This window comes from Silene latifolia, chromosome 3 (assembly GCF_048544455.1).
Source record: "Silene latifolia isolate original U9 population chromosome 3, ASM4854445v1, whole genome shotgun sequence".
In the NCBI taxonomy this organism is placed as follows: domain Eukaryota; kingdom Viridiplantae; phylum Streptophyta; class Magnoliopsida; order Caryophyllales; family Caryophyllaceae; genus Silene; species Silene latifolia.
This window is the reverse complement of record NC_133528.1, coordinates 7,971,663-8,043,751: the sequence shown is the minus strand read 5'-3', so window position 1 is coordinate 8,043,751 and position 72,089 is coordinate 7,971,663. Positions and strand designations below refer to the sequence as shown.

Here is a 72,089-nt window from a genome sequence, read left to right as displayed (position 1 = left end):
CTTATGCTTCGCGACAATTGAGAGTTCATGAAGTGAACTACCCTACTCACGATCTTGAGTTAGCCGCCGTTGTTCATGCCTTAAAGATGTGGAGACACTACCTCATTGGAGTTCATTGCCGTATCTTCACCGATCATAAGAGTTTGAGGTATATTTTCACCCAAAAGGAGTTGAATATGAGGCAACGCCGTTGGTTGGAATTAGTGAATGACTATGATTTGGAGTTGTTATATCACGAAGGAAAGGCAAATGTGGTTGCCGATGCTCTTAGTAGAAAGTCAATTCACTCCTTGAGTGCCATCCGTGTGCTTCCCGATGACCTTTGTGCCGAGTTTCGTAAGTTAAGTTTGCAAATAGTGGAGAGTGGCTTTGATTACCTTGGTGCTATGGTTGCCGAACCCGTTATTCTTCGTGAGATCCGTGATAACCTTGTGGATGATGCTACTTTCAAAAGATTCCAAGCCAAGCTTCTTGAAGGGAAAGCTAAAGATTGTGAGATTGATGCTAGTGGATATCTCCGTTACCAAAGCCGCATGTATGTCCCTGATGCCAGTGACTTGAGGAAGAGAGTTCTTGATGAAGCCCATCTATCCCCTTATTCAATCCACCCTGGAGGAGACAAGATGTATAAGGATTTGAAGCTTCAATTTTGGTGGCCTAACATGAAGAATGACATTGTGACTTATGTTGGGAAATGTCTCACTTGTCAACAAGTGAAGATTGAGCATAAGAGACCCGGAGGTTTGCTACAACCCTTAGATGTGCCTTTATGGAAATGGGAATCTATCTCTATGGATTTTGTTATGGCCTTGCCTAAGACCGTTGGTGGGAAGGATGCCGTATGGGTGATTGTGGATAGATTGACCAAGTGTGCTAGGTTCATCCCCATAAAAGAGACTTGGAGTCTAGATAGGCTTGCTAGTGCCTATGTTGAGGAGATTGTTCGTTACCATGGTGTCCCTAAGGAGATCGTGTCGGATCGTGACCCAAGATTTTGTTCGAGATTTTGGAAGGCTTTACAAGATGCTATGGGTAGTAGGTTGTTGATGAGTACCGCTTTCCATGCCGCTACCGATGGACAAACCGAAAGAACGATTCAAACTCTTGAAGATTTGTTGCGTGCTTGTGCCCTTGATTTCCATATTAGTTGGGAGAAGAGCCTACCTTTGGTGGAGTTTTCCTACAATAATAGTCACCATGCCTCCATCAAGATGGCTCCTTATGAAGCTTTATATGGAAGAAAGTGTCGTAGCCCGATTTGTTGGAATCAAGCAAGTGATTTTCGTGATCTAGGACCCGACAAGTTAGCCGAAACAATTGACCAAGTGAAGATCATCCGAGAAAGAATGAAAGCCGCCCAAGATCGCCAAAAGTCTTATGCCGATATTCGCCGCCGACCCTTGGAGTTCGAAATTGGGGATAAAGTGTTCTTGAAGGTTTCCCCTATGAAAGGAGTAAAGAGATTTGGAGTTAAAGGAAAGTTGAGTCCAAAGTACATTGGACCCTATGATGTGGTGAAAAGGATTGGTGCCGTGGCTTACAAATTGGATTTGCCCCCGAGTTTGGGTAAAGTTCATGATGTGTTCCATGTGTCTCAACTTAGGAAGTACATTAGTGACCCGAGTCATGTGTTGCAAAATGATATTCCCGAGCTTGAGCCTAGTCTTTCTTTCTCAAGAGAGACCGATTCGCATTTTGGATAAGAAAGACAAAAAGTTGAGGAGTAAAGTTGTCCCCTTATTGAAAGTTTTATGGAAGTGCGGTGACGTGGAAGAAGTGACTTGGGAACCGGAAGCCTCTATGCGTATCAAGTACCCGGATTTATTCTCTTAAGGTAATTTTCTTACTTCAAGTTTCGAGGACGAAACTTTTTAAAAGGAGAGGTGATTGTAACACCCGCCCTTTTCGTATAATTTTCATAAAGAAAAATAAAACTTTTACATTACTTTAACTAGTTAATTTCATTATGTTAATAAAAGTAATTTAATTAAAGCTATGAGTTTTAAAGCTTACGTATATAAAATATACGTTTTCGTCGGATAGAAATAATAACAATAATAATAATAATAATAATAATAACTATATTGATAATAAAATTTCCGTCTTAAATTATAGTAGGTTTAAGACGAACCTCCGTCTAGCAAAGAACCGTCACATGCTCACATGTGAGGCTTAACTTATCTATCCCCGACCTATCCCGTGTCGACAACACATTCCTTAACTTTAGCACCCAATTAAAATATGAGTTATTGACCCACACTCACAAAGGTTGGACCAATCCAAAGACACCTCACCATTTTATACTCTTTCACTTTTCGAAATCCCTGGTAAAACAAACAAACGCAGCACTGTACTCTTCGAACCAAAACAAGCTCAAAAGAACCCATAAATGGCGACTTAAAAATCCCAGATTTCTTGCTCAATTTTCGACCAAACTCAATAATTCTTGCACCATTCATCTCCTTATCTCTTCCTTCATCTTTTAAGGTAAGAAAGGCATAGCCTTGTGAAGTTCCCGTCTCGACCCGTCTCATAAATGTGACGTTTTTAGACTAACTTGGCTCTTATTACGGTTTTTAAGGTGAAGACTTTGAGGACCCCGAAGGAAACTCATTCATAATCGACCATTCACTTGAAGATTGAAGAAAGTTAAGGTAACCGGGATAGGTTACTCGACAAACGTCGGGAAACTCCGCCCATTTCTACTCGTTTTTACCTTATTTTTCGCAAAGTTGAAGTCTTTGTATGCTTCCCCATAGATGGAGTTGATTGTGTTGTGTTTGTGCTCATTTTTCCTGGTTGTTTGGACCCCTTTTTGGTCCGTTTTCTTGCTGAGTTCGGGTAAGGGGAAGAGGTTGGCTTCTCTGTACTGCCTCGGTTCTTTTTTTTTTTTACAAATCGAAATTTCTTTTGCTCTCTCGTCTGGACTGCTTTCAAAGTTGCTAGGGACCGTCTGTGTTGCGTTGTGTCTGTTGGAATTTGAGGATGCAGGGGATGGAATTTGAGTAATGTAGAGAATGTTATGGTGTGTCTAGGTACTTCTCGGGTTTGGGTAAGAAATTTGTTAGACTCGCAAGTCCGCAAATTTCCTGACCGGTTTTGTTTTGGGTTTGGTGTGCAGTGGTCCTCCTTCCTCTTTGTATCGTGATTTCTGGGTTTGCCAAGCACTGATATCATATCCTCCTTCCTTTCTTTATTTGGGATCACCGTGTTTGCCTACTGATGCCGTGCCCCTTTGTTTTTGTTTGCTTCTCTTTATTTTCTGATTTCTGATGTTGGACTCACCAACATTCAATTTTTGGGCTCAAACCATGAAAACTTTTGGACTCACAAGTCTGCAAGTTTTGGACTGGTTTTGCTTTTGGTTTGGTGTGCAGCTGTCCTTCTTTGTTTCTTGTTTATTGGATTGCCGAGTACATTGGTATATGTCCCCTTCTTTCCTTATTACATGATCACTATATTTGTCATATTGATGCCGTGCTCCTTCCTCTTTTTCTTGATTTTGTGACTTCTAATGTTGGGCTCACCAACATGCATTTCTTGGGCTCAAACCATGGAAATCTTGGACTTCCCTTTTTATTTTATTTGGACCCAAATTTCTGGATGTTTGTGGGCTCATCATTATTGGATTTTTGGGCTCGTCTTGTCACTTGCATTGGATTTGTGTGCTTCCCGTAAATTTTCTCATGACGTAAATTACCCATTACCACTTGTTATATTTTACTTATTTTATTTAATCGGCACGTATAACTATAAAGTGAGATATTTATGTTATATGTCACAAGTATGAAAAGATGATTATAAATAATTACTTGTTGTGAGTCGTATTCTTGTAGAAATGCCATAGTACCATCATATATGCTTGACATGCCTTTATGCCTGCTTGTGCCGTTCTGCCAAGTATGGATTTAGCTCATTTATTCCGCCTCTTTCGGACTGTTCTGCCGATTGTGGGTTCTCGACTTCCGTTACGTCGATCGAGTCTTGGATGCGGACTGTTCGCGCGTGTCGAATCGGGGACCGTTCGCCCCGAGAGTCCGCGATTTAGACTAGGACTGAGTCTTTGTGATTATCATTGTCGTCCTACCAGGGGAAATTATATTGGATGAGTGTAGTAAAGGATTTGCATTTTGGATGGGTATATTGGTCATGTCTCCTTGAATTACGTGCTCATGGTTAAGTGGTCTTTATCTTGCCTTCCAGCATTTTCCTCCATTATTTAACTTTGTTTATGCTTTGCTTACTTGCCTATTTTATTCCTTTTCCTTATTTATGAATCTTTGATCATGTATGCTCATATGCATAGTTACAATTCAACTCATTCTCATCTTACTTGATATGGTCATTTGTTTGTGTGTTTTGTCATGTTCATCTTGATGTTTTGTGGCTGGGAGAACCTTGAGTTACTCCCCACTGACTGTGGCTTTCATGTTTGCATGAATGACAGGTTGGTGAAGATGCTTATATGGGGTTTGACGTGTGAGCTAGCGAGTACCCCGGACTTTTAGATTTCCTATTTACCGCTTAGACTCACCTATTTCTTTATGTCATTCGAGGGATATATTTTCCCCACCTTTGACCGTTTTATTTGTATGGACCCTTGTTATTATTTTCGTTTTTCCTTCTGTTGAATGTTAGTGACTCCCGCATGCTAAACTCTATCTACTAAATAAAAGTTTTAAAAACTTCACATTTTTCGTATATATTTAGTAGTTTACTTTCCGCTTTATCGCGGGGTGTCACAGCCGGGTCGGCAAAGGAGATTTTCTACCCTCCTACAAGAAGAAGAGGGTCAATTTCCTCCCAACAACAACCTTATACCCCAAGTGTCGTGAGTGTGCTCCAAGCTCAATTAGCCGCCGGGAGAGGGGGATGCCGAGAGGGAGAGGCGGGATGCCGAGAGAGATCTTTGAAATTCGGAGGATGAAGGAGGAAATGGAACGGATGAACTCCTTCTTCGCCAATTGCAACACTGGGTGGCGCCCGCAACCAAAGGATCCTAGAGATCCTAATTTTGGAGGTGGTAGTGGAGCGGGAGCAAGTTTCCCTGTTATGTAGTTTTTTAGAGAACATGTTATTCCCGGATAATGTTAGATGACCAAAACTCGTAGAACTCGTAGTTGTGTGTATGGAACATGATTTTCTTTATCAAGTTTGGTTGTGTTGGCTTCCCATGTGTTCTCTGCTGGAAGTGTTGGTTTATTTGCAGGTTTTTACGTATTTGGCTAGGTCAAAAACGATTTTTAGGCTAAAAAACATGTAAATTTGGCGACGGATACTGGGCATTTGGCGACGGGAAACCGTCGCTAACCTTCTGATCATGATTTAATTTTAGGGGCATTGGCGACGGGGAACAGTGGTTTTGGCGACCAAAATCTGTCGCCAAAATGGCGACCAACATCTGTCGCCAAAATGGCGACCAAAATCCGTCGCCCAGTTTGAAGATATGGAGATGACGTGGATTTTAGGTAAGCGACTAATAGCAGTCGCCTTTTTAGCGACTAATGACATGATCGCGATTTTGGCGACAATTTCGGTCGCCCGCTTTAAAAATTTCGATCGCCAAAATTGGCGATTTAACGCTGTCGCCAAAAGCGACCAAACCAAGCTACGAAGTGCGGGCGACGGGTTTTAGTCGCTTTATTCTTAATGGCGACTGTTCTCAGTCGCCTTATATGGTCGCCAATTACCTTATTTGTTGTAGTGCACAATCAGGTACTCCACTCCATCTCCGTCACCGACCGTCCACTGGACCAGCCCTGCCAGTGGGGGACCGCAGTCGTTCCCACCTAAGCCCCGCTCATCATACCGAGCGATAACCCTGTCCCATTAATGTGCACATCCCCTTCCGTGACGGGTTCCACGAAGGGCGAAACTAGGGCGTGAAGCCACTCCCGCAAGTGACTCCACTCAGCCGAGAACGCATCTCGAGAACCACAGACAAACAATCACAATCACAATCACAATCGTCTACATACCGTCACCCAACCGCAATCACAACACAACAACAACGATACAACGATCGACACACTAGACTATCTACAGAAACTGAGTAGGCGAACCTACCTTTACGCAACCGCAACCAATCCACGCCGACACATGTCGTAACCAGCAACCAAGCAAAGCCTATAAGGGCAAAACAACTATCTATTACTATCAAGCAAACCCTAATCACAACGATGGGAAAAGTGATGATGATTATGACATACCTATAAGGAGAAACCCGGCAAAAGACCGCTACCCGACTCAAGCTACGCTCTCCTAAGGAACAAGGACCTTCAAAGGGCTTCCATGGAGGTTTTGTGGTGAAGGGAAGGGAAAGAGGCGACTAAAGGATGGAAGGAATGAGGCGGAAATGATTTGCGGATTTAACAAAACGCGATATAAAACCCTCGCTGCAAACTCGATACTCGACCGAGTACCCAACCTACTCGATCGAGTAACTAAGCTACTCGATCGAGTAGCCTCTACTCTATCGAGTACCACTCCCAACTCGTAACCCAAGATAACTTTGGTACGTCTTTCTAAGACTATTCCCGCTCCCAAGGTCGGTCAACACTGGTCAAAGGGTCTCTAAAAGGACGGGTATTACAGTCTTCCCCCCTTAAAACAACTTCGTCCCCGAAGGTCAACTCACCTATCCCAACATATAAGACACGGAAAAACACGACACTGCTATTCTTCCCACTCAAGTCATGACTCCCCAGAAATACCATCCCCCCATGTCATCATCATCACTGTCTACGCTCTACTCGTAACGACTCTTACTACTATCATACGCACATTATCACCGTCAACCGTTACTCTATATATCATATAAAACATCAATCTCGCAAGGCGAAGCACAATCCACGATCACCTAGCATATGGTAACAACTATCAAACTATCAGACCGGAACACGTTTCTCATCAACTTTCCAACTAAGTCTCATATCAACTTTCATGCTATACAACTAATGCCACCATGTTACTCAACAACGTGATTCGATTACAATTCATTGCACCATAACTATTTCTTCATGACCGCCCATTGAAACATACAACACATTCACTTTAAAGAACTAAAGTAATCACATATACCTCGGAAATTTTGTAATTAAAGCAAAACATAATACCAACAAAACATTATAAACAAGCAAAACATAATTCAAAACAGCCTTTTCCTTTCGCGACATTACTCTTCCCCTCTAAAAAGGAACTTCGTCCCCGAAGTTCACCGTCAAAATCACAAGTCACATTACCTATTACTTGTAGCATTACATTAGTTAAAAGCTATATTATTTGTTATGGACATTACTTACTAACTATGTGCTCGATAACCTAGAAATCATACACAAATCACGTAATAACTAGCCGCCGTTGATAAAGCATGTTAACATTGTATGTCCAAATGTAAGAAAGGATGTAACTTCAAAGGATAGATGGAAATACGGCATATGTAATATTAAAAACAACAAGAAATCGTCATCACTTCACTACTTGTTACAAATAGGCACTTAGAAAACTCAAGCACGGCCTCCAACATATAAAATTAACGGTTCCCAGATGTTATTAAGCACTAACAACCACGTTAAATATCAAACTTGTAATTATAAAACAATTGCACACTTTTAATTTTGAAAACCTCCTGTAATGTGCTACTCGATCGAGTATGTGAGGGTACTCGATCGAGTGCCTTGCTACTCGATCGAGTGTCTTGGCTACTCGATCGAGTAGCCCGAGTTCAGAATGCTTTCTCTCTTCCTTTCCTGCAGCTACTCGATAGAGTACGGGGTACTCTGTCGAGTACCTACAGGCCAAGTTCCTTACACAACCTGTCATAAACCAACATATATATACATGACCGTCACATAAATTGAGTCGGGATGATGCCCCGACTCCCAATCATCCTGCAATAAGGTCAAAGTAGCAAATCCGGCCTTATGGCCAACAATACAAGTTCATGAACCGTGTCTCAAAAAAAACAACTACGAACATCTAACAATACTACCAACATCAACTACCATAAACAAAGATAAGAATAAGGAGTATCACTCCTCCTGCTGCTGCTGCTGCTGCTGATCAACCATCACCTCATCATCACTCCCACCACCTCCAGGCATACCTGCACCCGATGAACCAACACCCGCATCAACTCCTGCTCCTGCTCCCAGGCTCACATACCATGGGGTCAATCCACCGTAGGCGAAGGACTGAGGTGTCCCCCACGTCGACTGTTCCACCCCGTAGGAATGGAAAACCCCTGTGTAGTCCCCAACTCCACTCCACCAAACCGGATGCGGCCCCTCGGTCCCTATCCCCTGAGTGTACGCCATCTCGTGCATGTTCCTGAGTGTCAAGGTAGATGACACTCGCTCTGCTAAGTAGCTGGATCGCGTCTCCGGGGTGTCGAGGTAAGGGTAGCACGGGAAGGGATGCTGCTGCTGCTGTGGCGCTATCGGCTGTGGCCTAGTCTCCGAGGCCCTCTCCCTCACTCGACGAGGTCCTCTCCCCAACCTAGGTCTCTCCACCACCGCAACTCCCGCATTCTCCCCCTTCGTCGGCTCCGGCATCACCTCGAGAATGGTGTCGTCGATGAGATAGGTCTGCAGCTGGCGGGGTCTATCCTCATCCTCCTCCTCCTCCTCCTCCTCATCGTCCACATCCACAGCCACTACCGCCGGCTCTAAGGGCTCCGTCGGTGGGAGGTGCTCAGGAGCTGGAATTTTCATCCAACTCATGCCCCACACCCTCCACGCTAGGCTACCGTCAGCCAAGTTCCTCAACCACTTCAGGTCGAGATAGTAGTCACGGTCCATGGTAGGCACTGGAGTAGCTAGAGGCACGTACTCCGAAGAAGCCTCAAAAGAGGTTAGCTTTTCAGCTAACCGAGTGGCGATAGCGCCACAACTCAGTGCACGGGAAGAGGCGAGAAGCCATCAAGGCAAGGGAAGCACAAACCATAGAAGGAGCATTAAAGACCACTTTCCTGGCCCGCTCCGGGTTGAGGTAAGACATCGAAGCAAGACCTCATGATTATTCGGTTCGATATCCTTTCGTCATAAAGGAGGTTCGAAAGAGAACGGATAAAGACCCTCAAGGTAACATGCTTTGAACGTCATTAATCAAAGGCATGTTGCTCGAGGTGGGAGCTTGCTTTCCATCGACAAGGCATCAGGCGGCAGACACCGCACTCGGCTGGGATATCGGTGATAGAGTCCTTGGGAGGCTTGGCCAACCCAAGGTGCGAGGCAAACAAATCCATAGTCAACAGAAAACTGGTATTCATCAACCTAAACTCAACGGTCTGGCCCGCTGGGTCATAGCTAAAGGAGCTCATAAACTCCAAAGTGAGGAAAGGATAAGTATGTTTCCTCAGCCTATACAAACCCGTAAAACCCAAAGTCTCGAATATGTGACGGACATCCGTCTCTATTCCCAAATCCTCCAACAAAGTAGTGTCTATACACCTCGTAGGTCTCATTTTGCGTTTTTGTAAAGCTACAAAACACTCTCTCTGCCTGAAGTCGACAAAAACAACATCGGGGTACTCCGAAACTGCGGGTACCACAGGTCTACTACCCTCCCCAGGTTCGGGCTGTGAAGCCCTTCCCCGTTTACTCTGACGGTTCCCTGTGGTCGGTCTCGGCATCTGTTTCGGCACATGATGTAAACAACTTTGTATAAAACATGTAAACATATACTTCATGCAATTTGAGTTCTATATATACTCAGCAAAGTTCACTAACTCATCAACCAGTTTGATATTTGAAGCACATAATTCATGCCATTAAACTTGAATGCTCAACTAGATATACACATTTCACCAATAGTTTCCTCAATTTTGACATATAGTTTCAGTTTGTAGTCACTTATAAACCGTAGTTATGAAAATTTGGCTTGTGAACACATTTACTCAGCAAATTCGGGTATCCTAGCATGACTCTAAGGTTGTTCCAACACACTCCTAAACACATGTGAGGCAATTATACAAATTCATGGAGAAATAACTTAGAAGATATGATCATCATCTTCAATATTAGAAAAAGAAATTAACTCAGGTAAGCTTGTCAGACGGTCTCTACAGCTGTGATTATTTTGGCATGTTCTTCATCATTTATCATCACTACTATCATATTGAAGTTCAACCTACACTTAAACATTCATATACTACACTGAATTCCAATTATAAATCACGAATTTCCACTTAAGGCACTTTTAAGACGGAGTTTTAAGGTAACTTTTTAAGGTGAAAATCATCAAGATTCATCCTTCAACATGATATAAACAGTACATAAGACTCAATTCCATCATCTAATCATTGTAAAACAATAAAAAAAAAAAATCAATTTCAATTTTGTAACCCTAGAAATTTCGGCCCCTAATTGCAAATTTCTAGTCTAATTTACAGCAATTAATCACCAACAAACAAGGAAAGAAGGCATGTGAATCGTATTTCAACCATTAAAAGTAACAATCTATCCATATAAATCGAAAATTTCAGATTACATAACCATCCTCAACAAGTTTAAAACATAAAAACATAGAAATAGAGAAGAAATCATACCTTGAATAAGTAATAAAGTAAAGGAACGAAATTAAACAAGAAAATCAACCCCCAAGAATCACTACTAACCCAAGAGTTTGAGAGATTTTGAGAGGAATGAAGGTTTAGGTGTGTCGAAACATAGAGGAAGAATGAGGAGAATGGGAAAGAATTGGGGCTTTAAGAAACCCGTATGTCTCACTGTACAGTAACCTACTCGATCGAGTGCCTAGGGTACTCGATCGAGTACCACCCTACTCGATCGAGTAGGAGCCATTTCATCGAGTGTCTGCAGAAATTTCCACATCCCGACGTCATAGCTTCCTAACTAGATCAAGTGAGGTCTACTCGGTCTAGTAAGCACTCGCACTCGGTCAAGTGTAGTTAAGTACTCGGTCGGAAGAACTAAGTAACTTTGAAGATACCCGCAAAACAACATCACTGCGTGTCGATTCCAAACTAAGTTCGGGATTCGGCACTAATTATTACATTCAATCACGTTTTACAATCATTACTCACGCATAACATATCGCCTTACTAGTAAGGTGTATGCCACACTACGCTACACAATTACCCAACTTGGTTTACCCGCGGCCGAGTCATTCATAAACATAATCATGCCATCATGTTATACTTGAACATACCTTATACATTACTACCCATTTGCGTTCATTCAACTTGAAACATGTAAATAACATTAATTCATTCTTTCACATGACATATAATTGCATATACTTCATAACAAATTAATCTATCACTTTCCACATTCAATCATAAATAAATCATCTTACACAAATCAATTATTACACAGCGGAAAATTTCAACCAATAAACAAGATACTAACGCATTACTATATGCCATGCTTCAAATTACAACTCGACTATTCTATAACTATCATCATAGCAATTACGGTATAACTCATAAGCTCGTATATGACTACCGTAAACTTATAACATATACTAACACTTTCACTTTTCATGTCCCGACATTCACTTCCACATTCTCGCGCATCTCTACTACGTAACTTTCATCACGTATCTTATAACTATTATGTAAGCTTACTAATCACGCTAAGAACTTTACGAATGCCACCAAAGATTACTTGACACGGCCCAAATGCCACTATCACACTTATTAACTCTAGCAACGACTTAACCAGAGGTAACTCCGGCTCAGTTATCACACATATCACACATACACACACGGACTCCACATTCCCATACTGTAACACCCCCACTTATTTAAGGGCCTGAACTAGGACTCCTCAGATAAATGACGGTGTTACCATCTCGGAAACCCGAGGCAGTAGATAACAAAGGAAGAAACACAGTACTTTAATAAAATGTTTATAGTGAGATTACAACTGGAATTAAAACAAAGCCTCCAAAATATGACCAAAAGATAAAGTCTGATAAAACTACTAATAAAACTATGGTGGGCTAGGCACTAAGTCAGTCATCCAAGCTCTCTTCCCGGCCATCTCCCATCAGTCTCTGAAATTACCTGTCAATCTGCTCCCCAATAATTGGATCATCACAGGCGTACACGAATACACAGGGTCAGCCGCGAAGCTGAGTAGGGAAAACAATGCAACAATAAAATATGATATGCATGCTCCTCCGTCACCTCCATCTCCATCTCCAACTCATATCTCATATCTCATAACCCGGAACGCCCAGCCATACCGATCCCCGGTAGACTTTATATATCGACCGTAGTCGATCTGCCAGCTCGCAGCTGAGGACACCAGGGCAAGTCCTGCAGAACCAGCCTGGGCCTTATCACAACATCACATCGTATCTCAACACCGTCACCACCACACCATCCTCCAACTCCAATGCATATGCAATGCTCAACAGTAATCGATGCAACACAATATGTATATCAATGAATGAAATCATGCCAGCTATCAAAATGTTGAAATAACATACTCCACACGAACAATTCAGACAATCACTTTCCCGCATATGAATCATAACGTAATCAACAACCATGAACCAAGTCAACACAATTTAACAACAACGATAACAAGTCAAGTGTATTTCCCTACCTCAAAGCGCCAGCAATTCCAATTAAGCAATTTAAGCGATCCAAAATAAAGCAATGAATTTGATAATTGATCCTTCACGAATTCGTCACCTAAAACAATTATAATATTTATAATTACTAACTACTAAATATAGAAATCTCCCAAAATGGAAACTTTCCCGACATAGTAACTTTCCTCTTTTAACAAACCCACTCAAAAACCCGTCTTTAATTAATTAATTATTATTTTATTTTAAGTAACCCGGAACTTAGACCAAAATGATAATTAGAGAATTAAACGAATTATACGATGAACCGAAACAAGTATTTGAATAACTCTAACAATCCCGACTCAAAACCGTCTTTAAACATTTTGAATAACTCGGGAGTTAAAATAAATAACTAATTTAAATGGTTCGGGAATTAAATTGAATAACCAAAATGATAACTAAAGGTTAAATGAATTATACGATTACGAAAACCCGAATCAAACACTAAAAGAACCCGTCATAAACCACGTCCCTTCACACGCATCCCCGCACTCCCTCGCGCCACCTCACCACCGTGTCAACCACCAGGCCCAACCCCCACTCTGACCCAGCCACCAACGGCCACCCCCACTGGGGTCGACCGTCGCCGGCGAGCCAAACCATGGCCGCCATGTGGCCTGGTTCACCACCACGGCTCACCAAACACCCCCTGTTCTCCCTTTACCACCACCGCAGCCAACACCTACACCCTGCCTCACCACCACCGTGCTGCTCACCGTCATCCCACGAACCCAGACACCGTGGCACCACCGTTTCGACCTCCCCCAAGTCCACGGTGGCGCCACCCCAAACATACCCGTCTAAACCCGTCTGAAAACCCGTGACCAATACCCGTTTACCACCCCCTGTCAAAGCCGCCTTTTACTGTTACTACAACCACCAAGAACCACCCTAACCACCACCACGACACTCGCCACATACCACCCATTAACATTACCCTGACACCAACCACCCTTATCCCCTCCCTAAGACACGCAACCCCAACCAAAACCCGACATCAAAAGCTAAAAACAGAGGACATAGGTTGCTCTTACCTTTTCCTGCCGCCACTATAGCCACCAGCGCCGCCTATGAACGTCGACAACCGCCTTATGCTCTTCCTTACCGTGCCGCCAAAGCCCACGCTCTCTCTCTCTCTCTCTCGAATTGCTTGAGGGTGAAGTTGGAGCTGATGAAAGGGAGGCGGTTTCGGGGAGGCGGGTTGAGGGAGATTAGGGTGTATTAGGTTTAGGGTTTAGGGTTAGGGCTAAATGGGTTGGACGTGTATTGGGCCAGCTCAAATGGGTCGTTGGTAAATTGTTTAGCTCACCTTTCGAATTCCCTATAAACCCGTCTTAATTAACTTACGATAACTTAACGAAATTATCGACTCAATATTAACTCGACTGAATTAGTAATATAAAATATATAATAATTAATATACAATAATATCCGTTTAATTAATTATATAAAAAATACGGGGTATTACAGTCTTCCCCCCTTAAAATGAACTTCGTCCCGAAGTTCGCTCCCATACTCAAACCTCAAAAGGGTATTGTATATCGTACCTACGGACATCACGTATTTCTAACACGGTTAACACACACTTTTGACACATCAATTAAACATAACAAATACGGAATGTTACATTCTGCCCTCCTAAAAATAAACTTCGTCCCGAAGTTTAACTCGTCTTTACTTAACCCAATTAACTACTACTAATAACTACCTGAGAACACAACTGTATAACACTAAATAATCACATGAGAACACCGTCATCTTCCATCTAAATTCCGATCTCAAATTCAACATAACTCATTAACCATGGTCGCACTGGACCGTAAACATAACTCCCGTAAACATAACTCAGCTCATAGGCTAACTCCTAACTCATTACCAGTAGTTTAACTACACTGTCTTTTTACACATCAACTAACTACAGAAGTAGGAACAAAACATATAGGATTTATTTGCATAGGTAACCTCACAGCGAAACGTCAACTCGGTCAAAACTGCAATCTACAACCAAGTGCAAATTAAGCGTTAAGATTTTACAATCCTACCCAACTAAAAACATGGTTACGTCCTTGTGACCTCTTTTCAAATTTTCATATACCTATGCAACAAATCATTATCAACCACACGTGACAGGAAAGAATACATGATAAGAGATTGCGCATCAACATTAGGGTGGAAACAAGGTTTTATTAAGGAATTAACTGATTGTCAACACGTAACATTTATTTCTAGCTCATGCGTAACTTAAAAACACAATAGCAACTAAAAGAACAGCAAGAAAGGAATTATGGTTTACACAGTTTTACAACTAATAAATTTGATGATCAATTATAGACTATGAACGAGCGAGAGCAAAATCAACAAAACAATTTAAGAACTTCTCACATTTGTAAACATATCACAGAAATAGATTTACCACTACTATCTATCACAATCACAGGATCTTATTGGCATGTCCATACAACCATTTACTCACTCACTGGTTTAGGTCACGAATTAGGTCGATGAATTTAAGCAATCAACAACATACTCATAATTCATATTTTAAATTATAAAAATTGTTTGCACGATATCAATTCTGAAAACATGTTTCCCAATAAAAGTAACTACATATGATCAATGACAACGACATCATTACTTCCATATCACACCTATGTTTCACATTTTAGCAACCATATCATTCAATTGTGTCTAGCAACTTAGTATAATTCATTTTCAGCAAAACAAGAGGTATTGTATAAATAGTTTAAACATATACATTTGCCATCATAAACTTTGTAGAACACTAGCTATGATAAAAGGTTAGCAACTTGAACAACTTCTCTGATTTGCATGATTGAATAATTAGGCAACTCGTAGGCTCAATTAAATGTAACTATAATGACTTATCATTTAAACCAATGCATATCATGTGAATCATCAAAGGGTTATCCTATTATAATTGTCAACATAGTTATCATAACAATCTTTATTATATTATAATTGATAGTAACGACTCGAGAATATAGATATGCCAATTGTCGTGTTATATCAAACAGTTTCCTTTATATCACACCCATATAATTGCAAGAATCACTTTAGCATTTTATGACATTGTAATAACGAACATATTCAATAAGGAATAACAACATTGTTTATTATCATGTTATAGTTTTAGGTCCAACTGAAATAATTTAATGTGATGAAGGTAATAAATATAACTATTGGCACACAACTCATATGAAAGGCATTAGAACTTAGATGCATTCTACATGTGTGAACATTTAGACACACTCATTACTACCATCCATGTGTAACTTTTAAACATAACTATTATAATTATTCATGCGAGTATATTAGAACAATCAAATTAACTTTTAACGCCATCAACTTTACCAAGATATGACAACATAGTTTTATATTTATATATATCCGACAATCATGCAAATATGATGAACATACTAGAGATAGTACAACATGCCAAACATACATAAAATATGCAACAACTGGATTCGTATAAAATATTTCACCCTTGACTAAGAATCAATTTAAGCTATCCAATTTTACTCACGCTATCATGCCAACAATGTTATCAACTAAGTTTTAATTTTTTTATCACTTGTTAAGATACATAACTACTGAACAAACGTGCTACTATCGTCATATAAAGCATTATAAATTCACATTACTAAGGCTCATGAATTATTCAAACAACTGCATGAAACTCAACCTAGAACACACATTTTACAAGTCATGTTTCACGTTGTAACCTTCAAAGATCACGAATAAATAACCGTCCGATTAAAACTTGATTCATATTATTTTTATAAAACACGGAGAGTTAAAAACACAGGGGAAAAAGAATTAGGTCCAAAGCACAAAAATTTCATTTTTTTTTTTTTAAGGAATTTTACAACTCAGTTGGTCCAAACAAACATGTGACAGCAATTGGTCCAAGACTTGGGTCAGTTTGCAGAACCTACCGTTTAGTATAGAGGCATCAAGAATTTTCGTGGTTTGTTAATTTGAAAACATATGCGAATCTTCTGATCGATGGAGTTGGAATTATGCAAAAATTATTAATACAATTTAAATGAGGATTTTTACAAAATCGTTGGTCAAAACATCACTGCACAGGACCACAGCCCACTAAAATATTTATTACTCCTAATCCGTACATCATATAAGCATGAAACCAACGCCAAATGAACACTAACTCCCGAGGCTATCTCTCATAAAATTTTCATCCATAGGCAATAAACAGAAAAGAAATGGCAGTAAGATCAATTCGAGAGTAAAATCAAACAACGTGTTTCAGCACTAGGTCATTCATTTCCTATGTTTCAAACTCTTACAACCATACTATCGATACTAACTCATCCTAACTTAAATCTCACACTGTACTTTCGTAAACATCTATCCCGTAGAATCCCTTCGCATCTCGATCTACTCCTTACATCTAAATCACGATTGCTATGACTAAAAACATGCAATTCAACAGTGTTTCTAATTACTATCACAATACTATACTAGCATGGCTTCGGGATCACATAACCGCATATTACTAGGCATAATAGTACAATCAACACATCATTCAACATCCAACTAGGTAACTATCATCGACTCGCAATTATTTTCATACTCACGGCTACCACAACACTTCATTGATTATTAACCTGAACTCGAAAATTTTATTTCTCATTTCCACAACATCATATGCTCACGTCATCATTCATACAAAATACTTACCGTAGCGTTGTCCTGCAGAATGGTTAGAATATATGGGTCTCAAGATATACATCAACTCGATTATGCAATAACCAATGTATCAATCAGTTAACACTTAGGCAACGATATAGGAATTTCATGCCCAACCTCAAGCAACTTTGCTACCCTTTCTCTCATATACACTCAGGGTTTCCGGGTCAAACTGAGAGGGCCGCTGGTTCGGTGTGAGGGGGCCCCTAACTCATACCTTACCGTAGTGTGCTCCTAACAGTTCTATCCCGGGGTTCATTTTATTTAGACACATCCTATGTTCATTGGGCTCATTGGTTTAGGCCTGAGGATCGTTCGCTCTGATACCACTTTGTAACACCCCCACTTATTTAAGGGCCTGAACTAGGACTCCTCAGATAAATGACGGTGTTACCATCTCGGAAACCCGAGGCAGTAGATAACAAAGGAAGAAACACAGTACTTTAATAAAATGTTTATAGTGAGATTACAACTGGAATTAAAACAAAGCCTCCAAAATATGACCAAAAGATAAAGTCTGATAAAACTACTAATAAAACTATGGTGGGCTAGGCACTAAGTCAGTCATCCAAGCTCTCTTCCCGGCCATCTCCCATCAGTCTCTGAAATTACTCACAATCTGCTCCCAATAATTGGATCATCACAGGCGTACACGAATACACACGGTCGTCACCAAGGCCGAGTAGGAAAACAATGCAACAATAAAATATGATATGCATGCTCCTCCGTCACCTCCATCTCCATCTCCAACTCATATCTCATATCTCATAACCCGAACGCCCACCATACCGATCCCCGGTAGACTTTATATATCGACCGTAGTCGATCTCGCCATTCGCACTGAGGACACCAGGGCAAGTCCTGCAGAACCCGCCTGGGCCTTATCACAACATCACATCGTATCTCAACACCGTCACCACCACACCATCCTCCAACTCCAATGCATATGCAATGCTCAACAAGATGTCGATGCAACACAATATGTATATCAATGAATGAAATCATGCCAGCTATCAAAATGTTGAAATAACATACTCCACACGAACAATTCAGACAATCACTTTCCCGCATATGAATCATAACGTAATCAACAACCATGAACCAAGTCAACACAATTTAACAACAACGATAACAAGTCAAGTGTATTTCCCTACCTCAAAGCGCCAGCAATTCCAATTAAGCAATTTAAGCAGTCCCGAAAATAAAGCAATGAATTTGATAATTGATCCTTCACGAATTCGTCACCTAAAACAATTATAATATTTATAATTACTAACTACTAAATATAGAAATCTCCCAAAATGGAAACTTTCCCGACATAGTAACTTTCCTCTTTTAACAAACCCACTCAAAAACCCGTCTTTAATTAATTAATTATTATTTTATTTTAAGTAACCCGGAACTTAGACCAAAATGATAATTAGAGAATTAAACGAATTATACGATGAACCGAAACAAGTATTTGAATAACTCTAACAATCCCGACTCAAAACCGTCTTTAAACATTTTGAATAACTCGGGAGTTAAAATAAATAACTAATTTAAATGGTTCGGGAATTAAATTGAATAACCAAAATGATAACTAAAGGTTAAATGAATTATACGATTACGAAAACCCGAATCAAACACTAAAAGAACCCGTCATAAACCACGTCCCTTCACACGCATCCCCGCACTCCCTCGCGCCACCTCACCACCGTGTCAACCACCAGGCCCAACCCCCACTCTGACCCAGCCACCAACGGCCACCCCCACTGGGGTCGACCGTCGCCGGCGAGCCAAACCATGGCCGCCATGTGGCCTGGTTCACCACCACGGCTCACCAAACACCCCCTGTTCTCCCTTTACCACCACCGCAGCCAACACCTACACCCTGCCTCACCACCACCGTGCTGCTCACCGTCATCCCACGAACCCAGACACCGTGGCACCACCGTTTCGACCTCCCCCAAGTCCACGGTGGCGCCACCCCAAACATACCCGTCTAAACCCGTCTGAAAACCCGTGACCAATACCCGTTTACCACCCCCTGTCAAAGCCGCCTTTTACTGTTACTACAACCACCAAGAACCACCCTAACCACCACCACGACACTCGCCACATACCACCCATTAACATTACCCTGACACCAACCACCCTTATCCCCTCCCTAAGACACGCAACCCCAACCAAAACCCGACATCAAAAGCTAAAAACAGAGGACATAGGTTGCTCTTACCTTTTCCTGCCGCCACTATAGCCACCAGCGCCGCCTATGAACGTCGACAACCGCCTTATGCTCTTCCTTACCGTGCCGCCAAAGCCCACGCTCTCTCTCTCTCTCTCGAATTGCTTGAGGGTGAAGTTGGAGCTGATGAAAGGGAGGCGGTTTCAGGGAGGCGGGTTGAGGGAGATTAGGGTGTATTAGGTTTAGGGTTTAGGGTTAGGGCTAAATGGGTTGGACGTGTATTGGGCCAGCTCAAATGGGTCGTTGGTAAATTGTTTAGCTCACCTTTCGAATTCCCTATAAACCCGTCTTAATTAACTTACGATAACTTAACGAAATTATCGACTCAATATTAACTCGACTGAATTAGTAATATAAAATATATAATAATTAATATACAATAATATCCGTTTAATTAATTATATAAAAAATACGGGGTATTACACATACCATGTGACTGGCTTAAGTGTCACGGGGCCAAGATTTTGAAATGAGGGCGCCTACTCACCCAAAATCTAGCATCAGCGGGGCTCCCATTACACATACACCAGGTTCATTTTATTAGACTCACTACGTTCGTTATTTTCATTTGTTACAGGTTCCAAAATCGTCGCTCTGATACCACTTTGTAACACCCCCATATACAGAGGAGCCTTAACTAGGCCTTCCTTAGCATATAAAGACGTTACCATCTCGGTTGCCCGAGGACAGTAATAATCAAGTGTCGATAAAAGAACTATTAAGTTACTTTACAAGCCATCTATCCAACTAGTAATATAAAAGGTACAACTCAAAGACTACTTGCTATAACTATTAAATCTCGTGGCGACTCATCCCTGCCCGGACTCCAGCTAGCAACCACATCAACACCTGCTAAGACAGACTGCTCACCATAGGGGATCACGGCAGACACATAAACAAAGAAGACAACCACACAAGGTCAGTACTGAGATAAGACACAACCAAGTTAACCACAACTAACAAAACAACACCACACAATCAATCACAATCGGTACTCCACTCCATCTCCATCATCGACTGTCCACTGGACCAGCCCTGCCAGTGGGGGACCGCAGCCGTTCCCACCTAAGCCCCGCTCATCATACCGAGCGATAACCCTGTCCCATTAATGTGCACATCCCCTTCCGTGACGGGTTCCACGAAGGGCAAAACTAGGGCGTGAAGCCACTCCCGCAAGTGACTCCACTCAGCCGAGAACGCATCTCGAGAACCACAGACAAACAATCACAATCACAATCACAATCGTCTACATACCGTCACCCAACCGCAATCACAACACAACAACAACGATACAACGATCGACACACTAGACTATCTACAGAAACTGAGTAGGCGAACCTACCTTTACGCAACCGCAACCAATCCACGCCGACACATGTCGTAACCAGCAACCAAGCAAAGCCTATAAGGGCAAAACAACTATCTATTACTATCAAGCAAACCCTAATCACAACGATGGGAAAAGTGATGATGATTATGACATACCTATAAGGAGAAACCCGGCAAAAGACCGCTACCCGACTCAAGCTACGCTCTCCTAAGGCACAAGGACCTTCAAAGGGCTTCCATGGAGGTTTTGTGGTGAAGGGAAGGGAAAGAGGCGACTAAAGGATGGAAGGAATGAGGCGGAAATGATTTGCGGATTTAACAAAACGCGATATAAAACCCTCGCTGCAAACTCGATACTCGATCGAGTACCCAACCTACTCGATCGAGTAGCCCCATACTCGATCGAGTAACTAAGCTACTCGACCGAGTAGCCTCTACTCTATCGAGTACCACTCCCAACTCGTAACCCAAGATAACTTTGGTACGTCTTTCTAAGACTATTCCCGCTCCCAAGGTCGGTCAACACTGGTCAAAGGGTCTCTAAAAGGACGGGTATTACATAACATACTAAGAACTACACAATTTTATATATGTACAAATTATATGAAATCTATACGCTAATGATAGTATTTTTACCACGAATCAAATTATGTTATTTTCATAATTTTCTTAACGATATTATTTTGCGAAATGAAATGTAAAAGTTTTTATATAAAAATTAGAAACATCACTTGAATATAATATAGGAAATAATATTATAATAATTAAAATATTATCCACTTTATTTTTTACATCAAAAAATATTATTTATGATACTTTCCTAAATTAATTTTTAGGATACTCCACCTTATGATAATTTTCTAATGTGGGATAATTCAACTATTTATATGTAGTATATTTACCACACCTACATTATTTTTCCAATGTGGGACAAATAACACACAAAAAAGTACACCATATTTTTTGCACCTATTTCGATATCCAACCCGATTTAATAATGAGAAAATACTATACTATCTATTATATTCGTACGTTTTTTTTCCATTTTTTGTCATAATTAAAATATGTACAAATGATATGATTTAAATTACATTTTTTTTTCCTAACACGATTTTTAAGATGTAATTGAGGGAGCAATAAAATGTATAAACAAATGCAAAATATTTTCTTTTAAGTGCAATTTTGATTAATGGTTAAAAATTATGATGTGTTTTAGTTACTCAAATGTAATGAGGCATAATAATTACCTATATTTGAAAGTTATAAAGATTTAATTCTACTATTTATCAAAGTAAAAAAGCTACTTACATTATTTTCCAATGTGGGACAAATAACATACTTAGAAATATATCATATTTTTTAGCACCTAATTCTATATCCAACCCAATTTAATAATGAACAAATAATATACTATCTATCACTATTCGTACGTTTTTTCTCCTATTTTTTATCATAATTAAAATATGTGCAAATGATATGAAACATATATATACTCTAGTGATAACATTTTTTTTACCACGAATCTAATTATATAATTTTCATAATTTTTTTTACGATACTTTTTTGTCAAATAAAATGTATAGGTTTTATATAAAAATTATAAAGATCACTTGAATTTAGTATAGAAAATATATATCATGTTCTGGAGATAATGATAGAAACTCTTAAGAGTTATCTAGGACAATATTTAAGAGACTCAAAAGATGTTGGATTGATAGTTAAGTTCCAAGGATGTCTTCTATTTATAATCATATGATCACCACATCTTATGCTAATCTTTCTATGTGGGACAATTCTATTATTTTTATGTAGTATATTCACCACACCTATATTATCTTTCAATGTGAGATACTCCCTCCCATCCACACCAAAGGTTACATTGACTTTATCACACTTGTCGAGACGCGTTTTGTAACGTGAATATTTTTAGTTATACATTATTAAAAATTATAAAAATTTGACATTCTTATAGCATTCATGACGATAAACCAAACAAGATCTCACATGACTATATTTTCTCTTATAAATTATGAATAATATCAAATATTCTCTACGAGCATGAATAGTGCCAAAAAGTCAATGTAACCTTTGGTCTGGATGGGAGGGAGTATATAACATACTAAGAAGTACACAATCTTATATATGTACAAATTATATGAAATATATACTCTAATGATAGCCTTTTTTTTTACCACGAATCAAATTTGTTATTTTCATAATTTTCTTAACGATATTTTTTTACTAAATAAAATGTAAAAATTTTTATATAAAAATTAGAAACATCACTTAAATATATTATAGAAAATAAATATTATAATAATTAAAAAAAATTCACTTTATTTTTTAAAATATTATTTATGATACTTTCCTAAATTAATTTTTTGGATCACCTCACCTTATGATAATCATTTGATGTGGGACAATTCAACTATTTTATATGTAATATATTTACCACACCTACAATATTTTTCAATGTGGGATAAATAACATACGAATAAGTACACCATCTTTTTTGCACCTATTTTGACATTAAACCCAATTTAATAATAAAAAAATATTATACTATCTATTAATTAGATCCTTTGAAAGCAACCTCTTATAGTTTTTAGCGAGGTCGAGAGGTTTGGTGTACATGCTAACATGCATCGCCCATAGTGCGAGTTTTATGGCCATAAATCCCTAAGGCCCTAATTTAATAAAGTCGGGTAATTCCTTTACCTATTTATATGTTGATTTGTTACCTTGCAAACCTAAACAAATTGATGCAATGTCGTGGCAAGTTCGTGAAAATTCGACATAGTTGAGCACTTGAGCATTCATATCAATATATCATATCTAAGCATGAAATTACTAAGGGAGGGGGAGAAAAATGAATACGTGTAGCACAAGTATACAACTAATTGCTTCTAAGAGTGGAACATGTTTCAAACCGGAAGAAGGCGACCTAACATAGTATCCATATTCCATAATATGTAACCGCCTTTGTAAATGTTTACGTGATTAATATTTGTATGGTATTGTTGTAATTAAGGCGTATCGTTAAACAAAGTCTTATAAGAGCTCTTTAAGACAATACTTAAGAGATTAAAAAGATTTTTGGTCGTTGATACCTAAGTTCCAAGGATAATCATGTGATCACCTCACTTCATGATAATGTTATAATGTCGGACAATTCAACTATTTAGATTTAGTATATTTACCACAACTACACTATTTTTCAATGTGGGACAAATCACATATTTAGAAATACACCATCTTTTTCGCACCTAATTCGACATCCAACCCAGTTTAATAACAATGAGCAAATACTATACTATTTATTAATATTCGTATGTTTTTTTTTATTTTTTATCATAATTAAAGTATGTGCAAATGTATTGAAACTTATACTCTAATGATAAGATTTTCTTTACCACGAATTTAATTATATAATTTTCATAATTTTTTTATGATATTTTTTTTTGTCAAATGAGATGTATAAGGTTTTCTATAAAGATTATAAACATCACTTGAATATAACATATAAACTCTAAAGAGCTCTCCAAGACAATACTTAAGAGGCTCAATAGATTTTGGGTTGGTACCTAGGTTCCAAAGATGCCTCCTATTTATAATCATATGATCATCCATCTTATGCTAATCTTTCGATGTGGGACAATTTCAATGTGTGAAATATAACATATTAAGAAGCTAAATACACCATCTTTAATATATGCAAATAATATGAAATTTATACTCTAATGATAGCATTTTTAACCACGAATCTAATTATATTATTTTCATAATTTTTTTAACGATATTTTTTTTGCCAAATGAAATGTAAAAGTTTTTATATAAAACTTAGAAACATCACTTAAATATAATTTTAGGAAATATATATTATAGTAATAATTAAAAGATTCCCCACTTAATTTTTTTATATTTTTTTGCCAAATGAAATGTAAAAGTTTTTATATAAAACTTAGAAACATCACTTAAATATAATTTTAGGAAATATATATTATAGTAATAATTAAAAGATTCCCCACTTAATTTTTTTATATTAAAAATATTATTTATGATACTTTCCTAAATTAATTTTTGATGATGTGGACGCTCTAGAATCGCTCGAAAAAACTCTCTTTTATATATATACTAGATTTAATGCCCGTGCGATGCACGGGCCAACTTGTATGATCTTGTGATATAAATGTATAATGTCTCTACAAAACAGTGTTAATGTGTATTCCACCTGGTCCAGTGAATAATTTACATTCACTATATTATGTGAGGGATAGAGTGAGTTTATCTACTCAACTCCAACCCATATGAGTTCATTACCCTTAGGCCAAGTTCTTTTGGATTTAATTTCAACTCATTTTCAGTTTAGTTTAACTTTATTGAGTTCAGTTTTGCTTAACTCAGATCTTCACAAATAAACTCTAAAATCTACTTAAATATTAAAGGATTAAATAGGTCTGGTTGTGTTATTAAAAGTTAGGGTCGGAAGAATTGACGCATTTTTTTGTAGTTCTTCAGGTTAGGAGTAGGATGATCCTTTTAAAACTGCCATAAACACGAAACTGACACGACCTGCCCAATAATAGTCATTCTCTTAGTTAAATTTGCACTAAGCAATTTTTTAGCGTATCTTATCGAAGTATAAACTGTTGCCAAAAAAAAAAAACATATTTATTATTTTTGTAAAAATATACTCCCTCCATACCACACCAATTTAATGCCCGTGCGGTGCACGGGCCACTTGTAATATTCTCTCTCCTAAACTACCGTTGAACGTCAAGTATTAAAATAACTACTATTAATGTCAACTCCAATCTACAAAGAAGTTCGATGTGAATTCCAATTGTTTACCTTTTATTAATTTATTTTCTATGAGGGATATTTTTAATTAAGTTAGTGCTAAATTTTGAGGTGGTTAAAGTAAACTTCATAGTGAGGTTATTCGGGTTCGTGGTTTTGTTTTATGACCCTTGTTTTTATTTGCTTTTTATTAAATATATTATATGCGAATCGCCCAAAGTAAAGCTAATTTAGCTATGATCCGTTAAGGGAAATATTTGTAGATCAGATCGTTGAGGATTAATCAATGAATAGAGGGCTGATTCAAATATATTGATTAGATCGTCTACACCATACAAAATACTCCAGATTTGCGTGTAGGTGTCGTGTTATTCAGTCAATAGTTACACGATCTGATTCTGTCTGATAGCAAACATAGAGTCTATTAATTCCATGATAGCAATGAGATATTTCAGCAAAACCATACTGAGTAATGATACAATTGTCATAAATCATAAATACTAACTATAATAACAAACAGATAATTAGCGTGAGTTAGTAGTCAATACTAATATCATACGGTTTAATAACAAAATCAATAAATTCATTAAATAATCACCATAATTATACCAGAATTAGTATTTCACAAATGATTTTTTATTGATCTATTTCCATCTTAACTAAAAAAATCTAATAAGAAAATTAACTTAACTCACCAGTCCAACAATCAATTCACCCTTTCGGAAAACAAAAAAAGAGTCAAAAATTAGAGAAAGTTAATAATGAACTCAAACTTTAAAAAGAAAATCTCACTGGTAATTAAGACTTCACGTCTTCACAGCTCCGTACCTATAAAAAAAACATATGTTATCAATTAGTAACGATCAGTGCTATAATTTAAGAAAAAGTTGGAATCTAATTCTAGCCATAATCTATGGTACAAACTACAAATCATCAATCTAATATGCATTTGAAAATTTGAAATCAGAAAAGGTGTAATGTATTTATAATCTATAGTTGGACTCTATTTTGTTTTTTTGTTTTTTTTGACGAAACTCTATTTTGTTTTTTTGTTATTAATATACTCGGTATTTCTAACTTCCGTGAGATATTGATGATGGGATAGAGATTGTAGATTAAAATCTGCCAGCATAAGATGATGAAGTACTCCGTATTAGACTTCGTGATGAAACACACTTCCTATATGAACTTCTCTTGTCCATGCATTCCTCCTCTAATCACAACATTCATTCATATTACTTAACATGGTGGCTATAAAATATTATATGTAGATTGGTTGTTCAAATAGATATAGTAATTCTCACCTCAAATTGATGCTTATCAATTCAATGAATAATATGTTGAATATAGTCACTCGGATAGTCGGATGTATCATTATTTCCTGGAAAAAAAAAATCAAATCTCATAAATAAAACATAATGATTCAAAGATCAAGCTATTTAAATCTAAAATCTAAAACTACAATCTACCATATACATTAAGTCGGGACAGGGGGCGTATAATAACAATGCTTTTATAGGGTAGATGTATCATATTTGAACAAAAATAGGTAAAGAGTCGTAAGACTCTCATAATGTATTTAATAATACTTTAAAGATCAATTTTGAATAAGAGTTTAATAGGTAAGAGTCGTATACTATGCACAAATACAAAAATTCAATCTTTTTGTTAAATATATTTTATTTGCTCAGTAGAATTATCTTTAAGTAAAATAATTAATAAAAATAAAAAAACGTGTTTTGAAATAGTTGGAGACTCTATAATCGCTCGAAAAAAGCTTCCTTTATTAATATACTAGATTTAATGCCCGTGCGATGCACGGGCCTATTTGTAATGTTCTATTGTATATAATGTAGAATGTAGTTAAGAAAATTATTAACTGAAATAGTTGGACTACCTCTACGCGTTGTGGTATGCCTATACTCTTTTTTTTTTAGTCTCGCATATACATTTACGTAAGATATCAATATACGAAATCAAAATGACCAATAGTAAGTATTGAACTTCAATTTGCTTAAATTATATGATATCTAAATCCTGAAGCTATATGGGATATCGTAATTTTAAAAAAAAAATGATACTACTCCCTTTTCCGATTTTAATTATACCCTCGCTCTTTTATAAGTTCATTCATCCCCGTATTAATAATCTCGTTGAAATTTTGTACGGAGATAGAGTATAGTTGTAGTATAACTCTTAGTTAAACCTTCGTCATAGTCATAGTTAATTTTGGCTGCCGTTCAAATTTGAATAGCTAAAGTGAAGAGCAAATGTTTTTATTAATAAGATTGAAAAGGATAATAACAATAATAAGAAAGTTGATAATAGTCCTATATCAGGACTCAAGCTAAATCTTTGTAGCTATAAGAAAGTTATCCGGTTCAATATAAATATATACGGGTCAATTAATAGTGTTATATGTAACATTATGAAGCACAATGTACCTTTTTGTAGTTATTCTCTTAACGGCTAACGCTCCAATCAAACTCATTCGTATTATCATTTTTTTTCGTACATAGTCATCTTGATTAAGACGAAAATAGTATGTGGAAAGTTTGACTATGGGGAGAAAATGGCCCTTATTTGTTGAACGTTATAAATTATGGGAAAAAAAAATTAAATTTACGTTTATCTTAGCTTGCCTAAATCTCATTTTTTTTGGGTAATTAGATTAATTTTTTTTAACTATTAAACGCTCAAACATATCCCATGAATATTTGCATCCGCAACTTAACTTTACAAATTCATCAATTGTACTTTGTATTCAAAGTGTCACAAGACACAATCACAATTTCACAAAGGTCTATCCCCTGCTAACAATGCTAAGTTTTTCTTATGCCAATTTCACGTAATAAAAATCGTGCTAACTAAATTTATATCATCATATAAACTTCTGCAAACAATAATAATATAACGTAGTTTAACTTTTACTCCCTTTCGCCAATAATTGAATACGATAAAGAAAAAAGTAGATTTGTCTTATTCACAAGTGACATGTTACTTGACATATTTTAATTTTAAGACGGATACATCAGCCGTAAGGACCATAAGCCATAAGCATATCCGGTGACTCGGTGAGATTGTCTTTTAAATATAACTTGTCTTAACTTAAGAGTAATTATGGTATAAGACGGTTTTATATTGTCTCATTCGTATAAAAGTATGAGTGGGCTTTAAACAAAAGGACGGTCTTACAGCAATAAAAAAATCAATGAAATTTATATAAAAACAAATATATAAATCATGATTATCGTTATATTATAATAAAAAAAAAGCTGATATACAATTCTCCAGCATACCTGGAACATAAAAATATGTGTGAATTAAACTATTAGTGATATTGTATATCATGTTTATATTCTTAGGTCTATCCTTGATATAGTTGACTTAGTTAGAAGATACTAGGAGATTTTATAGCCATGTAATTAGCTAACCGTATTGTATGAGTTTGCTATATATTCTAATACAACAGAACACCCTCTTCGGGGATTATCATTATAACATGGTATCAGCCTAGGCTCATCTTCCTCCCTGTGTTTCGCGTTTTGCCTCCGGCACCACATCCTCGTTTCGCCTCTGTCTAGCCTCACGCTACTATGACAGGAAGCGACTCACCCCAGTCTAGCACGCCTCCCAAATCTACCCTACATCCGGCATACACCGTCACGGACATCCAGAAGAAGGTGCGTGTCCTTGACGGATCGAAGGTATCCTATGCCGCCTGGGTTAGCCTCTTCACTCTTCATGCTCGAGGCTATAAAGTGTTGCATCATATCGACGGTACGAAGCCCCCGGCTGAGACCGATCCATTATATGATGCGTGGTACGAGATCGACGCCCTTGTTTTGCAATGGATTTACGGCACCATGTCCGACGATCTATTGCCCCGTATTCTTGAACCCGAATCCACCGCACAAGAAGCATGGGATCGTGTCCAAAATATTTTCCTCAATAATAAGGGTGCTCGCGCCGCCAGCCTTGAACACGAGTTCAATAACCTCAAGCTCGCTAGTCTCCCGTCCTTTGATGCATATTGCCAAAGATTACGTGAATTGGCAGGTGCTTTGAAGGACGTCGGCGCCGCCATCAATGACCAAAGGTTAGTGCTTCAACTTGTACGTGGTTTACCTAAAGACTATGATACCGTTGCTGCGTATATAAATCAAACACTACCCAATTTTGAGACGGCCCGTAGTATGATCGAACTTGAGAATCACCGTCGCGCTCTCCGTGACGAACCTGCTGTTTTAGTTGCCCCCAATTCCCCCCCTGAGAATCGGCCCTGGGATGATCAACCCAAGTCCTCTAAGCCCCGTCACCATGGTGGTCGAAAGAACAATGGTAATGGTAGCTCCTCCAAGGGTGGGAACCGCAACCAAAAGCAGTCTACTAGCACCTTCACGGCACCTACTGCTGCATGGGGACCAATGCTTGCCTGGCCGGGTCCGTGGACACCACCACCTTGTCCCTACCCTACCCATCCAGGCTGGACACAACCATGGCAGCCGTGGCATGCTCAGCAGCCTCCGTCTCATGGCTCTCGAAACAACGGCCGTGGAGGCTCGTCTTCCAATAATAGGTCACAACAGCCCGCTACTGGACAGGCGTATGTTGCTCATGATGATGCGACTCAAGCTACGGACTTGGGTCAATTGGGTCAGGCCTTTCAGGCCATGTCTATGCAGCACTTTGGAACCGGTCCGTTCTATATGGATACCGGTGCATCGTCCCACCTAAGTGCGGACGCAGGTACGTTCCCTACTCCTCTTAATTCTAGTACGATACATTCTATTTATGTTGGTAATGGTGCTCGCATTCCGGTTCTCGGTTCTGGACACACCACTATAACAAGCCCTACCCGCGCCCTTCAACTCAAAAATGTGCTGTACACACCTAAAATTATCAAAAACCTTATCTCCGTCCGACAATTTACTAAAGACAATAATGTATCCGTTGAATTTGATCCCCTTGGTTTTTCTGTGAAGGATTTAGCGAATGGGAGTCTGATTCTGAGGAGCAACAGTGACGGTGATCTCTACCCCGTGTCAGCCGAGTCTAGTTCCCCAAAAGCCGTGTCCAGCCCAACTCTTCTGGCCTTTTCTCCTGATGTTTGGCATTCCCGTCTAGGCCACCCGGGTGCTTCTATTTTTAATTTGCTTAAGTCTCGTTCTATAATAAATTGTAGTAGCAAATCGAACTCTCATTTATGTCATTCTTGTCAAATAAGCAAACACAAACGATTGCCTTTTACGAATTCTATGTCACAAACTCTTGCACCATTTGATATCATTCATAGTGACTTGTGGACATCTCCTGTTCTTAGTAAGGCCGGTTACAAATATTATTTGATCTTGATTGATAATTTTACTCAATTTGTATGGGTGTATCCGTTAAAGTTTAAATCCGAAACCTACTCAAAATTTATTTCTTTTCGGAATTATGTTACTACCCAATTTAATCGACCCATTAAAACATTCCAATGTGATTTAGGTCGTGAGTTCGATAATAATGAGTTCAAACAATTTGCCAATCAAAACGGCCTTGTTTTTCGGTTTTCTTGTCCTCAAACGTCCTCACAAAATGGTAAGGCCGAACGCATGATCCGCCGTATCAACGAAATTCTTTTAGCCTTACTCCATCACTCCTCTGTTCCATTACAATATTGGGTTGATGCCCTTCATACCGCCGTTCACCTACATAACATTTTGCCCACCAAAATTCTCGACTTCCGCTCTCCCACATCCGCTCTTTTCCACAAAAATCCCTCCTTTTCTCACCTACGCGTCTTTGGGTGCGTTTGTTATCCCAACCAAACTGCCAAGAGTCCACACAAACTTGCTCCCCGTTCCACGAAATGTGTCTTCTTAGGTTACCCACAAGAATATCGCGGCTACAAGTGTCTTGAGCTCTCTAGTGGCAAGTTAATTATTTCCCGTCACGTTACCTTTGATGAGTCCGTCTTCCCATTCGCTTCCTCCCCGTCACAAACAACCACGGCTCCTATTCTCGCCAAACCCGCAACAGACCTCTCCCCTGCCCTCATTGGTGCCTTTCTCGGCCCCCCCTTCCCTGACCAACCACCCAACGACGACCCCCATCCCCATACCCCTCTCACTCCCCCTCGCCATACACCAGCCTCCCCTACCTATGCCGCCACACCAAACCCACCACCCAATTCTCCTCCCTCTACCACGCCTATCACACAACCCCGCTCCCCTTCCTCCCCTCCACCCAACTCCGTAACTGCTGCCTCCCCCTGCACGGCCAGCAGTCAACCAACCCCCCTGCCCCGTTGCCCTGCCCCCTCCTACGCACACCGCAGTCCTGACCCACCACCCTCAACCACACGTGAACACCGCATGACCACCCGTGCAATGAATGGTATATTCAAACCCCGTGTCCTCGCCACCAGCCATAATCCTCCACTTTCTCCCATTCCCAAAGACCCCAAAACAGCCCTCCAAGACCCGAATTGGAATGCCGCCATGAACGACGAGTATCGTGCTTTAATTAACAATCATACTTGGGAACTCGTGCCGCGTCCGGACAATGCTCATATTATACGTTGTATGTGGTTGTTTAGACATAAATTTAAATCTGATGGATCCTTGCAACGTTACAAAGCTCGACTTGTAGTAAACGGGAAATGTCAGCAGGTTGGTATTGACTGTGATGAGACCTTTAGCCCGGTGGTCAAACCCACGACAATCCGAACGGTACTAAGTCTCGCTATTACACGATCTTGGCCTCTCCATCAGTTGGATGTCAAGAATGCCTTTTTACATGGTGACTTGGTTGAAACCGTCTATATGCATCAACCCCCGGGATTTGTTGACCCTTCTATGCCTCGTCATGTATGTCGCCTCCGCAAGTCTCTTTATGGTCTTAAACAAGCCCCGCGAGCTTGGTATACGCGGTTTGCGAATTTTATTATCTCCAAGGGCTTTCGTAGCAGCATTTGTGACCAATCTCTATTTATATATCATGATGGTCCCGACATGGCTTACTTACTTCTTTATGTCGACGATATTGTCTTGACTGCCTCCAGCACACGTTTACTTCGACGGATTATTAACGATTTATCTAAAGAATTTGCTATGTCGGATCTTGGCAACCTCCACCATTTTCTTGGAATTCAGGTACACCGCACTTCCTCTGGCCTATTCTTATCGCAGTCACAGTATGCTCGTGATATTCTCACACGTGCGTCCATGGCCACTTGTAACCCGGTATCCACTCCGGTTGAAACTGGGTCGAAATTGAGCTCCACAGCCGGGTCACTTCTTGCCGATCCTACACTTTATCGTAGCTTGGCAGGTGCACTCCAATACCTCACTATTACTCGACCCGACATTTCCTATGCGGTACAACAGGTTTGCCTATTTATGCACGCCCCACGTGAGCCTCATTTTGGTTTTTTAAAACGTATTCTGCGTTATGTTAGAGGCACTATTGATCACGGTATTACATTGACTAAAGCCGCTTCTCATTCCTTAACTGCCTATTCCGATGCCGATTGGGGCGGCTGTCCTGATTCTAGACGGTCCACTTCTGGCTATTGTGTCTTTCTTGGTGACAATTTGGTGTCTTGGTCCTCCAAACGTCAACCAACCGTCTCGAAGTCAAGTGCAGAAGCAGAATACAGGGGTGTTGCCAATGCCGTTGCTGAGACGAGCTGGCTTCGTAATCTTCTCTTGGAACTCCGTGTCCCTATCACACGTGCTAGCCTCGTTTTTTGTGATAATGTTTCAGCTGTTTATCTATCCGGCAACCCCGTTCAACATCAGCGAACTAAACATATTGAGCTTGATATTCATTTTGTTCGCGAACAAGTCCGTCTTGGGAAAGTTAAAGTTCTCCATGTTCCGGCTGAATATCAGTATGCCGATATTTTTACGAAAGGTCTTCCCAAGCACTTATTCACCAGGTTTCGCTCCAGTTTAAGCGTCCAACAGGCTCCCGCTCCAACTGCGGGGGTGTATTAGTGATATTGTATATCATGTTTATATTCTTAGGTCTATCCTTGATATAGTTGACTTAGTTAGAAGATACTAGGAGATTTTATAGCCATGTAATTAGCTAACCGTATTGTATGAGTTTGCTATATATTCTAATACAACAGAACACCCTCTTCGGGGATTATCATTATAACATAAACAACCAAGCTAGCCACTCACTGATATTGCACCTGAAATTTCGAATCAAATTACACAGTTAGTAATAGATAAGAAAGACTGTGATACAGAGTAATACGAAGTAGTTACTAATAAGCAAACACATGCAATATTAGCATAGTAATTAACTAATTGTAATGGTAATATATATTATACACGCACATCAATCAAATAAATCAACATTAGATCAACGTCAAACAAATAGAAAGCAAAAAAAAAAAGCAGAGAGATTAGATGAAATTGATTTCATTAAAAGTTGTATGTATTCCCTTTTATAGGCCAAACTAAAGTTGTTGAGTTTTAACATGTGGGTCTCCCATGTTTTCTATTCCATTTAATTAGCTTCTCCTCTTAACTCAATTTCCTTTAATAATATAGATAGATAGATAAATATTATACTTCTAATTCTAATCAATTACATCTACAACTTTATGATAGAATTTTATTAGCTTAGTATTATCTCCAAATATACTTCTAATTCTAATTAATTATATCAACAACTTTATGATAGAATTTTATTAGTTGTCTACAATTTTATGATAGAATTTTGTTAGTTTAGTATTATCTTCAAATATATTTTTATTTATAATTATTTTAGGTAGTTTCAAAAGGTTGGAGTCTCTCACGTCGCTTTCGAAAAAAAGCTTTCCTTTATTAATATAGATAGATATATATATATATATATATATATATATATATATATATATATATATATATATATATATATAGATTGAATCATGTGAGACCCTTCTTAGGGTGAGGCTTTGACTCATTTTAAACCATCAGATCTAAGAATTATAGAGTCACCAGATTATGACACGCGTCCCTCTATATACTCCCCAACCAACTCATCATCGTCATTACTCGTTCATTTTTTTTGCAGGTTCCTCTCTCTCTCTTCAATCTGGATTTCAGCTCACTCTTTTTTCCGCCATTAATACCGATTTTTCATCGAGCTTCCAACGCCACTACTACTGCGTTTCATCTACCTTCCGACCTCCGTTATCGTCCTCAGCTTAGGTACTTTCGATTAATAGTATTCATTTCAATTAATCACTAATTTCATTCCATTGTTTTACCGAGCTTTATGTGATTCATCTTCTACCTATTTACTTCTTTAATTTCAAGATCAATTTCTACCTATTCATCTTCTTTAATTTACTTATTAATGGCGTTTGATGCAGGTTTTACTCGTTTTTTGAGCATTATCGACTACAATAGGAGTGCATAAAATCAATTGCAGACGATTTCTCCGTTTTTTCGTCAGGTCCTTCCCCTTGCTTACCTTACTACCACGATTTCAATTTTTGTTGTTTACTTTGTTATGTTCCTGTTTTTCCTGCGTTTTTGAATCCTACATCTAAGTTCGTGAAACTAGGAGGTCAATTTGTGAAACAACAATCTCACATTGTGAAACTTGGACTGAATTCTGCAGGTCCTAATCGTTTAGCACATTAACTTTTCTAAAGGCGAAGAGGTTGACTCTTCTGTTCTTAAAGATAAAAAGTCGAGATTTCATTTGGATATGACTGCGGAACTTCTTAGGTAAAGCTCTCTTGCCATTCTTGTTGCTGGTTTACCATTCTTGTGTGTAATTCTATAATTTATTAACTCTATGCTCTGGTAGGTGTGATGCCAAAAGTTTGGAAGATGCACTTATTAAACGTGTAATTGTGACTCCTGAAGAAGTAATTAGTCGAACGCTTGATCCTGATTCTGCACTTGGTAGCAGAGATGCATTAGCTAAAACCATTTATTCACATTTGTTTGAGTGGTAAAATTTCCTTCTTACACCTGGAATTATTTGATTGTCTTGCGTATGAATCTACATGAATTATTAACATAAAGCATCTATATAAGACTTGTAGACTTGTAGTGGATCTTGATAATATAGTGTAACATTGTTTTAGCCTGTTCAAACTTGCAATATACCATGTAGGCCGTATATTTTATCTGGGTCTCCATGTATCCTCGTATACATAACATTGATGATTAGCTGCACCATTGCCTTCAGATCCTATAAAGTTTTGTTTTTTCACAGGCTTGTGAAGACAATCAACAATTCGATTGGGCAGGATCCTACATCAAAGTGCATTATCGGGGTTCTTGATATTTATGGTTTTGAAAGCTTTAAACTCAATAGGTTCGTCCAGCGACATAGCTCTATCCTGTTCTACACTTGAGTAAATGGTTTCATTGATCTTGTTCTTGTTTTTTAATTTATCAATCTTGAATGCTTGCTTGTTCTAGTTTTTGAGCAGTTTTGTACCAACTCACCAATGAAAAGCTGCAACAACATTTTAATCAGGTAAGCTTACAGGCTCATTACTTTTCGCTGCAAAGACAGTTTCTGATGTTAACTTACTGATTATATGTGCTTCTATCATTTGTACCTGTAGCACGTCTTTAAGATGGAGCACTTGGAGAATGCAAAAGTTTCGAGTATGTATGAATTAAGACATGTCTTTGGTTCATCAAACTAAAACCTGTCTTTTACTTGATTCCTTGAAACTGAATTTAGCTTAAGCAGTTTGATACTTTGATTCAGTACACCAAATGAACTCGGATAAGCTTCGTTTATATATTTGAATTAGTTAACTGACATTGACGTCGCACACTAATATTTTAAAAGGTTTCTCATGTGTTAAGCTGTTGTCAGCATTTGCATTCTTGCAATTATTCTACACTTTTTAAACTAATATAGGCATCTACAGCTGTGGGCGAGTTCAAACTGGCTCATTCCTGGATGTGGCAGCTCCTAATGGTTTATTTGGACTTGGTATGGAGAACATATCAGTACCCAGCATACTATCTAGAGAAGGTTTCACATCCGATTCCTTCTCCATGTGTTTTGGGCGTGATGGGGTCGGAAGGATTAGCTTTGGGGACAAAGGCAGTCCTGACCAGTACGAAACTCCGTTCAATGTGAACTCCTTACAGTAAGTGGTAATTTTTCTCATACTTGCAGCTTTTTTTTAAGCAGTACCGGACTATAGGTCTATCTTTTAATTGCTTAAACGTCATCTCTGGTTTTTACTCTGATTTTTGTCATAAACATGAGTAAAATATGGGAAAAGGTTATGTCTGTTTTAAGAGCTCAGATATTCAAGAGGATGCTCATTCAAAAGGTAATGTTGGACTGTTGGTTTATATGTATTTTTGAAACTATTCTGTCTGAATATTATGCTATGTAGTAGCTATTGAAACTTTCTTGTTCCTCTTTAAACGAAGGACAACGAATTAATTCTAACGTTGCAAGTGCAAAGGAAGGATTAACAGTGTTGCTCAGTAAGGTTTTTTTAGCTTGATGCAGTTTGAATTTATAGGATTTGTTATATCTGCTGTTTAAATACACAGGAAAAAGCAATTAATGTCTTTGACATGTTTGGGTATTTGGTTTGGATGTACAGTTCAGAAGTAAACTTGCCTTGATATATAGTGCATTTGTCAAAGAACGTAGAATGAGTAATTGTATTGCCAGATCATTGTGATTTCCTTAAGCTTTAATCAAAATGTGTGCTATTCAACACAAATTAGTTGAAGCATAAGATGCTCTCTGCGTGAGGGAAAAAGGAAGTAGTGCGTTAGGGATTTACAAATTACAAAAGAAGCTCTTTAGACTGCCTATTGTACCAGAAATTATGAACTAGGTCCTATACAACATTTTCCCTCTAGCCGAGTAATTTATATTTAGGTTATCATCGACCAAAGCTGATCTTCAAGCTAGACTAGTCAAAGGGATCAGATTGCCATGATTTAGGGTAACTGCATCATCCGAAGCTTGGCCTTTTTCTATAGAGAAACTCTATAAACTATCCCCTCTTATACTCTATAGGGAATATGTTGACGAAGATGATTGAATCCCTCTCAGTCCAAATACATCTACATGTGTTAAGAACTACAGGCATTTATAAAGCCAACATGATTTTAGATGCAAATTATGTTGTAACCAAAGCTCATATTACTAGCTCAGTATGCTTTTTCTCCCCTTTTTAAGCTTTTTCTACCAGGGACATTAATCATTCAGTATTACTTGTTCGGTATTCTGATTTTGCTTTCTTTTGCTGTCTGCAGATGGACTTTTTTGACAGATACAAGGTACTTGATCAAGTTTTCATATTCTGGACTTTCTAGTTATTTTTTTTAGTTTAATTAAGTAGAGTATTTATTGAAGGACACCATATTCTGGTAAAATGTGTTGTATGTTATTTTGTTTTCGAAGGTTTTAATCAATTTCAGTAGCTACTCTGTCTTTTAAAATGTGTTGTTGCTTGATTGTTCCATTGCTTCTGTTTATACTTTGAATGCGCTTGACCTGAATCTACTACTGCTAAACTTGACCTGAAACTTTTACCTTGTTTTGTTATTACTTGGAGAGGCTACTGCTAGTATGAAGGGAGGTATTATGCAGCAAGCGATGATTCAATCTTGTTCTTCTGATTTTGTGTCCAAATTAAATTAGTTTTCTTCTAGGTTAATGTAGTTGACTTGTTCAAATTAAATCAGTTTTGTAAGAATTCAGGTTGGCCAGATTAGTGTAGTTTTGTAGCTGAAACAATGACTTTGTTATGAATGTGATATGTTGGGCTGCTATGTTGTTGGGGTTTGAGTTGTTTTGGCATTAAAGCTTGAATTTTGTTGGGTGCAAGCTAATGATTTTGCTATTATGCTAATGAATTGCTCCTTTTCTCGGGGATGTTTAGCGAGGGTTGTGTCTTGTGTGTGGATCTAAAGGCTATTAGCTTAAGATTCCCCTTATTTAATCTTTGTTATGTACTCGTATATCTTAACGGCTATTAGCTCAAATGGGAGAGCAATGTGCAAATGTTTCTAAGAGTTCCCAATAAAAATGATTAACACAAACTCTTGTAAGTTGCAACGCTTGTAAGGTTGTATATAAATCGTCGATTGTTAGTCGTTATTGTCTTTCCTCAGTAATTTCATTTGATTTTTGTTTTAAAGGTATTGATTAATGTTTTTTTTTTATCATCTTTTTACTCTTTGGGGTATAGAGGATAAGACTGTTTTTGGGTTAGCTTTGTTGCTTGCCTTTTGCCAATCATTTTTACACCCTCATTAGTACAAACTTCCTCCAAGTTTCTTAAATTTTCTCCTTTTGTTCGGATACAAGAAATAAGAAAAATAATAAAAAATGAATAAAGTAATGTAAGTTGTAAATTTACACAATGAAAAAAAAAATAAAGAATGAATAAAGCTATGGAAGTTGTTGATTTTTTAAGAAAAAAATAATAAAAAATGTATAAAACTTACCAAAAAGGGAATGGAAAGATAAGCAAACTAGAGTCAAAAAGAAAAAGAGAAGATATAAGAAACTTAAAGGGTGTATTATTATGGAAATATGGGTAGTTAGAAACGAGCCCAATTTCTCTCCATTTCCTAAAAAAACAGAGAGATAACTTCCTATAAACGATCCGATCGCATTTTGGCAACATCTAATGGTTCTAAATTTATGCATAAAAATAAAGGGGAAATGAGAGAGAATGAGGTAATTATTATTTAAATAGATTATGAGAGAAAATTGAGAGAAATAAAATGAAGAAGATCCATTTCTGTTAGAAACCAACTACCAAAGTTGTTAGAGAAGTTAGAGAAGTTGTTAAGTTAGTTAGTTAGAAGTGCAACCAACTTCCCTATATAAACACAATTGTTTCTATCAATTCATTAATCAAATTCACTTTTTGTCAAAGTTAAGGGCTTGATTATTACAATTGAATAAAAGGCTTAATTTTACATTGAACAGAGTTAAGGGGGCAAATTACCACTTTTGTCAAATTCCTCATCAAAATCATTCATAATATAAAAAGGTAAACAAATGAACGAGAAACCTAAAAAAAAAATAGGTAAACAAATAAACGGAACTCAGAAACTATAATGATTCAAGTTTGCATTCATGTCCACAAGGAGCCTCATCGAGGGCTGGGATTCCAATGACACATAAGTATATAAAGACCCAAGTTTTATTCTAGGTTAACTAAGGAGGTGGAGTTAGTATTTGTGAGCGCAATCTTATGAGAGTCGATTTGTGAGATTTCCTCCGGGGAGGAAGCTTCTGTTTATTCCGGGCTCAGGTAGATTGGCGTTCTTCTGTCTTTGGAGATTGAAGGAGTCTGTTCGGATCTTGCTGATCTCAAGATCGTTTGTCAATTTACGTAGGTTCTACAAAACACGACGCAAAAGGTGCTCAATTTTGGCGGGAATGCAATTTCGCCCTATAAGTAAAGCTTAATGCGTCGGTTTTTGGAAGAAACTCTCAGCAAAACTGATGTATTTGATCAAATACTTCAGTTATATTACTAAACCGACTTATTTAATATTAAGTTTTTGTATCGATTGTACCAAAAACCGATGCAATTGATATTAATTAAAATAGAACCCACAGTTTCTATTTTTCGCTCATTCACACACCAATTCAACGAGCCCAATTTCTCTCCATTTCCTAAAAAGAAATGGAGAGGCAAGTTCTTATAAATGGTTCGGATCGCATTTTGGTAATATCTAACGGTTCTAAATTTACGCATAAAAATAAAGGGGAAATGAGAGTGAAGGGGTAATTATTATTTAAATAGATTGTGAGAGAAATGGAGAGAAAGGAAATGGAGAGGATCCATTTTGCAATTCAACTCAGTTACATTTTTTCTCTCTCTTATCTACGCCTACCCAAAACGCACCCTCACGCCGCTATTGTTCGACCACCCTGCCGCCATCAATCGCCGACAATCTCACCTTCCGGCGACTAGTGTACTACATGTCGATATCCCCATTCTTTTCTCCATGTGAAAGGTATTTGACCAAATTTTATTAGTAGAAAGTATTAATTTTGAATAATTATACAAATAATATTTGTGTTTGTTTGTTATACAGCATATAATAATTATTATTTGATGATGAAAATGATAGAAGTGGTGGTTGTGTTTATGATTTAGTTGAAACTAGATAATTTATGATTAGGGTTTGGGATAAAAAAATGGGGAATTTGGAGTAGAGTCCGATTTTGAGTTAAACAGCGGTGAAATGTGTATAATTAAATTCATAAATTTGGTGTTTCGTGGGTTTTTATTGCATTTCAATGCGCATAAATCTTAAAGATGAGTTCATGAAGTTGAAGGAGGAACATAGCATTGATAACATGGTCACTATGCAGGCAGCCTAGATTGTTCTGTGGCCATGTTTTCGATTTGTCCATGGATTTTTCTTCTTCTTCTTCTTCTTCTTCTTGTTTAAAGGAACGAAAAGTTGATGCTCTTGCTATCTTCCCTTCTTCTAGCACTCACCAGGTCTCCCATTCTTTTTTCACTCCTGGCCTCTTATTTCAATGTTTTCTGGTTTATAGGACAATTAAAAGCTAAAGATCTAACATGTAGTTACTTAATTTGATCATGTCTTCATCATTTATACTACTTATTTAATTGATTTTCTGTTTAAATTATGAGTTATGATAATTTATTATAAAACTATACTGCTTGTAAAACCTTATTCATTAAAGAATTACCACATCTATGGGAGAATCTCAAGATAAATTGTGAGACGGTCTCACTCGAACTATATACTTGTATCTAAGAGACTTGTATGCATGGTAATATGGTGTGCCAAATAGTATTAGATTAACTTTGTAGTGCCATTCTATCCTAATACTCAAGTGTATTTCTTTCTTATTATAAACTTGGTCAATTTTGTTATTAACCCTAAACTAGTTTAAACCCGTGCAAAGTGCACGAGTATATATAAAACTATTTACAAATATGACTTACAAATTTATTATATGAGTTAAAACTTTCCATCTGTTTTAAATGTCTAACTTTTGAAAATGTCTTTGTCATCTGTCTAGTTAATAGTTTGCATTTGCATTATTTTTCGCTCACAAAATAAATCAAATCTAAACTATTCACGGGGACAGGGGGAGTATAATTTTGTGCGTAAGTCGTTTAAAACCAGCAATCATGCGTTACAATAAGACCTATCAAACTTTAACTCAATCCAACCTCTAAACCCGAATGTTTAACCCGTTTTATGGTCAAAACCCCTAAATTTTAACATGGAGTCCAAACGATCCACGACTCTAAATGAGCCGTCATTTTAGAGTCAACCCGACACGTTCGGCCTAAGGGGTGATAATAAGTTTATATTAAATATATATTTAAATTTTCCTAAAAAAATTAATAATTACTCTGTATATTATTATTATTATGAAAATATTAAATTTCTATGTATTAAAAATTAAATAATAAAAAACAGTGTTAACTTGCGGTATTTTAAATCATAAACATGATTAAAAAATAATTATCATAATAAAATTATTTTTTTACAACTCTTTCAATGTAAGAACTAACTATAACTGTGAGCGATGAATATGATTAAACTATTTGTATCAAATACTTCGCATGAATTAATTTAAAATATATTATTTAATTATGATAAAAAAAAGCGTTAAAAATTTATTTTAACCCATATTCTAACTAAATCTGACCCGTGAGCCGTGACCCGTATAACCTTACTCGTAGACCCGACCCATTTTATAAACTTATCGATGTCCTTTTAGATAACGATAAGTATTTATTAAATGTATAATTTTTTTAAATATATAGTCCTAACAATTAGACTAAAAATAATTCTATTTATATAGTTTAAAAAAATTCCATGTATGTTGTTGAGAGACGACTCATAATAACAGAAGTCTAATATTGTTGATAGATTCTGTTTGAAATATTTATTTGATATTCCAAATTAGGTTTATTTCATAGAGAATATTTCTAGTAAAAATAATGTCATGTATATTGTTACAATAAACATAATTCTCACTATAGACTTAGCGTTAATTATTTTTTTTCTACTGTATGTAACATGTAAGGTTAGATAATTGTCTAATAAACACAAAGAACGTCAAAAGCCATCAATAGTCCAAGTTACAGATTACTACTCGTATTTCATAAATTATTTGCCTATATATAACTTTAAAATATTGAAAATATATGTTTTTTTTTAATGAGGAAACAAACTTAAGTGAACTTTTCATTATATAATGCTTTAATTTAGGAGTTGGTTTAGGAAATATTTGTTTTTAATCAAAATGAAGTATGTGTAGATGGGAGGGAAAAAATGTTGTAGTGGTTATTGTTTTATTATTTAGTATAGATAGATTCTCTACAATTCCATGTTTTTTTGTCTATCTTTTTTCACTTATGCAATCAACGGCTTGTGAGTTATATTTCTTTATCTATTGATGGTGATCATGACCTTTTTAATAAGTTAGCCATATGCATACTTGTGCTCAGAAGAGTTGCACACCTCCGCTTTTGTTCAATGGCGTGCTTGAAGAACGCTTCTGTTGCTGTTGAGTACTCAACATACTTAGTACTATTGGCACCAGGTATGACCCTTTACTCTTCGTATTCATTTAATTCAAAACGATATTTTTCACTATTTGATTCTTACATTGTTGCGGAGTTGGTGAACAACAGCTAAAAATGAGAATTTGAGATTGATATGAATAGTGGTCAACGGGATTGTTTCAGTTTGATTCATGGATAGTCTTGCTAAATTTACAAGATCAGTTTTGGAATTGGTGACAGTGGTGAAACGGGTATGTTAAGTTGTGGCAAGTTAGTTTCATGGAATTAGTTGTAGTCTGAAATATTAACCTTAAAAGAGAGTGAATTACAGTTACAGGAGATGTACTGGCTAAGTATTTTATTGCGCGGAACTACTGATAGATAAAGTTAATTCGAAAAATCGAATTATTATGTCAAGAGTTTTATGTAATTGAAATCGATTTGGGTGGTGGAATAGAGTTGTATTAAAGTTGATGAGACTATATCTGTTTTGGGGCTATGTAATTTTTTGTAATTGGAAGGAACTTAGTAGGGATTCATTATTTAAGTACCAATTTCAATAGGTTTATGATCATATATTTGCTATTCAACCTTGCTAAGTGCCATTTTCGGTAAGTCTGTGTTTCTCATCGATGTGTTAACGGTTTGTTTGACTTATGTTTTTTTTTCCCTGCTATTCACTAGAGCCTTTTTACCAGTCTCCTCAAATTAGTCGAGATAGACTTGTATTTAGTATTCCCTATGCCTTCTCAAGCAGTCAAACTATTGATAAAGCAAAAAGTTCCCAAGTTATTTACATATTGAATATCTATGGACTGACCTTATTTCTATTAGCATTGTCATATATGCTCAACCAAACATGGTTGCCTTACTTGTTTGATTGCTTGTCTTATGCAATGAACTTTTGAGAAAATCAATCTAGAACTTGTATGATTATTTTGTTTCTATAAATTTAAGGTTTGATGCAGTATTGTTGGTTTTATTGCAGGTGGATCTACTACTATAATTTTGTGTAGAAATGCAGTTGTTGTTGGTTACACTAGTCGGCCAGGATGATGAGCTCACTTGCTAATGAGATCGTTTGCATGTGCTGCAAATGTGAGTATATCTATCTGCTTGATTCAATATTTTATTAGAATGACTTGAGTGATGTTGCTCATCATCTTTTGGATTTATTGAATGACTTTTTGGTGAGTACTTGAATGGGTGTCTTGCACGATCAGTACTCAGATTATTCCTACCTATGGTGAACCAGGTATGCATGGCTAGTCCCAACTCGTTCCTCATATGAAAAGGCGGTGGCCCTGATACAGCATAATCTTGCCTATGAACAAGTCGAGGGCTATAATGCCTAGTGGGTATTGACACCAGGCTCATGTTGTCATATTTATCCAAACTCAGATGGACTTGTCATGTAAAGCCCGGAAATTGGTCTTACAGTAGTGCACCTGCTCTAGAAGCTGAAGCAGATGTCGGTAAACCTGGTTATGATCACTCGAGTGCTCAGACTGGTGCTTTTACAGATGTCGCACCCAAGCCCCTTTAAAACCAGGTCTAGCGCGTGTATTTTCAGTAGTAGGATGCATCGAGCAAATGTAAGCCCGTCCCCGCTAGATAGTACTACTACTAAAAGCTCTAGAATAAGACCGGTTTTAATTTGAATAACATGATTATTGTATCGTAATGTAGCTAGTTCACTACTAGTGATTGGATTTGAAGAAATGTATATGATGTATTGGATTTTAATCTGAATAACATTGGTATGCATTGAGCAGTTAACAATTTAATTTTGGTATTCGGATTGTGAGTTTTATGTAATTTCGGTGTCAAATTTTTATATATATAAAAAAAAGCATTAATAAATTGCGTTGGTTCTAGAAAGAAATGATGCAAATGAGAAAAATGAATTGGCCCTAAAACAAAATATGAATTGCATCAGTTATGATAACAAATGACGCAAAAAATCAAGAAAATACATCGGTTTTATAAAGAACTGACGCTAATGTTGCTTTATTTGCGTCAGTTGTACATATTTTTGCGTTGGTTTTTAAAACACAACTGACACAAATGACAATTTTTTGCATCGGTTTTTAAAGCACAACTGACGCAAATGTTGAACTTTTTGCGTCAGTTCCACAACTGACGCATAGCAAATACGACCCCTCGATATACGTCAGTTCAAAACTGACGCAAAAGATGATAATTTGGAGATTGTATAACTTATATTGCATCAGAATCAATTCAATTGTGTTTTACATGGTTAAGGAATTAGCTATTTATACAAGATAAGTAAGCTATGTAATCTATCCTATTTCCGGCAAATATTCACAACAACTATAATATATCACAAAGTAGGAAATAATAGAATTTCCTTGATTGCATGATAAGAGCCAACGGCTCTATTGGGGTTGGTGGCAACAGCTAGGTGTTGTGTAATATCCGAGTTGTTATTACCCCCCCTCAAGGAGCGTGTAGTTTGGAAACGCCCAACTTGGATAGAAGCTCGTCAAAAGATATGCGCCCGAGGGCCTTCGTAAATATGTCTGCGAGCTGGGATTTTGTATGCACATATTTGGTTGTGATTGTGCCTTTTTGTATTTCGTCCCGGATGTAGTGACAATCAACCTCGATATGTTTTGTCCGTTCGTGGAAGACCGGATTGTTTGCTATGTGGAGGGCGGATTGATTGTCGCAATGTAAGTGAATAGGCTCGGCGTGAGAGATGCCCATGAAGTTGATTAAGCCCTTGAGCCATTTTAATTCACATGTCGTATATGCTATAGCGCGATATTCGGCTTCGGTAGATGACAGAGAGACAGTGGTCTGTTTCTTTGTTTTCCATGATATAGGCGATGAGCCAAGAAAAACGATGTAGGCCGAGAGAGAACGGCGGCTTGTTGGACATGCTGCGTAATCTGAATCACAATAGGCATTGAGTCGAAGATCAGAGTCGGAACGAAGTAAAATGCCTTGACCCGGAGAACCCTTTAGATAGCGAACGACTTGGAGCGCAGCGGCCCAATGATCCTGCGTAGGGGCATGCATAAATTGGGCCAAAATATGGACGGAATAGATGAGTTCCGGTCGAGTAATAGATAGATAAACCAGTCGGCCCACAAGGCGACGATATGGTTGTGGGTCAGTCAAAAGAGCGGCCTTGGAGAGTCCCAACTGATGATTTGGTTCCATGGGGATATGAGCGGGTTTTGCCCCTAGGAGACCTGTTTCTGTAAGGATATCAAGTGCGTACTTGCGTTGAGACACAAAAATTCCCAAACTGTTTCTTGCGATTTCAAGACCAAGAAAATATTTGAGGAGTCCTAGGTCCTTCATGTGAAAACATCGGCGTAGATAATCTTTAAAGTTCGTAATTACCTCGTTATTGTTGCCACAAATGACGAGGTCGTCAACATAAACAAGAACATGGATTTCTGAGTTGGATGTGGTCATCGAAAAAAGAGAGTGATCGCTCGGACACTGTTTGAAGCCATATTTAATTAAGGCGGAAGCAAGCTTAGCGTACCAGCACCGTGGAGCTTGGCGTAGCCCGTATAACGATTTTTGGAGACGACATACCAAGCCATCTTTAGGTGCGTTGAGCCCCGGAGGTAATTTCATGTAAACTTCTTCGTGAAGATCACCGTGAAGGAATGCGTTGTGAACGTCCATTTGATGGAGAGTCCATTGTTTGGCAGCAGCAATAGCAAGTAGGGTCCGAACCGTAACAAGTTTGACTGTGGGAGCAAATGTTTCGTTGTAATCGACCCCTTCAACTTGACGATTCCCCATAACAACCAATCGGTCTTTGTATCTTTCGATTGTACCGTCGGCGTTATATTTAATCTTATATACCCATTTGGAGCCTATTGCCTTTTTGTTGGGAGGCAACGGCTCTAGAGTCCAAGTACGATTTTGTTCGAGAGCATTCAGTTCGATTTGCATAGCTTGTTGCCATTCGGGAACCTGTGCTGCATCTTTAAAAGAACTAGGCTCGTGATGTGTAGTCACGGCCGACAAGAAAGCTTGATGTTTAGGAGAAAACTTAGCATAATTAATATAGTGAGAAATAGGATACTTAGTACCTGACGGTGTTGGTGACACGGTGAGCACATGAGAAGATGGGCATTTTGGTTGACCAAAATCTTTAAGGTTGGAATTCGGAATTTTGAGGCGATGGTCGCGGCCCATTATGGGAGGTTTGGTGGTGGTTGGAGCGTCGGTGTGGGGGGGTTGATGCGGAAGGAGTATCGGTGGTCGGACTAGAAGTAGTCGAAGGTGGAGAAGTGGTGTTCGTCGAGGGTGGTTGGATAACGGTGGGTGATGGTTGGCTTATGATCACAGCTTGATCAATGGGTTGTAAAGTGTCATGAAGAAAAGAAGAAGGATGTTCATTATCGTGAATGTCAAGAGCCTTGTATGGAAATTCATTTTCAATAAAAACGACATCTCGAGACTCGAAATAAGATCCGGTGTCTAAGTCATAAAGACGCCATCCCTTCTTACCAAACGGGTATCCAATGAAAACACATTTTCGACTTTTAGAAGCAAACTTGTCGTGGGTACGATTTAGAGTTTTGGCATAACAAAGACAACCGAAAATACGAAGATTCTCCATAGGTGGAGATTTATTAAATAACATTTCGTATGGAGTTTTTTCGTCAAGAAGAGGAGTTGGGGTGTGATTAATTAAATGAACCGCAGTAAGAACACATTCACCCCAAAAATATAAAGGTAAACTTGCTTGGAATAAAAGGGCACGAGCAACGTTTAAAATGTGTCGATGTTTTCGTTCAACCCGACCGTTTTGTTGTGGGGTGCCCACATTAAAAGTTTGAAAAACTCCACCATTTTGATTGAAAATTTTTATAAGACATCGAAATTCACTTCCATTATCGCTTCGTAAAATTTTAATTTTCTTGTTAAATTGCCTTTCAGCCATAGCAAAAAAATTGAGAAGAGTTTGTTGAGTGTCACCTTTGTTACGTAAAAGATAGACCCATGTGGATCGAGAAAAGTCGTCTACAATTGTTAAAAAATAGGTGGAGCCACACGAAGCATTTTCGGAGTATGGTCCCCAAAGGTCGCAATGAATTAGATCAAATATAGAAGAGGCTTTATTCGTGCTTAAATGAAATTGTTCCCGTGTTTGTTTCGCGCGAAGACAAATGTCGCAAGTTCGAGTATGAAAATGTTTACTAGAATTATTGTCAATAAAAGGTAAAAAACGAAAAACATGTGAGGAAGGGTGCCCCAACCTTCGGTACCATAACTCGGAGGAGTCAGCCTTTCCCACCATACAAGCTTTGGCCGACTCATTCCGAATTCCTGTCAAATAATAGAGCCTTTCTCGTTGCTCACCCGCACCAATCACTGTCTTCGAGGAACGGTCCTGAATAAGACATAATTGGTGAGAAGATTGTATAGTAAGAGTATCATCCATTAGTAACTTTGAGACGGAAATTAAATGACAACTTAAATTTGCAGCGTAAAGAACATTTTTTAATATTAAACGATTTGATAATTTAATATCGCCGCATTGAGTGGCGAGAGTAAGGTCACCATTTGGTAACCCGACGGAGATAGGAGCAATAGATCGAATATTAGAAAAATGAGTGAGTGAACCTGACATGTGGTTAGAGGCTCCGGTATCGATAATCCAAGATAAAAGCGGAATGTTAGAAATATTACCGTGACTGGTAGACGAAGCAGATTGGTGTTCCTGCCATAAACGCGTGATTGTGGCCAGGTCCGTGGGATTTAATGAGTTGAAATCTACACTATCCATTACTGGCAGAGAGCGTGAAGATGGAGCAATAGGAGCTGGAGTTCCTTGCTGACCAGAGACCATATGGGCTCTCGGTTGAACAGACCCATTATTATTCTGACGATTTCTTTCATAGGCAGCCCGACCTTAAACATCCGGAACAAAAATTGCTCGACTAAGGTCTGTGTCACCTGGGTTGATATAAATTCGGTCTCGGGGACGATCGCCCCACCAGTCGGGGAATTTTCCCGTTACCCGATAACAAATTTGAAATTTATGACCATGTCGCTTACAAGCAATACAGTATGGTCTCGGGTTTTCGGTCTGATGATTGGTCGAATTAAAATTCATCACAGCAGTATTTGAATTATTATGCGCATGACCAGAACCCCGTCCTCCCCATTGTTTCGGTCGAGTTTCGACTATAACTACGGTCAGAATTTCGATGGGAATCAGAGACACGAGTTGCAAAGGCCATAACATCGGGGTTGGACTCAGTATTAGAACGAGATAAAGATCGTAAACCTTCTTCCTGCAAAAGTCTATTATATATAAGATCTAAATTAGGAAGAGGGGTGATACCGATAATTTGTGAACGTGCGTTATCAAACCGTGCATCCAGACCCATGAGAAAATCCCGAGCCCGTTTCTTCTCCCGTTGAGCATCCATTTTGGTTACCCAATTGCAGTGGCAGGGACTACAATCACATGTAGGCAGGGGATCAAACATGAGGATATCGTCCCATATTTTGATCATTCGACCATAGTACGACATCAAAGTTTCAGTCGGGCCTTGACGGCACGCAATTAAATCGGCTTCTAAATGAAAAACGTGTGGATCATTGCCCTGACAGAAACGATTCTTGATATCGAGCCATATTTGCTTCGCTTCTGGTCGAGTCGAAATGGTGCGTCGTGTGTTTGCTTCGATGGAATTGAATATCCATCCTGTGACCAGTGCATTCGTGGCCCTCCAGGTGGAAAAATTAGCAGCGGATTCGGCAGGTTTTACGGTGGTTCCGTCGATGTATCCCTCCTTCCCTTTTGCGATGAGTGCAAGATGGAAAGAACGGGACCATTCATCGTAATTAGACCCATTGTAAGCGATTTGTGTGATATTCGAACCGGTATTTTTGACTTGAATGACTGAAAATTGTTGTTGTTGAGCGAGAATTGATAACTTCCGTATTTCGAATTCGTCATTGTGTGAGAAAGAGTCGAGTAGTACTTTTTTTTTTTTTTTGATTTGAATCAAGAGGCAGAGGAACAATATTTCTAGCCTGATACCATGATAATTTGGAGATTGTATAACTTATATTGCATCAGAATCAATTCAATTGTGTTTTACATGGTTAAGGAATTAGCTATTTATACAAGATAAGTAAGCTATGTAATCTATCCTATTTCCGGCAAATATTCACAACAGCTATAATATATCACAAAGTAGGAAATAATAGAATTTCCTTGATTGCATGATAAGAGCCAACGGCTCTATTGGGGTTGGTGGCAACAGCTAGGTGTTGCGTAATATCCGAGTTGTTATTAAAAGACCTTCTACAACTGACGCAATAAGGGTTTTTTCCATTAGTGGAGAAAGAGTGGTCCGTCTCTCCCCCATTGAGGTAAGGCCCATGCCCATTTTGTATGATTTAACAAGAGATGAGAGGGATATACTTAGAATAAGGGGGAAAAATGTGCGGGATTTAGTAAAATGGTGTGCGGGATTTAACATGTCCTAAAATAAAATGGCATGTTTGGTTTTGAATGGAGGGAGGTTCGTGCTCATTTGGTAGTTAATTTTAAACCGAATCAACAATATTGATAGCAATTTTTAAACAAATTTTACTTTGGTAGCAGATAGTAACTGTCAAAAAACCCTAAAATAAAATCATAGTATTTGTAATTTTTATGTTGAGTTGAGGAGAGGAGAGAGTAATTAAATGGTACATAAAACATGGGGGACCCATATGCAACCAATTTTCTAAAACTCATCCGCCAATAGAAAGCCAAAAAAAACTTGACTTTTATACTATGTAGATTTGTAAAATTTAAAAAAAAAATTACTCTAATCATTAAAAAAGTTGGAAACTAGCTCGATATAGATGAGTCGGCACAATGCTCAAATCTTTCGGACAGAAATAGCATGCCTACTGTAAAGCTTCTCCGTTTCGGTTATTTGTTTACCCATATTTTTTGCACAAAGACAAGGAAAGAGGAGGGGGTCATTTATGGTTATTCATATTGAATGGCAAGTGGAAATAAGATATATATATAGATGGTCGAATTACTCATCAAAATCATTCATATAATAGAAAGGTAAACAAATGGACGAGAAACTAAAAAAAGAAATAGGTAAACAAATGATCGGAACTAAGGTTCAAATTTGGATTCATGTCCACAAGGAGTCTCATCGGGGATCCCGGGCCAGTGAGCCCTCGAGATTCCAATGACACGGATTTTTGTTTATTAGACAAGGCAAAGTGTTTAACAGGGTCGAGTTTGTTCGGATCTGCCATTTCGTACGTGTTATATACTCTGGTTAGATCGAGTTATCACTTTGCTTCGAATGTGTTGTTACAGGAAAAGGTAACAATTGAGTGGCTCGGGTCGGTTATGGTTGGGCTGAAAGCGGGTCAGGTTATATCTGTTTTGGTTATGTTGAGTCAATGACGAGTTCAGGCTAGTTATAATTCATGTCGAGTCATCATCAGATAAAAGTCGAATCGGGTTCGGTTCTTGTCAGTACCGAGTCAGGTTTTCATCATATATTTTACCTTATGTATTTGATTTTTGGATAGGTAACTTCAAGTAAAAGCAATGTTTTCCGTACAAGAGTATTTATTTTATCTCTAGGTGAAAACAATTGAGATGAATGTTAATTTGGGAGTAATAGGTAAGATAAGGGACTCAACTATGAGTTTTTTTTTACAGATAAGGGACTCAACTTTTAAATAGTACAGTTAAGGGACTCAAGGGTTAAAAGTAACGGAATGTTCACATTCATTGACAAAAAAGTTGACAGTTAGCTACATAATTATCAAATAAATCCTTCTTGTCCAAAATACATGTATCCTGAAAGACAAAAAAATGCATTTCACACTCGTCAAAGTGGAGTAATATTATGAAGTGCTTCCTTGGTTCTTCTTGCACTGACAATATTCTCCCTTCGTGATCTATGGTTTGCCCTTTGCCCAACTCTGAAAAAACAAACCTAATTGGCTAACAATGCATACACAAAGCACACATTATGCCGGCATAATAACGAAACTAGGTACGTTAAAATTAACAAATTACCTTGCCATGTGCGACTTGTAACACAATTTCTTCCGCTAGAGTCCATTAAAGTGGGCATGCCCGTAGATGTTGTGCTAGTTTGAGATTGGTCGTAAAAAGTGAAATCACGCATTGTAGTAATGCCACGTAATGTTTGTTGACCTTCAAAATTGGAATAATATGCAACTTGGTTGGCCTCTACCATATCATCCGCCAAATGATTTAATAGAAAAACATGTAATAACTTTACGAAAACAAAAAAACGTATACAAAAACAAAATTTCAGTCATAATCTATGAATATGAACATGTGAAAGAAAATAAGACAAGCAGCAATATTTGACAAAAACGTATACAACACAAAATTCGATAAAAATGTATACAACACAAAATCAAGCTCCAGTTAATATGAGTTCTAATATATGAAATTAGTAAACATCTATGAACAACCAAGCTTTTTTTTTTTTTTTTTTTTTTTTTTGGCAACGAGAAAGAAAGTTTCCTTACGCAGTACCTACCCGACTTTCCAAGTCGGACCTTATTATTACATTATTTGAAAAGGAAATTAAACTAAGGATGGAGTTAGCAAATAGAATAGGTTTCTTGAGGGGGCGATCTGAACTTGTCAAATGAGCGAAGCCTTCTTTTCTCTTCTTTATCAATTGAGCTTCAGAGGAGTACCTGCAACAAGACACACTTACGCCTCGAGGACGTAGAAATTTATGGGAGAAGGATCTACTTGTAGTGAAAGTAGATAAATTGTGTCTCGGAGATTCATCCCCTTGGCTATGGTTCTTCTTGGTGATAATAATTCTCTTTTTTTTCGCTCAGATGACGATTAGGAGGGTACCTGCAAGACATACCTGTAACAGGGGCACATGATAATTTGCCAAACGAGGAAGTCTTGCACTTTTTAGGGCTGGCTGAGAAAAGAAACAGTGGATAATCATTTGAATTATCATACTTCATCTAGTTTTGGGTTTACTGCTAAAACTATGGTTAACCCTTACAAATTTAACACATGGATTTTTGTATATTTGATTATAAAACCATACATAATTATTGTTGAATAAAAAAATTGTTACTTGAGAAGAGATGAAGAAATTTAAGAAACCACCATCCTGACAACTCCATATACAATAAGGTATTCATGCAAAAAATAATTGAAATAGATTAATATCACAAGAGAAAACTTAAATTGAACAATTAATTAGGAGTAATTAGTATCACTTACTTGGTTGTTTCTCCAGAAAGGATGCCCTTGATTTTTGATTTTGGGGAAGATGGAGAGGGTTTTGTATATCACTTTAGATTTGATCTAAGTGATTTCTAGAATTTAATTATTTTATTTCCTTTTTTTAATAAAATATACTTGCAGCACACATTGGCGCCATTTTTTTCGTGGACATATCAAGGATTGAACAATATGGGATAACGGCGTTATAACGGAGTCCCTTAACTGTACTATTTAGAAGTTGAGTCCCTTATCTGTAAAATAACCCATAGTTGGGTCCCTTATATTACCTATTCGTTAATTTGGTCTTACTTTCATCATTGTTAAGTTAACTAGTTGGAAAGCCCGTGCGATGCACGAGGCTCCTATTAGGATTAGCTGTAAAAATATATTCTTAAGTTAACAAAAAAGTTTAACTATGTTGAATCATTGATGGAAAAAAAATCATGGTTGGTATAGTTGATTGATGAATTATTAGTGCTTTTACCATAAATTTTTTGCATTCAATAGTACTTATAACATCAAGTGATTTAGTTATAATATGTACTTTGCTTTTACATTGTCGCAAGCACAACTGGTTTTTAATTCAATAAAAAATGCTCTCTCTGTCAATATGGTGGAGCTCACCAAAATGAATCCTTAATAACGGAGACAGATCTTTATGAGTCTTGTAAATTATTTTAATCTACAACAACTATGTAAAACTGAATGATGTTACATAAAACAACAAATATCATAATTATATATAGTGTGTTCAAAGAAAATGTAAAATCTCTTAAACATAGTTTTATCTTGATTATATATATATATATATTTACAATTAATAGTATTTGCTCCTTATAAACTTCTCACAACCTCAAATCCAAACTGAATTCCAATAGAATTATTAGTTTCTAAACAACAATAAAAAAAATATATGTGATTCTATTGCATAGAATGCACAGAGCAACATCATTTATTAGTTTTATGACATCATTTAAAACTGTTGAGTTACCAAGTTAATATTTTATGGCAACGCTGAAACGTTGGTTTACCTTACCATGGTCTAGTAATAGAAAACTATTAAATTTAACAAAAAGTCAAACCATGTTGAAAATGAGAGCAAACAAAATTTTGGGAGTTGATTAATTAGATGAGTGATTAATCATCAGTTTCCCTCACAAAAACACAACAAAAATGTTGGCATTTGGTATTGGCTATATCAGTTGTATACCATCCACAGATATAATTAGTTTGTAGAGTTATTATTCTTATTATCTCGCGCGTCATCGATTTTTAACAGAAATAGTCTTTGACTATTTACAATGAAGACTACTTGTCCTTAAAACTTCATGCAAAATATATAATACGACACATAATTTGATAAATTTGTGAAAACTTCTTTGTAAATAATGTCCTTCGTTTGGCCTTGATACATTTGGTCTCTATCACGATAAGAACCTTAATCCCTTGAATGACGTTGTTCTTGACGCTTCTACATAAAGGTGGTCATTACTAAAAACTCGTTTCAGCACATAAATTCCAACATGATTAAGTGATTGTCCCTGACTCTTGTTTATTGTCTAGTAAAACACTACTACAAAACCGACCAATTCTTGATTAAGGAGAGGTGTTTATGGAATGTAGTTAATTTAGTGGGTTTGCCAATTGAAAAGGCTAAGGCTCAAAGGGGGTGAATCAAAAAGGGAGATAATGTAGGGAATAAAACAAGGCTATTTGGCTATCGTGAGGTTCATATAAACTGATTTTTGCTTCATATCATATGCACAAAAATGTAATGCAATTTCATGATCTAAGGACGATGCGACACACTTATGCGTAATGATGTGACACGCCTCGCGAGGAGGCCTACTCTCAAACCTAGATGAGGGCGGGGTATGAATGTACCCACCCTAGGAGGCTCTACCCTTACCTTTGAGTAGCTAAGTCGAGCCAAAGGTCTAGTCTACGGCCCCTAGGTCTCACAAGATCGGTCCAAACTCATTGGTCAAGCCCTCCTTCCTCGGCTAACTAAGAGGCCACGGGCGCGAGTCACGAGGAGGGGAAAGGCACAATTGGGCACATTAGTTCATCATGGGGGTACTTGGTTCCCTTCCTTTGACCATGCTCTTCCTTAAAAACTTATTTACAAACTTAATGCAAAAAGAAAGAAATGCAACAAGTATTTACATGTGAACAAATGCATGCGGAAATTTAAACAAACATGAAATGAAACATGCAACAAATTGGCTAACCCTAACAGCACATCAACACCAAAAATCCAAACGGTCTCCCAAGGAGACACCCAAAGCAACAAAATTCCCATTCTCCTTCAAAGTATGCAAGATACCAAAAAGAAAGAATAGTAAAAAGGAGCAAGAGATAGGAAGGATTATACCAAGCGGTCTTCTAGCTCCCTTTTGCCTCAAGTGGTCAATGCGCCAAGCCAAAAGGTTAGACAAAACATATATATACAATGCAATTTTTTTTTGAATTTTTCAGAAATTTTTCAATTTTTAGGCATTTTATCTAATTTATAAACATTTACAATTATAAACAAATATTCACAAGAGTGGATATTTCCCTCCCCACACTTGAAATGTACATTGTCCTCAATGGACAAAAGCATAGGGAGTGAATAGGAAAATTAAATAACATATTTTTGGATTTTTAAATATTTGAAATTAAGTAACATGTTTTTGTATTTTTAAATTTTGAGAATGTCCTCCCCACACTTATTTATTGACATAATTTTTGATGGAAATGAATGTGTGGAGGATATTCGAAAAGTAAATACATGTTTTTGTTGTTTTTGAGTTTTTGTATATTTTTTTTTTTTTTTTTTCTTTTTGGAGCCTCCTCCCCACACTTATTATTTACAACATCCAATGACGGATGAAGCGTGGTTAAGAGGCATTTTAGGTGAAAATAAATGACATATTTTTGGGTTTTTCAATTTTTTGTGAATGCAACTAAATGTGACAATATATTACAAAATTTAAATTCTAATGCAACTTACGTGAATGCAAACTAAATGATGATAAATACTAGATATATTACAAGAGAATCTAAATGCAATAATTAATATGTGACATTTGGATATGTGGGAGGTTCGAATAAAATTTGGATTGAATACGGGGAGCATACCGAAGGCTTTGGATTTTAAATTTTTGGGAGCAATAGAACACACCCGACTACATCAAGGGTGTAGGTGCTAGGTGAAACGCACCGGGCCAATTCCAAGTAAAATCAAGATATAGGGCAACAAGTCAAGAAATAACCAAGAGAGAGAATTAAACATACCAACACACCAATCACCACGGGAGAAAGAGAGGAGGAGAAAATGACACGGAGAGACAACTAGCAAGCTTCCCGCAAAACCCACCACCTATTGCAATCCGGGTGGTGGTTGGTTAGAGGGGTCTCGGCGGGCGGCAAAGCTCCTAGCTCTAAGCTCCTCCAATTGTCTCATCATCTCATTTTGGGTCCCGGACAAGGCATGGAGACGGTCCGCGTTCCGTCTCCCATATAGGAGGGAAGACATGGCCATGTTCCTCGTGTCCCTCGCATAGCCACGACTTTCGTCAAAAATTCTTTGGTTCTCAAGTATTATCCGCCGGGTCTCCTCACTATAAGTTCGGTTACTAGTCCCAATATCCCTAGCTTCCTTAGCAAAGTCTCTTGTCTCCCTCACCATGCCGAACATGTCCTCCCATTGGCTAGAGGATGGTACATGGAAGGAAGCTCGGCTAGGTTGATGTGGTTGTGGTTGGGGTTGGTAGTGGAATTCGGTGTCTTGGTTCAAAGGGGTGCCAAAGTTATAATTGGGATAGAAGTCAAAGGTAGGTTCGGGGTTTTGGGAAGGTTGGGAGGTGTTAGGTTGTTGGTCGGTTTCCATGGGAGTAGAACCCCCTCCAACATCATAAGTAGAGTAATGAACACCTCCCGACCTACCTACATTCGGTGCCTCTTCACGGACCTCGGGTTGGGTGACGTTGGGTTGTCCTTGGTTGCTCCCTCCCCCCAAGTCATCCCGGAACACCTCGGGTTGAGGTATATTGGGAACTTGCTCAATAGGTTCCATATCCCCCGGTCCATACACTATAAACCCCACTTCCCCTTGATGAGTCAACTTCTTCCACTTTCGGTTCACGAGCTCATATTCATCGTCCTTAGAGCGAGATGATAATGCATTTTTCAAGGCGGCCCTTTGCCTAGAAGTTGCCATGCTTCACCCTTTACTAGCTTGAATGTCTTCAAAAACTCACCAACCTCAAAGCTTAGACCCCGAAAGTGAAGATAAGCCTTAATAACCCGAAAAATCACCAAAAGCACGAATTTTTTTCTTCAAGTGCACCACAATGGCCTTAGGACCGCCACCAAGCAAAGAAAAACGAAAAAAACTGAGTTTTTGGATCAAGGGTATTTCCGGAAACCAAAAATCCGAGTGGAGGGAACTCGAAAATTTTTATGGGATCATAAACTAGAGGTTGAGAGGATCACAATAGTGAAATTTGGGAGAGATTTGATGAAGGGAAGTGGGTTAAAATTGAAGGAGAAGGTTGAGTTTTGGTGGTATTTTAATGGTGTTTTGTGTTTTTAGGAGAGAGGGAGTGTTGAGGTTGAAGAAGGTAGGTGGAAAATGATAAAAAATATGAAGGAAACAAGGGATAAAGGACAAAACACGGGTGGAAAAAAATGCTGCAGCCGACGGGTATAATTGTGCCCGGTCGGGTACAATTACGCCCGGTCGGGTATAATTACGCCCGGTCGGGTACAATTATACCCGGTCGGGTAAAATGCCTTTTTGCTCAGTTTTTTCGAGTTTTTATCATGCAGCCGAGGGAGTTAACTTTACCCGGTCGGGTAAAAGTTTCACCCGTCCGGGTACAATTGTACCCTCTGGGGTACAACTAGGTCCCTCGGCCTTAAAATCAATGAACTTAGCACCCTTTGAAGGCAAGATAGCACCTTTCAATCCCCACAATCACTTCCACCCATTACGCCTCCTTCCACTTTGCCCTCTCAAGGTGATTCATCTCTCGACACAACACAAGCAACACATCTCGATCAATCATCAAAAATCCCACTTCAATTCATCAAATTTCATTGCATGGGTTGCCTCCCAAGAAGCGCCCTTGTTTAACGTCGTAGGCTCGACCAAGTAAACAAGCCAACAATTTTTCATGAAGAGGACGGAAAAGAATCTTAACTCACTAGAAAGGTTTCAAGGATTTTCATTTCCTTTTGGACGGGATTTCCAACATGATAATGCTTTAGTCTTTGACCATTCACTTTAAAAGTCCGGTCTCCTTGGCTTATTTCCACCGCCCCATGAGGGAAAGATCGGACCACGGTGAAGGGTCCGGTCCACTTCGACCTCAATTTTCCGGAAAAGAACTTCAAACGGGTATCGTATAGAAGAACCAATTCCCCCTCCTTGAACTCCCTTCTAAGTATGTGCTTGTCATGAAATCTTTTCGTCCTTTCCTTGTACAACTTGGCATTCTCATAGGCTTCTAGCCTAAATTCTTCCAATTCATTCAAATCGAGAAGTCTCTTCTCACCGGCCGTTTTCAAGTCATAGTTTAGATGCTTGATGGCCCAATATGCCTTATGTTCAAGTTCAACCGGCAAATGACAAGCCTTGCCATACACCAATCGGAATGGTGAGGTACCGATAGGTGTTTTGAAGGCCGTCCGGTAAGCCCACAAAGCATCATCAATTTTCAAGGACCAATCTTTTCTTGACTTGTTAACGGTTCTCTCAAGTATAGTCTTCAACTCTCGGTTGGAAATCTCGGCTTGCCCATTAGCTTGAGGATGGTAGGCAAGACTCTTCCTTTGTTGCACTCCATACTTTTTCAACAAAGCTTCCAATGCTCTCTCTCCGAAATGAGTACCACGATCGCTAATGAGGACTCTCGGGACCCCAAACCTTGGAAAGATGACCTTTTGAAGTAGCTTGATCACTTCCTTAGCATCACAAGTCTTAGTCGGGATCGCCTCAACCCATTTGCTAACGTAGTCGACCGCCACAAGTATGTACTCATTTCCGAACGAAGATGGGAAGGGACCTTGATAATCTATCCCCCACACATCAAAGAGCTCAACCTCAAGCATGAAATTCATGGGCATTTCATGTTTCCTTGTGATGTTCCCGCTCCTTTGGCATTTGTCACATCCTTTAACATAAAAGGCAACGTCACGGAATAGAGAGGGCCAAAAGAAACCACATTGAAGCACTTTAGCGGCCGTCTTCTTGGAGCTTGCATGGCCACCACAAGGCAAGTCATGGCAATGGCTCATAATAGAGGTAGCTTCCTCTCTTGGAACACACCTTCTTATCATCCCATCGGCACAAGACTTGTACAAACATGGGTCATCCCAATAATAGTGCCTCACATCATGGAAGAACTTCTTCTTCTTGTGATAGTCGTAATCATGCGGTATTATCCCCGAGACTAAGTAATTGACAATATCCGCATACCACGGTGCTTCACCCAAACTTAGGGACAACAAGTGGTCATCGGGCAAATAATCATTGATAGGAAGCCCATTGTCAACATTGAGATTGATTAGCCGGGATAAATGGTCGGCCACCACATTTTCAACTCCTTTCTTATCCCTAATCTCCATGTCAAACTCTTGGAGAAGTAATATCCATCTAATCAACCGAGGCTTGGACTCTTTCTTGATGAGCAAGTGTCTCAAAGCAACATGATCGGTGAACACTATAACCTTAGCTCCCACTAAATAGGTCCGGAACTTTTCCATTGCAAAAACCACGGCCAAGAGCTCCTTTTCCGTTGTTGAGTAATTTGTTTGAGCATCATCAAGAGTTTTGCTTGCATAATGAATTGCATGCACCTTTCCATCCTTCCTTTGGCCTAATACCGCGCCCAAGGCATGATCGCTCGCATCACACATCAACTCAAACGGCAAGCTCCAATCCGGAGGTTGTATAATAGGAGCACTTGTCAAAGCTTCCTTTAACCTATTAAAAGCATCAAGACACCGGTTAGAAAACAAGAAAGGGGTATCTTTGGCTAACAACTCGGTCAAGGGTCTCGCGATCTTAGAGAAGTCCTTGATGAAGCGGCGATAAAAGCCCGCATGACCAAGGAAACTTCTCACCCCCTTAACATTGGTGGGAGGTGGGAGACTAGCTATGACCTCTATCTTAGCCTTATCAACTTCAATTCCTCGGTTGGACACTATGTGTCCCAACACAACACCTTCTTGTACCATGAAATGGCACTTCTCCCAATTGAGTACAAGGTTAGATTCTTGACATTTACTCAAAACTTTCTCCAAATTCATCAAACAATTTTCAAAACTTTTCCCAACAACCGAGAAATCATCCATGAAAACTTCCATTTCTTGTTCAATGAAATCGGAGAAAATTGACATCATAGCTCTTTGAAAGGTAGAGGGAGCATTACATAGCCCAAACGGCATCCTCCTATATGCATAGGTGCCGAATGGGCAAGTAAAGGTGGTCTTCTCTTGGTCACTTGGATGGATAGGGATTTGGAAAAATCCCGAATAGCCATCCAAGAAGCAAAAATAGTTGTGTTGAGCTAATCTTTCTAGCATTTGATCCATGAACGGTAAAGGAAAGTGATCCTTCCGGGTGGATTTGTTCAACTTCCTATAGTCCACGCACATTCTCCACCCGGTTACCGTCCTTGTAGGAATCAATTCATTCTTGTCATTTCGCACTACCGTCATGCCTCCTTTTTTAGGAACTACATGAACCGGGCTTACCCACCTACTATCCGAAATAGGATAGATAATGCCCGCGTCAAGTAGCTTAAGGACTTCTTTCCTTACAACCTCTTTCATGATGGGGTTAAGCCTTCTTTGTGGCTCAATTGAGGATGCGTCCTCATTTTCAAGAAGAATTTTATGAGTACACAAAGAGGGACTAATCCCCTTGAGGTCACCAATAGTGTACCCAAGGACACCCTTGAACCTTTTGAGCAAAGAAATGAGTTTTGAGGTTTGGGTGTCATCAAGTGCACTATTGATGATGACGGGAAAAGTGGAATTATCTCCTAGAAATTCATACTTCAAAGAAGAGGGAAGAGGTTTAAGTTCAACCGTAGGAGGAGGCGTGGAACTCTCCTCCTTCTTACCGACTTCCAACACTTCAAATTTGGGTGCTTGTTCATGAATAGGAGCCGAATCCAACATCCATACATATGCAAGAGTCTCAACATCTTTGTCATCGACCTCATACCCACTAACAAGACAAGTTTCTAAAGGATCCATAGAGGAAGCTTTTGGGTCATGCTCCTCCATGGGATTCTCAAGAATGTCAACAATGCAACAAGTGTCACCTAGAGAAGGAGCTTCCATGGACTTGTGGAGTTCAAATTCCACTCTATCTTAACCCACTTGTAAAGACAACTTGCCACTCTTTACATCGATCATAGCTCCACCGGTAGCAAGGCAAGGTCGGCCCAAAATAATAGGCACATTGTAATCCTCCGGCATATCCATAACAAAGAAATCACATGGTATGACAAGCTTCCCAACTACCAAGGGTACATCTTCAATCACACCAATGGGAAATTTGACCGACCGATCGGCAAGTTGAAGTGAAACTCTAGTAGGTTTCAAGTCTCCCAAATCAAGCCTCTTGAATATAGAAAGTGGCATGAGGCTCACACTAGCCCCTAAATCACACAAAGCTCTCTTAATAGCCACCCCTTGGATAGAACAAGGGATAGAGAAGCTACCCGGATCTTCTAGCTTGTTTGGAAGCTTGTTGGTGTGAGTAAGAATAGCACTACATTCCTTAGAGAGGTTGATGGTTTGCACCTCTCCATTCTTCTTCTTCAAGGTAACAAGTTCTTTAAGAAACTTGCCATAAGATGGAATTTCGGTAATCATATCAAGGAAAGGAATAGTTACATTCATTCCCTTCAAGATCTCAACAAACTTCTCATATTTCTTTTCAATTCTAGGCCTTGCAAGCCTTTGTGGAAAGGGTACCGGTGCTACATACTCCCTTGGTGGTGGAGTACATTCTTTGGTCTTAGTTACAATAGGCTCATCTTGCTTTGGAGGGTCAACCATCTCCACCTCCTTAGACTTCTCCAACATAATCTCATCTTCTTGCACAACTTCAACCGGGTGCTCTTGCACAACTTCATTAGTCACCCTCTTTCTCTTCCACTTAGGAGATTTCTCAATCTCCTCCAATTGCTTCCCACTCCTCAAAAATACCGCATTCATCTCCCTTGGGTTAACCGTATTACCCGGAAACTTCCCCGGATTTTGAGCCAATTGACTCAATTGTTGAGAAATTTGGGCCACATGAGTTTCCGTAGCCTTTTGTGATGCCCGTATTTCATCATTCACCCGGTTTTGTGAGGCAATGTGGTTATCAAGCTTTGAGTCGGATTTTTGATTTGCAATAACCAATTGTTCAAAAGCTTGTTCCCAAGATGGTTTTTGAGGGGTTTGGAAGTTTTGGTTTTGTGGTTGGAAATTTTGGGTTTGTTGTTGATTGAAATTTTGCCCCTTGAAACCCCCAAATGGTTGTTGGTTTTGGGTGATGAATTGTTTTCCTTGGAAACCGGGTGGAATTTGTCTTTGGAATTGAGAGTTTTGATTGAACCTTGGTTGTTGTTGAGGTTGGGAAGTGGTGGGATTTTGAATGTTTTGTGAAGCATAAGACAAGAAAGGGTGAGTTCTTTTTCCATTGACAAATTGATTGTTGTTGTTATTATTGAACCCTTGCCTTGCACTAGTTGATTCCCAAATCCCGTTTACTTGCTCATAGCTCTCCTCTTGGAGGGGTGCAATCAAGGGACACCCAATGGGAGTATGCCCTTGTTCACCACACAACTCACAAGACAAGACTTGCCTCATATCGGAGCCTTTGGGTTTTGAATTTAGCAAAGCAACTTGTTGGGTGAGTTCATCTAGCATACCCTTAACCTCCACATTCAAAACCGAATTAGAGTCCTTGCTCTTGCCCTTCCTCATTTGCCTATCACTTCCCCATTCCATAGTTCTTGAGGCCATCTCCTCAATTAGTTCCTTTGCCGCTTTATGCCCCAAGATGTCTAAGGCACCTTTCCCCGATCCCGCATCCAATGAAAGCCTAAGGTCTTGAGTCAACCCTTTGTAGAAATTGTTCACTAGCTCGGCCTCGGAGATGCCATGGTGTGGGCATAACCGTTGGAGCTTCTTGTACCGCTCCCATGCCTCATATAATGTCTCATCCTCTTCTTGAGTAAAGCTTTGTAGTTCACTCTTGACTTTGGCCGTTCTTGAGGGTGGGAAATACTTGTTCAAAAATGCCGAAGCCAACTCATCCCATGTCTTGAAGGAATCCGGGTCACAATTCTTCAACCAATCCTTGGCCGAACCCCTAAGAGAACGGGGGAACAACCTAAGGCGAACCGCGTCATCGGAAACCCCATTTGACTTGTACATATCACAATTTTCAAGGAAATCATTTAAATGATCATTTGGGTTCTCCAAGGGACCTCCTCCAAATTGGTTGTCTTGAACAAGGTTGAGCAAGGCATTTTTGATCTCAAAGTTATTAGCTTGAATTCGTGGCCTTTGAATGCTTGGATTGACTATGTGCTTAGGAGCCATAGTGTCTCTTATCGGAACCGGATCACCCATGGTGTTAGGCTCTTCTTCTAAAACCCCAAAAGGATTTTCAAACACTTCGGTAGCTTCTTGGTGATTAGCTTCTTCAATTGGTGGTATATCTAGAAAACCCCTTCTTCTTAATGAATTAAGTCTTCTTGCCGTAGCTTCAATTTCAAGATCAATAGGATATGTTGGTTGACCTCTTCTTTGTCGCCTACTCATGCAAAAGACCTAAGCACTTGAAAGAAAGGATTAGTAACAAAGGACTTAGTCTAAACTAGAACAAAAACGATTAATATCAAGCCGTACTCCCCGGCAACGGCGCCAAAAACTTGATGGTCTCAAGTTAAACCTCGCAAGTGCACGATTTTATCGTTGTACACTCTAGAGGGTCGATCCACAAGGAGTAGGAGTGATTACTAATTGTCTATATTCTTGAGCTTAGCTAAGTCGATAGATAACAAAGAGGGTAGTAGCAAACTAACGCTAAACTAACAAATTTAAAGACAAACAACAAGATAAGGTAAAAACAAGCTAAGGATAGGAGATAGATCAAATATAGAGAAAGACTAGAACTCGGTCCGACCATGAATATGAGTAATTCCACACACTAATCGTCTCGGCTAATCAAAAGGGGTAGAGAGGTAAGGGGGAGATGGCTCTAATTCGCCTAGAACCTCCCTTCCGGTCTCGCACTAGGACACTAGCTACTCCGACTAACCCCCCTCCCGGGTTCGAAAGCCGGTCTCCCTAACTCAAAACCCGACAACCCCAAGAACATGCATTTTCCCAAGGAGGTCAAGTAAAAGGTCAAGGTCATTAAGCCCTCATCATATTCCGGGTCATCCCACTCCCCCTTCCGGAGGTCGATTTCAAACACTAGCCTAGAGGCACCCTCCCTCGGTTCTCCCTTCCGGTCTCAACCTTAGTTGGTGACAAGGGTCGGTCCCCAAATACTCGACTAACAACCTAACCAACTTCCGTTGGTGGACAAGGGTTAAAAGCCGACATTACCCGGAAACCAAACCTTAAGCATGAAAATTCCCCAAGACTACCCTAACCAATTTCCCCCACAAATTAGCCTAATAATGATTAATTAGTGAAATTACCCATATTGGGTCAAACCGAGTCCTAGAAGGAGACTACTCACTAATCATGTTTCTAAAGGCAAAGAAAACAACAAAGATAGAGTCTTTAAGCATAAACATGGTGATAAGATGAATTCTACCTTTAAATATGCAACAACCCGACAATAATTAGGAAGAAAGATGGTTTTAATCTAATAGCAAGGATGAACAAACAAAAAGACACAATCTTTAACACAATCAACTCAAAGATTAAGTCTTTGAGGACAACTATCCCAAGAAGAACAAAGGAGAGAGAAATAATGAAAAGATGAACAAGGAAAAGATGAACAATGGTGAAAACAACAACAATCGAACAACAAAGATGCAAATTTAACTAAGCTATCAACAAACAACAAGTCTCAACAAATTCCAACAAAAAGAAATCTAACAACAACAAACAACAATGGAAAACAATTGAAGAACAAGGGAGAAAAGAGAAAAAGGAAAGAAGCAATACCAACTATTGAAAGGATGAACAATAAGGAAGAACAAGATAAGAACAATAATAATAATCTTTTGATTTATGAAGAATGTTTGCCAAGTTACAAAAGATTTGAGTCTCTCTTTCTTAACCTTACAAATTCTCTCTCAAAACTAGGATTGGATCCCTAATTTTCTGGGAAATCAAGTATATATATGCCTCCCAAAAAGTTAGGTGAGAGTACAAGAAGAAGAAGACGAAAACTGCAGCCGAGGGAGTAAATTGTACCCGGGAGGGTACAATTATGCCCGGGCGGGTACAATTATACCCGGGCGGGTACAATTATACCCTCTCGGGTAAAAAGTCAAAATGGGCTGAAAAAAGCTGAAAACGCCAAAAACTTGAGAGGTACCCGGCCGGGTAAAGTTGTGCCCGGTCGGGTAAAGTTGTGCCCGGCCGGGTGAGGTTAACTCCCTCGGTTGTAATTCCTCCTAGTTGCTTCCATTCTTCGAGTAAATTCCGCTCCAAGTTCCGTCCCTCTTACATTTTCGAGCATGGTACCTACAAAAGGGTTCATAAGTACGGGAAAAATGCTCAAAAGAGGTCTTACACTAAGCATGAGGGAAAAGAACTCGGACTAGGCTAATACTAACTAAATGAGTTCATAATGCTTGATTTATCATGACAAAATGGGTCCGGGACATCAAAATATAGGGGTTGAAATGGTGTTATCATCTAGCGTAGTATAGCCTTAATGTATATTGTCTTCGCTTAAGAATGAAAAGAATTTTTATATCCGAGGAAGTAATTCCTATGCTCGGTTCATTACTTTTTGCCAACTTTGGCACCCGTAATTATCTTTCTTTCTATTTCGAATTTCCCAAGGCGATTGATAATAAGACAATGTATCTTTAGATAGTACTCTTACGGAGTTGATGTTCCTCAACAACATAATCGACATACCACACTTGGTAGAACATACCATTATGAGTTATGTTAAAAAATTCATCATGTATACTCCCTCCCCTTCTTAATAAACATCTTTCCATCAATTGCTTCTCAAGAGTCAAACGTCGTTGATAACTTTGATTATTAATATGTCAAAAATCATGGTCAAACTAATGTATTGACGACTCTGCAAAAGCAATCCATAGGATCATTGCGAAGAGGATGACAAACACTTAGTGTCAAATTATTAAAAGATAATGAATTTTGCTCCAAAGTCTAACGGGACTAAAATACTCTACCAAGTCTCGAATAATAGGAAAAAAAAAGACTCCTAAAAACAAGGATGTTATACGGGCGAAGGGTCAGGACGAATGTAGGCTTTCTCATACCCATATTAATTTAGAAAAATTACATGCCCTTAGTTGTCATAAGTAAAATTTTTCAAAACCATAGATCAACTTGTGTAGATCTTAAAATAGGTCGTTCTATATAAATGTTATATTCTCGCTTATTCTATAGTTTTCAAATATTTCTGATATTTTATTTACCCATGTCTAGCTAACAGCTATGATTGACATGATTTAAAATTCAGTTTGAGTCTGAAACTTTATTTATATTCGCTGTATCCAAGACAAAAAAGATATAATTGGACAATTGTGATAGATTTTCCTTTAATTAAAGTTGTTTTTTTCTTATTGTAGAGTTAAAATTTTTCTTATATGGAACGCTATTTATTTTGAACCAATTGTTTATTTATTCTATTTCTCATGATTATGATATATACGTACTTTGTGGTACAAAGTCTCATTGCTAATATTTATTCTGAACCAATAACTATTTATTTTATTAATCAAGTTTATAAAATTAAAAATGGAACATGAGATTAACTCCTAACAATAGGTTAAAAAGTAAGTAAACAAGGGCCAAAAAAATATCAAAAAGAAATTAATTTGGTATTATGAAGGTCAAGAGATCATGAAATTAAAAATATCATATTTAGGCTCTGTTTCGAAAAAAATAAGCTTAAATTTATCTGAACAAAATTTCATTTTTCTTTTTTGTTGTAAGCATGTGAGAAATAAGCTACCTATTTTTTTTTTTAATACTTCAATTTATAATATCACAAAAATATGGAGTATTTACTATGTTCTTTTATGTCATATTATCCAAAAAAGCTATCTTTCGGTTAGTTTAAAAAGTAGTTTTTATTTAATCGGTTAACTGATCGGTTCCGAATTTTCAGTTATCTTTTAAGCTCGTTTTTTAGGTTTCAGATAATTTTTATAATGAAATCTGAGATATAGTATATGAATAAGGTGTATTGACATTAATATACCATATAATTAGTTACATAGTGTATTTTGAGTATGTAGTACCTACTATTTCGTAATGGTTAGATTACTTGGATATATGCTAGTGATATATATGAAATTTTGTAGTAGATGAAATTAAGTAATACTACTAATGCGTGAGTCTAGAACCGATCATCAATTCATCATATGAATAACACTTGAGTTGTTTCATTGTTACACAAAAGCTTCGAGTTGTTTAAACCCTCAAATTCTACTTCAGTTTTTCTCGATTTCATTCCTCCATCTAATGATCTTCACATTCTTATAGAAAGTAAATTAGTTAAACAAAAATAGTAACATATATAGATTAGTGAAATGTTTTATGTATTTATAATTTGAATGTATATGAAGGCATTTATGTTTATGATTTCTATACACACACTCCAATGATTATTTAGTGATTACATTTTGATGAAATCGTAATTTATACTTCGTGTAATTACATAAGATTAAACTACATCATCTTAGCATAACACTTTAATAAATAAATTCATCTTTTATTCGCCAACTTCTTGAATTTTAATGCGAGAATACAAACTAAAAATGTATGAGACCATAAGTGGGGAAAGTAAATGTGATAACTTGAACTATTATGAATTTCTATTATATATTTGATAATTTTAATCTACTTATATTAGGATAATTTTATTAAAATATTAGGATAATTTTATTAAAATATATTTGATCTACTTATATTAGGATAATTTATTAAAATTTGTTTTAAATACTAAGAAATCTACTTTTATTAGGATAATTTTATTTATTTAGCTTTTTTCGAAATCTACTCTTGTTAGGATTTCTAAAAAAGTTGGACTCTCTAATATCGCTCGAAAAGTTTCTGCTTTATATATATGTATGTATTGATTCATTATCAAGTCATTCATCGGGTTCAGTCAATATTGGATCACGAGTCAGGTCAGGTCCGGTTCAATAAACAATGCTGCGATAAATTATATATATAGTCTCGGTTAGATTAGGTCGGTTTCAGTTCACCCAAATTTCAGGTTCTATCGGATCGGGTTTTATAATATTTACTTGAAAATACTACTCCCTTATTTCAAGTCAATTTCATACGTTTGTTCAAATTAGGTGAAAAGAATTTGGAACAAACGTATTATGACAATGACTTAAACGAAGTAAGTATTATCTTATGAACTACAAACTCATACAAATCTAAAGGTAATAGAAATAACGCTTAATGGTATATATACTGTAAGAGGCTAAGAACCCCAACCATGCATTACATTGTTTTCATAACCATAATAAGGTGGTAGTATATATAGTAGAAATAAAACGTTAAGTAACCAAGTAAGCCTGATTATGTCGCAATACCCATGATTCAGAGGAAAAGTGGCGTTAAAACAAGAATTTGCGTTTATTTATTTATATAGTATATATACTTGGTTGTTTCATTGTCTTAGCCGCTTACGATTGTCCGAAGTTTGCCTTGAGGGAATTGATGCCACGATGGAACGAATGAGTCAGATTGGCGTTAATAGTGGCCTTGGTGATTGGGTCGGTGTGTGAATCGTCGGGCGAAATTGATTCATTCAGTTTCTTAAGAATTTCATCGTCGGTCATCCTTTCAATAATGTAATTAGGCCCGCAGGTAACATAAACCTACGAAAAAAAGCATATGTATAATTATAAAGTATCGATTCATGAATGTTAGTAACGCTCGTAATAAAATCGACAAAAAAAAAAAAAAAAAAAAAATCAACAATAGCAATAATAATAGGTATGTTTAGTACCTTGTTGGGAATGGGAGGGATGACCGTGTAACCAGTTGTGTCCCAAGCTAGGACCCAAGCCGGCGATAAACGGGGTATTCCATTATTAGGGCTGGGTGGAGCATACACTACTGCTCCTTTCTTCACAAACCCGTTAAATGTCACTTCCTCACCGGCGTCAATAGTAGGTGGGTCAGGGCCTTTCTCGGACTTGGAATAGTTAATGTAACGTTCCGAATGAATCTGAGTTTCGGTTTGGTTGTTCAGGTTGGCGGACACTTGGTTTTCCAATTGCATCGAAGCCATTCTTTGTTTGATTTCTGTTGGTAAAAAGTAAATCAAACAAACATTAAAACGTTCTTAAGCAAAACATACTATTCACCGACACAAATTCTTGGTTAAAACCGTCCTAAATTAAGATACTGTAATATTTACTAGTAAAAGGAAAATTATGAGACATTTAATTTAAAATGGTTTTAATAAACAAGATATACGATACTACTTTACAAAGTAAAACGCAAACATACCTTGAGTCTTTGACTAGTACAACACTCTAATTCTTATGAGGTTATGTGTTGCTATGCTATAAAAAAAACATTCATCCATTCATCCTATTTATAGGGAGTTCTGCTCTCTATCTATATCATATCATAGAATATGCTGCCCTCTACCTTTGTTTTTACTCAAATTCTTGTTTAAGACGGACATTATCTGTCTTAAACTTAAGACGAGTCGATTACATATCAAATTACATTGCAAGTTGCCTAAGAAATACCAAAATTTTGTTCTTATGACCGCCAAATGGTACTCCATATTTAACCCGTTTTAAGATTTAAGACGAATAATCCACAATTCATGGATTATACAACCAGTTGTACGGTATAAAATCCGAGGTTTATAATAAAGTATCCGAGCTTTATGTTAAAGAATATGAACTTTATTAGAAAGTATCTGAACTCATCCATTTACACATTAAAAATATGAAATTTGAAATTAGCTCAGAAAAAAATAGATATAAACTCGGATTCTTATACTTTGGTTATACATTGCTCTATATACAAGTGGATGAATAATCTTATTTGTGGATAATCCATATTAACCAAGACTTAACGTTCTTTTTATAATTTTTTTCAACCACACACCTTCTTCATTCCCCTTTCTTTCGTTTCTTTTTATGTTGGTGGAGAATTTAATTATCTTATCTCTAACCGCATAGAATACGATACTCGCGATTTTGGTACCTTAGAATTGAAGTATTAGACTATTAGATAGTGACATCGTTGTTGCCTAGGCGAACTCGGATATTAATCATTTATCGTAAGTTAAAAGTTGTGGGAAGTTGTTATTATATTAGATGTTGACGGCAAGGGGATGTAGGTTGATGGGTGTCCGACCGGTCAATGCTCAGAAAAAAATACCAAAATTTACACATTAAAAATATGAAATTTGAAATTAGCTCAGAAAAAAATACATATAAACTCAGATTCTTATACTTTGGTTGTACAATGCTCTATATACAACTGGATGTATAATCATATTTATGGATAATCCATATTAACCAAGACTTAACGTTCTTTTTATCCTATTTATTAAAAGAACAACCACAGAGCCTACGTGTCGCTCTGTGGTTGAAAGTAAGCAAGTCAAAGCCTATATTTAGTTTCCTAATTTTTAGGTCCACGTTCAACATTAGAATTAATTACAAAGTATGGAGTACTTGCTCTCTATTCACTGTACAATTGTTCCATTATAACATAATGACTTATATAACCATATGACTTATATATAATAAATATACAAATATTCTATTAATAAAATACATAACATTAAATTAAATATTGGGTAAAATTGTGGACTATTTTCCCTCGGACAACTAATGATATGGAAATATTAATCATCTAAATTCACTTAATACATTAAAATCCATAAAATTAATGTCTACGATATTTATAATATCTCTATTAAGACGGAAAATAAAACGTAAAATTATTTTAAAAAAAGCAAAAGAACATCCTGAAAACGAAAAAATTAATGTCGTATTGAATTACAGTAAGAGGCGGTTATTATACTATTTACTATCAATATTAATTAACAATAAAAATATCAACAGTAGAGGACGATTAGTAGTTACAAATTACAAAGATCGTAGAATTAAAAAGAGACGGAATTTTAAATATTTATATATATATATAAAAAAAAGAGAAAGAAAAATGAATTCAAACCGGAAAATAAAAATAAATTGCTTCGAAACGGATTGGAGGATGATATTTATCAATAAATCGATCACTAAATATACAAATTTGAAGGTCTTCACTCTCAACTCATCAACCCAATTTCTATGGATTGTCAATTTGTCACACATGCTATAATTCCCCAATACTTCATTAAATATATTTTGGAGTACCTTGACTATCAACTTAATCAG

General features: G+C 37.8%; 3 protein-coding genes, 1 long non-coding RNA gene and 1 other non-coding gene across 10 annotated transcripts; 4 read left to right on the top strand and 1 right to left on the bottom strand.

Moving 5' to 3' along the window:
- The first annotated feature begins 29,196 nt into the window (after window positions 1–29,196).
- LOC141645874 (uncharacterized) lies at window positions 29,197–30,919 on the top strand. Its single transcript, XM_074454046.1, has 2 exons — window positions 29,197–30,442; window positions 30,679–30,919. The coding sequence occupies exons 1-2, from the start codon at window positions 29,290–29,292 to the stop codon at window positions 30,717–30,719; spliced, it is 1,194 nt and encodes a 397-aa protein (XP_074310147.1). The 5' UTR covers window positions 29,197–29,289; the 3' UTR covers window positions 30,720–30,919.
- Window positions 30,920–34,723: 3,804 nt separating this feature from the next.
- LOC141647031 (uncharacterized) lies at window positions 34,724–38,129 on the top strand. 5 transcript variants are annotated; one of them, XR_012545663.1, is made up of 9 exons: window positions 34,724–34,887; window positions 35,052–35,134; window positions 35,303–35,412; window positions 35,495–35,641; window positions 35,909–36,010; window positions 36,118–36,175; window positions 36,267–36,309; window positions 36,572–36,995; window positions 37,942–38,129. XR_012545663.1 is itself a non-coding variant. In XM_074455066.1 (9 exons), exons 5-8 carry the CDS (start codon window positions 35,983–35,985, stop codon window positions 36,794–36,796), a joined length of 354 nt encoding a protein of 117 aa, XP_074311167.1. In that variant the 5' UTR covers window positions 34,724–34,887; window positions 35,052–35,134; window positions 35,303–35,412; window positions 35,495–35,641; window positions 35,909–35,982; the 3' UTR covers window positions 36,797–36,806; window positions 37,942–38,129. The 5 variants fall into 5 exon arrangements, 3 of the variants coding, with proteins under 3 accessions (XP_074311167.1, XP_074311166.1, XP_074311165.1); XM_074455066.1 differs by having other exon boundaries at window positions 36,572–36,806; XM_074455065.1 differs by having other exon boundaries at window positions 36,572–36,813.
- A 2,377-nt stretch (window positions 38,130–40,506) lies between these two features.
- LOC141645873 (uncharacterized) lies at window positions 40,507–45,016 on the top strand. 2 transcript variants are annotated; one of them, XR_012545197.1, is made up of 4 exons: window positions 40,507–40,668; window positions 43,158–43,252; window positions 44,203–44,312; window positions 44,470–45,016. It is a non-coding gene; the product is annotated as an uncharacterized LOC141645873 (long non-coding RNA). The 2 variants fall into 2 exon arrangements; XR_012545198.1 differs by lacking the exon at window positions 40,507–40,668 and adding an exon at window positions 41,087–41,162.
- An 18,621-nt stretch (window positions 45,017–63,637) lies between these two features.
- Window positions 63,638–63,744, top strand: LOC141650090 (small nucleolar RNA R71). Its single transcript, XR_012546152.1, has one exon. It is a non-coding gene; the product is annotated as a small nucleolar RNA R71 (small nucleolar RNA).
- Window positions 63,745–69,114: 5,370 nt separating this feature from the next.
- On the bottom strand, window positions 69,115–70,295 carry LOC141647025 (uncharacterized). Its single transcript, XM_074455056.1, has 3 exons — window positions 70,192–70,295; window positions 69,686–69,984; window positions 69,115–69,554 (listed from the first exon to the last, which is right to left on the bottom strand). Exons 2-3 carry the CDS (start codon window positions 69,968–69,970, stop codon window positions 69,360–69,362), a joined length of 480 nt encoding a protein of 159 aa, XP_074311157.1. The 5' UTR covers window positions 69,971–69,984; window positions 70,192–70,295; the 3' UTR covers window positions 69,115–69,359.
- Window positions 70,296–72,089: the final 1,794 nt, after the last annotated feature.

Coding starts and splice junctions, on each gene's coding strand:
- LOC141645874 (XM_074454046.1), top strand. CDS start 29,290: ATGACAGGAAGCGACTCACCCCAGTCTAGCACGCCTCCCAAATCTACC. Junction 30,443..30,678: donor CCACCTAAGTGCGGACGCAG/GTACGTTCCCTA, acceptor TTTTCTGTGAAG/GATTTAGCGAATGGGAGTCT.
- LOC141647031 (XM_074455066.1), top strand. CDS start 35,983: ATGGTTTTGAAAGCTTTAAACTCAATAG. Junction 36,011..36,117: donor GAAAGCTTTAAACTCAATAG/GTTCGTCCAGCG, acceptor TGCTTGTTCTAG/TTTTTGAGCAGTTTTGTACC. Junction 36,176..36,266: donor TGCAACAACATTTTAATCAG/GTAAGCTTACAG, acceptor TTGTACCTGTAG/CACGTCTTTAAGATGGAGCA.
- LOC141647025 (XM_074455056.1), bottom strand. CDS start 69,970: ATGGCTTCGATGCAATTGGAAAACCAAGTGTCCGCCAACCTGAACAAC. Junction 69,555..69,685: donor TCCCTCCCATTCCCAACAAG/GTACTAAACATA, acceptor TTTTTTTCGTAG/GTTTATGTTACCTGCGGGCC.